This window comes from Musa acuminata, unplaced genomic scaffold, assembly GCF_036884655.1.
Source record: "Musa acuminata AAA Group cultivar baxijiao unplaced genomic scaffold, Cavendish_Baxijiao_AAA HiC_scaffold_500, whole genome shotgun sequence".
Classification (NCBI taxonomy): Eukaryota; Viridiplantae; Streptophyta; class Magnoliopsida; order Zingiberales; family Musaceae; genus Musa; species Musa acuminata.
This window is the reverse complement of record NW_027020745.1, coordinates 1-72,089: the sequence shown is the minus strand read 5'-3', so window position 1 is coordinate 72,089 and position 72,089 is coordinate 1. Positions and strand designations below refer to the sequence as shown.

Below are 72,089 nucleotides of genomic sequence, written 5' to 3'. Positions count from 1 at the left end.
TGACCCTTCCAACGATCAAGTTAGTGATGTGGAGTGGAGTGGTTTTGAGGGTGTTTTTGTGTTGTCCTCTCCCTCCTTTTCTCCCTTGGCATGCAAGGGTTTTTATAGTGAAGGTGGTGCGTAGGACTGCTAGCAGGGAGCAGGATCGAACTCCCGGTAGCGTCTGACACTAGTGTTGGCGTCACGTGAGGGGCTGGGCTCCTGTAGGATAGTGACGTGCCTCGGTTGGCGTTCTGGTCTTGTTTGACCAGGTGTTGTCAGGTCAACCGAGGGGCGATGCGTCATCCGAGACAGCTGACGTCAGCCCGAGTCTTATCGCCATTATTACCCTCATCATATTCCCCCCCCAATGGAAGTTATGCGTCGGTTGCCGTAAGGCGAGTCCGAGGCATGGCTTCGGTTCTAAGGAACCGTCTCTGTCGGGCGAAGGCCGGTTCATTGCCAGGGGTGTGGGAATCATGGAGCTTGACAATTGACGAGGGTTGGATGTGCAGTGGTGGCTCTGGGTGGCCGAGGAACCTCAAGTAGTGGTTCGTCGGTCAAGTTGGGCTTGGTTGTAGGGGTGGTAGGCCCCTCAGGCGGGCAGGCCGCGCAGGAGTGGTCTCGGGCAGCATGGGGTCGAGGAGCTCTCGGGCAGGCAGTGGCCGAGGAGCTACTTAGGCGGGCAGGCCGCGCAGAGGAAGTCTCGGGCAAGCTGTGGCCGAGGAGGTCTCGGGTAGGCTGTGGCCGAGGAGGTCTCGGGCAGTATGCCCTCCTTCTAGCGCCAAAATGTTACGGGGAACAACTGTATGCCGTGGCCTCGGGGCCGACGCGGCTTGGTTCGGGTCCGAATGCGCGGGGATCCGACGCGGCGCTCCTCGGGACAACTGGGGTGGCCGGTCACGGCGGTCCGAATGGGACGTAGCGTGGGGGGTGAAGCCTCGTCGTGGTGACTGGGAGATGCGACCTTGCCTTCGTTCCTGCACACAGGTCGGGTCGGAAGCTCGGCCCGACCCCTCCGACGATCAAGTCAGATGATGTGGAAGGGAGTTTTCTGCCGTGGAGAAGTCCCCCCTTTCGTTTAGAACTCGGGGGTATTTATAGGGTAGTTTAGCGTTACCTGATGTGCCCGCCTGTGGGAGGCAGGATCGTACCTCTGACGACGTCTGACGCTGTTACTAACGTTGCGTGGAGAACCGGACTGTCGCAGGGTATGGGCGAGGGTCGGTCGTCGTCCTCTCCTGTCGTGGTCAAGTGCACGGGGTCGGAAGTCGTTGCCTGATAGTGGATGACGTCAGCGCGTGTCGAGTCAGCGTTATTGCCTTCCTCATTGGGCAGAGTGGCGCCCAGGTGGGGCAGTCGTCGTGACACGTCATGTCGCCATTATTACCCCTATCATCATGGATAATGTCTTACTGAGGTTTTCATATGATATCTCAAATGGTAATTTTAAATGTAATTACTATTTATCATTTTCATAAAAATATATGAAGAATGATATTTTTTTCACTTTATTTTAATACAATAAATATGAAATATATATAGTTTCATGGTCAGAGTTTATGAATATGGTAATCGGTCCTTAAAGAAGAAAGTTGTGTCGATAGAAGACGCAGAGGATGACAAGAACATGTGTATATATATACATACAAGCACGGTGGTGGGACGCGGAAACTTAAATAAGAAAGCCGTAAGGGAGGTGCCGCGGGCGAGCGAACCACCACCGCTTACTTAGCATATAAATCAATATATACACATATTGATTTTAAAAAAAGAAACTTCTCATTTTTCAGATTTTTAATAGCGCTTAATTTTTTGCTTAATCCTTGAAATATCCAATTATCTACCCTTTTTTTTTTTTTCTTTTTTTCCTTTTTCTGTGGACTAGTTGGATGAATCGATCCAATTATAGTATTTTCAGTAATACTAAGAAACAATCGTCAATGCAATAAAAAATATAGTTATAATATTTTATATTATGAAAAATACTATAACATAAAATAAAAATACTGTAAAAAATAATATTTTCAAAATAATTATATTTATAAATATATTATATTATATTATTTTTTGGGTATTACTAAAATACTATAACATCGTATTAAAAATATTGTAATCGGTATTAGGTTAAAAAAAAAATTGATGTCGGAAAATTTCTGAAAACGTGAGACTCTTTTATGGAGAAAAAAAAAAAAGAGAGAATTCCCTCACATTCATATGCATTAAATTGCTGTTCGAGGGGCAAATGACAATCGACTTACAGAGATTGACCGAGTCAATAAATATGAAAATTGTTGTGTTTATATATAATACCACCAAATTAATGCAACAGGGAATTTGCATCGCATTCATCCTCACTAAAAATTGGTGGATTGAGGCGTTGACTTGCCAACTGCCTGAGTCATTTCGATCCTCGCCACAGCTTCCGATCGAAGTCAACGACGTGCTCGTCTTCCCCACATGGATTTCATCGGTAATCCCCCAGAAAAAAAGCTCTATCATGTTAATATACTATGCTCGAGAAAATGTCGGTGTTCATCACGTTAATTCCATCGGGAATTAAGCTGCATTATATTATGCTTCCTCCCGATATATATATATATATCTCATAAGAAATGGAATAATCATGCATCGAAAAGAACACCCAAACAAGCGACAAGTATAACGATGGCATGCGGTTACGTGATGGCAACCACTTAAGCAATGCAAGCACGCAAAGGAAAGATAGAAGTGACCTCTCACACACAAATGTATGATTTATTACAACCATTTTTTGTCCTTTTAAGTTTTGATTGTTATTATAGCATTGTTATGTATGCTCATATATTGCTAATTAGATCTTCGATTTAGTCAATTAAACTTAATTAATTATACTTTAACGCTCAATTAAAGTTATTTTTCTTGAGACATGTGTATTTATTTATCTATTTATTTTCGGTACCAAATGGAGACCTAAGCATATCCATTCATACATTTTAACTTCTACTCAAAACCCACCGCCTACCCCCCACCATTAATCCGTTGTTTCCTCCCTCGACGTTTCTTCCCCGTTGCCAGCGATCGAAACCAGTGCTCGGCGTCTCCTCTCTCTCTCTCTCTCTGTCTCTCGGTGAAGGATCTCTTCATCTGCCCTCTTTTCTTTTTGGAGTTCGAGATTGCTTCCGTTGATCGACGTGGTAAACGTTTGTGGGGGGGAGGGGGTATCGGATGTCGATTGCAGGGGGTGAATTTGGTCGCGGTGGGGATCGACGGCTGATTCGAGTGTGAGGAAATCGGGCATGGGTTTCTTTCCAGGCTGATTGGATCGGCCTTCTTGTTTCGGTGGTTTCGGTGGGATCTTCCCTCACTTTGATCTTTGTTTGGGGGGCGAATATTTCGGAGGGAAGATGGGGTATTTGAACTCCATCAGTGGGCTTCAAGCAGACGGTGCTCCGGTCAGCGGGGGAGGACTCAGGTCTCGTTCGTTTATTCCTTGTGAAGTCGTATTAAGGCTTACGATATTCTTTTCTAGATTTGTTTATGTTTCGTATCTCGTGCGATTTTCGAGCTGATCTTATGCTAGCATTCGCTTCATATATTTTGAGTTCTAATTCGAAGACAAACTAGCTAGTTATTGGAAGAGATTTATTTATTTATTTATTTTTTATGTATAAACAGTCGTTTATTCCTTAATAATTCAATATAAGTTAGATCCTTAATAATTGACAAACAAGTTATGAGATGGTTCGTCAGATATGGATGTGTGAACTTACATGGGAAACATGGTTCTTTTACGCTGAATAAACTCATAGAACTGCTTCCTATCTGTTAATTGTGGTTCTTGAATCTGCAGTTGAATATGTTGCCTAAAGTAGGCTGTAAAGAAACATCCTACTCTTGCGTGTCAATCTAACATTAAAACTCATGCTTATTTCTTTCAAGACAGTCAAGATGGGAAGTTTGGTTATGGGTATGCAAGCTGTCCGGGGAAAAGATCTTCGATGGAAGACTTCTATGAGACGCGAATTGACAGCGTTGATGGAGAAATTGTTGGCTTGTTTGGGGTCTTTGATGGTAAAATTTCTGCAGTATTTTGTTGTCTTTGTTATGTTTAGAATGTCTTATCTTTTTTTTTTTTTGTATTTGCAAATTTTTGGTAAAACTGACATAGAAAACCCATTCATTAACTTGCTTCTTTCAATCCTTTTCTAGGGTAAATTTCTCTCGTGGAGAGTTGCTTATACATTCAATATCCTAACGTTAGACTTTGATGCTTTGATGAGTGGTTATGTAGGTCATGGCGGTGCCCAAGTAGCAGAGTATGTTAAACAAAACCTCTTCAGCAACTTACTCAGGCATCCAAAGTTCATTACCGATACAAAATCAGCTATAGGTGGTGCTGATTTGCATTTTGTACTATGAAAGAGCTTTTAGAGAACAATAATATTTGGCTTATGAAATTCATCTGTGCTGTTACCTTCAGCTGATGCATACAACCACACGGACGCAGAATTTTTGAAATCTGAGAACAGCCAGAACCGAGAGGCGGGTTCAACTGCATCAACAGCTGTCCTTGTTGGTGATCGTTTGCTCGTTGCAAATGTTGGGGACTCTAGAGCTGTCATATGTAGAGGAGGAGATGGTAGGCCCCTCATCCTTAAATCAGTTCTCTTATCATCAATTATGTGTAACGGATTTCTGTACTTAATCTAGAACTAAACCGGCTCAATTTAGATGGAGTTTACTGCATTTTTTTTTACTAACTGTATTCTGACAACCCAACCTATTTAAGAGCAATATTTAGAATGTGACACCAGTGACATCTAGGTTCTTAGGATATATGTAGGTTCTAGACCAACAAAGTTTTTTGGCCTTCTCTTGATCCTGCCAAATGCTATAGTAGCTCTGTGTGTCTCTGGTGTACTGAACACATTGAAACAAATAATCATATAGTTTCAGATTCTTCAAAAATATAGTAATATAAAAAAGTATAGACAGGAAGGAGAAAGAGAACATATTCCTGTTTGGATTCACAGAATTTAAGCCTGAAATTGGAGAATTGAACCTGCGAAAAAATCTTCAGAAATGGCTGAAACTGCACACTTATGGTGATAAATGAGGATTTAAATTGTTGATGATGGATGAGGTGCTAAAGTTCATTACGCTCTCGTATTGCATGTACTCTTTTTGAAATGAGATTTGAAGATTAATAGTTTACTAGCAAGTTAAACAGGATTGGAAACTTAATATTAAGTTATCCAATTTTTACACAGCATTATTTAAAGAATAATAATCACTTTTTTATGCTACTTCTATAAGCCATTGCACTTAATGTCTTTATGACTTATCGATGCTACAGTGGTTTCATAGCTACATACTTTTGGTGAAATTGTATACTAATAGTTTAGTCATGTTATCTTGTCTTTAATGTATGATCTAAGAACTATTTTTTGTTCATCGCTTGAGTGTTGTTCCTTGATGAAACTTTCCATTTAGCGCTGTACATAGTAGGTTTTGGTACCACTTTAGATGTATGACATGTCTTGGAATCTACAAATGGGATTTTTATTGGTGTGATTTATTATTCTACGGTCTTTTATCCTCCAGTCCACATTTTGTTGGTTATATTTCTTGCATTCTGGAATTGACCCTTGTCAAAACCATCTAATCGTAGACTTCGACGATCGGGAGTTTAACTATTCACGCCAATGACAAAACAGGATGACAATGGAAGTTGATGTTTCCTTAATCCTGAAGCTTGTCATAAGCATATTTCTCCATTATTTGTTTTGTTCAGTGTTAAAGAATATATTTTTTATATGGAACTTTAGGTAGATATTATTGTGTCTCCATTATTTTTTCTTGCCAAATTTACATATTTTTTATCAAAAATCATCCCTCATGTATGTAGAGCTTGGTATTTAACATTTTACATATTTCCATAATCATTATCCGTGATCTACCATTTGCTTTTGTTTGGATGTTTGCTTGCCCATTTGTTCATCTCATGGTTCAATTACTATATGTGGTCATCTTTAGTTTGAGATTATTGCCTTCTAACTAGATTCAAATTTCTGATTGATTTATGAATGGCAATAAACAGTACTGTGTGGTGCTGTTGACATACTTGTTGTCATTGAATCCTGTTGTTTATGTTTGTTCTTATGCCCGTTGAGGTTGTTCTGTATTCTTTATAAGATATCCATGCAATCTCTTCTCATTTCAATTGATTGGGTCGAAAAATCAATCTAGAATTTGTTGCATCACTCGATCCAGTTATCTTGAAAATTGTAACTAATAAAGACTTTTTATTTAGCATATTAAAAGCTGCTTGTGGTTCTAATTTTCGTTGTTTTTTTTTTCCCACTTTTTCTTTGTTAAATCGAGTTTGGCATCTCAACTTGTGCTCAATTAATACAAAAGTTTATGTATTCTATGAACCTCTTGATACAAACATCTGATTCTTGGTTTTTCAGTGGCATCAGTTGCAACAAGTCCTTTTCTGAGGCAAACAGTTGTGCCAATTTCTTGTAGAGCACCCATTTTACTTGCAAGTTCTGTTTCTTGGTTCTTACAATATATTGCAAAAGCAATTTTCTGATCATGATAGAGTAGTTGACCAAACGAACTTCTGGGTGCTTCATAATTTAGAGAAAAAAGTCTTTTGTTCCCCATATGGTAAGTTTTGCTTCTAGTTTGTGCAGTAGATTGCAACGGCAATTCTTCTGATTGCTTGGTAATTTAGAGAAAGAAACCTTTTGTCCCTCGTGCATCATGGTCAAAAGCCAGTTCTTGGTACTTTGAACAACAGAGACCTGGCAAATCAACCTGTTGTGGTACTTGGTTGATGTGAGCTCTCATAATTAAACCAATCACTCTATTTTGATGGTGATAATATGGAGATGATTTTCTCTGGATGTGCTTGAAGGTTCTGTTTTTAACAAATTCAGTATCTGAAATAGAATACAATCACCAGAATCTTGTATTGAATTATTGATTGAGCCTCTTAAAAGTTTAGTTCTTTACTAGGAACTCGGCTCACGCTATTTTTTGTAACTTTTGCAGCTATAGCTGTCTCAAGGGATCACAAGCCTGACCAAACAGATGAGAGAGCAAAGGATTGAGGATGCTGGGGGCTTTGTAATGTGGGCTGGTACTTGATCTCCTCCATCATTTTTTATCAGTTTAGATCATTTCGTTATATAAATACTGATCAACTGTAACTGCAGGGACATGGCGTGTCGGTGGTGTTCTTGCCGTTTCTCGTGCATTTGGTGATAGGCACCTGAAACAGTTTGTTGTCGCAGATCCAGAAATTCATGTTTGATCTCTGACCTATCACTTTATTCCTACAATGTTATTGTCTTCAAGACTCGAGACATATCATCATCTGACAGTAATGCCTTTGACTGCTTCGACTACTGTTGAATGCAGGTGGAAGCGGTTGATGGATCTCTCGAATTCCTCATCCTTGCAAGTGACTGATTGTGGGATGTTGTCACGAACGAATGAGGTATACTTTAAAAGAAGAAAATAACAAAAAACAAAAAAAAAAGTAGGTACCTGAAATATCATCTCCGAAGATTGAACCCTTTCTTTTTCATTTGGTTCCAAATTCAGGAGGCGGTGGTAGCTATTGTCAAACCCCTACAAGATCCAGAACAAGCAGCAAAGAAACTGTTACAGGAGGCCTATCAAAGGGGTAGTTCTGACAACATCACTTGGTGTCGTGGTACAGTTTCTTGGCTAGCCTTGATAACACAACCGAGCAGCAATAGGTACAAATTGTCTGCTTGATCTTTGTTATCGCTTTGTTATCTGTAATGGTTTAGTGGAGTCTGTATCATGCTGTTTTCACTTTTGTTAGAATAATCAATAAGATTGTTTGGTTAGAGTGCCTAAATTTCTTCCTGAATAGTCGTTTATATATACATACCATTTTTACCATTTGGAATTTACTCCTGCAATTAAAGTAGCTCAAGTTTGGTAATTTAAGCCTCAAGGAACAATTTTGATATGCCCCCTATGAAAGCAAAATGAGACCCATGAAAGAAGGTCTCTTATTGAGTTTGTATTATAAATGTTGGCAGGAAGATTAGTTTCACATGGATACAGAATTGAAGTGTCTAATGATACATAGTGGAGTTTGATTGTGATAGTTTCCATGGTAACTTTGACCATTTTGACGTAGATTCAAAGGTAAAGCCGTATAACCATTCTTCGTGATTGATCCATCAAAGGGTCATGCCCATGTCTTATCTAGCGTGGCAGATGCGCGGATGTGTTTGAATAGAATAGAATAGAATAGAATCTAACCTATTAATTTGTTGTTTGCGCCCATTAACAAAAATTATAGGTCCCATGGCATCCAAGAAGGATAGGAACATCGAAGTTACTTTTTATTAACCCTACACAGTTTGCCTCGTGCAAAAGAGTCTACCTTAGCCTTCATATTCTCCTCGTCTGTTGTCGACACAACCTTTCTTGACTCGGACACAAAAAAAAGGAAGAGAAAAATAAACCAAAAGAAGGCTAATGGAGTTGGGGACAACGACCGATGGAATGAACAAGTTGATCGAGTATGGTGCCTCTCTCTCTCTCTCTCTCTCTCTCTCCACACTAACCGGTTATTTAATGCTTTGTTGTCGTCCGCAGCCCACTGCCGACGACGCTTTCAGCAGAGCAGCGAGAACAGAAAAAAGGAGACGAAAAGTTGGTTCACCGGGGAAATGGAGGAGGGTGCCGAAAGCGGCGTTAAGACGTGGATCCTGGCATTTCTCTTTTGTCGAGGACAGCCGTAGAGATGCCACAACGTCGAAGCTGCTGCCTCGCTCCTCCAATTTACTCCTTCGCCCTTCCCTCTCCCTCCAAATTTGCTGCTCAGCTTCTTCTCCTCTTCTCCTCCACCACAAGGATTCCTCTCCGAGCCGACCACCTTGTGAGGTGTGCTTCTCTTTGCTCCTCTCAAGGGAATCCTGTGGCCTCCACTGCCTTCGTCTTCAGTTCTTGATCTCCGCAGCCATGGGCTCCGAGGCGGTCGTCGTCGTCGTAGGTGAATTGCCTCTGCTTCCGCCCATAAAGACTGCGCCGACGCGGGACAAGCCCGTGGAAGGCCGTCCCGATGCTGCCGAAACCGAAGAGGAAGAGTGCGTCACACCAAAAGGCGGAAGAGACCGTTCTCAAGCCCGTCCTTGTTTGTACGCCGGCGAAGAGAAAGCCGAAGCCGGCGAAGAGGGTACCGCCGGCTCCTTCCATGGAATTCCACGCCGTTACTCCCGATCTTACCTCGGTCTTCCTTCCTCTCCCTCCCAAGAAGAGAATTCGTGTAGTTTGATCTGAAGTTTCTTCACCAATCTCCTGTAACTCCTTCTGTTCCCCTTCTGTTTTCCCGTGTGCCTGGTAAAAGATTTTATTTCCTTTTATTGTTTTCTTTTCTTCCTTAGACGAAACAAAGACCATCAAGCACTTTGTGTAACATGAGGAGAACTGTCCTCCACATCATGCTGCAATGTGTACATATATCGGACAGTTCTCTTGGGTTCTTGCTTTTAGTCGTTCTGCAATCTAACACCGTCGAGGAACCCAAATTACTTACTGTGTCTTGGGATGCAAACTTGTGGAATTCCCTCATAATAGTTGTTACGGTCCATCAGTGTCTGTGCAGAGACAGATGGGAAGTTAAGGTATATCACATGATTCTAGATCAGACAGTACCTCACAACCCTTCTAAATTTCTGCATCTTGTTAAGAATCCAGCAGGTAGAAGGAAGAGATTCCTGTAGAAAGGGCACCATAATTTTAACTTTTATGGCCTAGGAAGACACACCTTACGAAGATTGCAGGCTAACGAATCACCAATATTTGTTTCTTTAGGGTGCCAAATGAGAACGAATAGTGTCCAATAGCTGGTCCTGTTTCTGCAATGTTTCTTTCGTTTCCTCTGCAGAAATCAACCTAATGTGGGTGAGAGCTGGGTACAGTTTGAGATCCAAGTTATTAATTCATGTGTACAGTAAGTAAATGTAGGAGATGGCAGAACATATGGAGCTGGTATCATAATGTGATGGAGGGAGTGACCACATGGATGGCAATTAAAAGCTGCAATCTTAGCAAGTGACATAGTGTCACGGCCTTAGCTGGAATTGCCTAAGGCGTGAGGCATCCTTGCGGCCAAAGACGCGAACTTAGCTTGCGTTGTCTAAGTCGCGGGTCACCTTTGCGGCAAAGACGCGAACTTAGCTTGCATTGCCTAAGTTGCGCTTCGCCCTTGCGATATTGCTCCGCGAGGATCAGCCCACTTGTAACCTCTCGCAAGTCCCGAAGGACCTGTAAAAGAATAAAGTTGATTAGTTCGAAAGAACGAGCGGCGGACAAGTCCCGACATCTCGCGAAAAGGGGAAGCTTTACAAGCAATTCAGCGAGCACCTTGCGTGCACAAGAGAAAAGAGGGAGAGGGGGAAAACAAGGGCTTTAGAAGGTTGAACGAACAGCTGCAAGCCCACAAACAACCACTCACCTGGTCCCGGGCGCGACAACAAGTTCCCATCAAGGCAACTTGCGAACTTGCGAACTTGCGAAAGAGTGTTCAACGCCCGGTATATATCCGAAGCCCCATCCAGCCCTGTGCCACCCGGGGGGTTCAAAGGGGCTGAGATGGCTGACGTTTTGGTGAGCATAGGCAGATTCCAGAAATCAGCCCGCGGCACGCGAAAACGGAGCTGTTTTAGGCTGTTTTGCTCGTTTCGGTGAGCGATCGCTTTGTAACGCTGCAGCTTGTTCGAACTTACATTTTTACAAGCAAAATAACCCAAAACTAAGAGAAAACATGCTGTCAAACAGCTGTACATGTAGGTGTGAGCGACGAACGGTTCGTTGAACGGAGTTGTTGCGAGTGCGCGACGATCGTTCGTGACATTCTCCCCCACTTAAACTGTCGACGCCCTCGTCGACGCTTGTTGGTAGTTGTTGATGATTTCTTCTTCATGTCGCAAGGCGTCTTCAGGCTCCCAACTGGCTTTTGTTCGGGGAAGCTTTCACCACTTCACCAAGTACTTTATCTGCTTAGCTCCGTTGGGTAGCTTTATCTTGCGGTCCGCCAGAATGGTTTCAACTCACTTCTCGTAGGAGGTTGTGATGGGAGGTAGCCGAGTTGGAACACTTCGGGAAGCATCTTGCGGGTCCAAGTGGTAGGCTTTTAGGTTGCTGGCGTGAAGAACGTTGTGAATTTTGAACCACGCCGGCAGCTGCAACTTGTAAGAGACGTTGCCTAACCTGCTGATAATTGGGAAGGGCTCTTCATACTTGCGCACCAATCCTTTGTGGACTTTGTTCCTAAAGAATTGGAGTGATGCCGGTTGGAGCTTTACCAACACCAAATCGCCAACTTTGAACTCTTGTGGTCGCCTTCCCAAGTCTACCCACTTCTTCATCATTTTTGCCGCCTTCTCCAAGTAAGCCCGCGCAATATCTGCATTTCGATGCCACTCTTTTGTGAAATGATAGGCTGATGGACTACTCCCAGTATACCCAATTGCCATGGTGTGCAGAGTTGACGGTTGTTGTCCTGTGATGATCTCGAAGGGGCTCTTGTTGGATGCAGAGCTCCGCTGCAAGTTGTAGGAGAATTGGGCAATGTCCAACAGCTTCACCCAATCTCGTTGGTTGGCACTCACGTAGTGCCGGAGATATTGCTTCAGGAGTGAGTTTATCCTTTCAGTCTGGCCATCCGTGTGGGGGTGGAGGCTTGTAGAGAAGTATAACTTCGACTCCAACAATTTGAATAGCTCGGTCCAGAATCTTCCCAAGAACCGAGCATCTCGATCACTAATGATATTGTGTGGGACTCCCCAATACTTCACCACAATCTTCATCATAAGCTTGGCCGCCTCCTCTGCTGAACAGTGTAGGGGAGCAGCAATGAAAGTTGCATACTTTGAAAACCGATCGACCACCACGAGTATCAATCCAAGTCTCCCTACAAGTGGCAAGCTTGATATGAAATCCAAGGAAATGCTCTCCCACGACCTTTCTGGTACGGGCAACGGCTCCAAAAGTTCCACCGGCTTCCGCTGCTCCACCTTGTCTTGTTGGCAAGTAAGGCATGTTCGAACATATTCCTCCACATCAGTCCCCATCTTCGGCCAGTAGAAGGCCCTCTCCACGAGAGCCAACGTTCTGTGAATGCCTGGGTGTCCAGCCCAAAGGGAATCGTGACACTCTTTTAAGGGTTCACGCCTCAAATTGTCCACTCGGGGAATATAAACTCTATTCCCTTTTGTGTAAACGAGTCCCTCCTGGACCCAAAATCGTCGTGCCTTGCCTTCTTTGATGAGCTGCATTAGGATAACTACTTGGGGGTCACTATACAGTCCATCCCTGATTCTGGAAAGGAAGTTGGAGTGCAACTGACTTGCTTGGTTTCCGCCCTCCGATTGGGCGGCATTCACACGCTCCACCTTCCGACTCAATGCATCGGCCACGACATTTGCCTTCCCAGGCTTATACTCCATTGTCATATCAAATTCAGCCAGGAAGTCCTGCCAACGCGCCTGCTTTAGGGAGAGCTTCTTCTGAGTTTGGAAATAGCTCAGAGCGATGTTGTCCGTCCTCAGCATAGATCGCGATCCGAGGAGATAGTGTCGCCAAACTCGTAGACAGTGGATCACTGCTGTCATCTCCTTCTCATGCAATGGATACCGCCGCTCGGTCTCGTTGAGTTTGCGGCTCTCGTAGGCCACCGGATGACCCTCCTGCATGAGTGCTCCCCCAATAGTGAAGTCTGAAGCATCTGTATGGACTTCAAAAGGCTCCCCATAGTTTGGCAATTTGAGCACTGGTTCTTCTATAACAGCAGCCTTCATATCTTGGAATGCTATTTCACATTTGTCAGACCACTTCCAAGGCTGCTCCTTCTTCAGCAACTTCGTTAGTGGGGTTGCACGCTTCGAATATCCCGCTATGAAGCATCGATAATAATTGACGAAACCAAGGAAGGATCTCAACTCTAGCACCTTCTTTGGAGTTCGCCATTCTGCAACTGTTTGCACCTTCGACTTATCTATCCGAATGGTGCCATCACCGATTCGATGTCTCAAGAATAATATCTCAGTTTGAGCAAAGTAGCATTTCTCCCTTTTCACGAACAAAGTGTTCTCCCTGAGAACCTTGAAAATCGTCTGAAGGTAATTGACATGCTCCTCAAGCGTTTGACTGTAGACGACGATATCGTCCAAGTAGATGACCACGAACTTATCCAAATACTCCTTGAATAGCTGGTTCATGAGAGTGCAGAATGTGGTCGGAGCGTTGGTTAAGCCGAAAGGCATCACCAAGAACTCAAACGCTTCATACCTGGTCACACAGGTAGTCTTCGCTTCGTCGCCTTCAGCAATGCGCACCTGCCAATACTCCGACCGAAGGTCGAGTTTTGAGAAATACTTAGCTTTGCCCAATTGGTCGAACAAGTCCGCAGTTCACTTAACTGCTTCCTGAGTTCTGCCAACTCTGGCGGGGGCATGCGGTAGGGTGGTCTCGCTGGAGGCTTCACTCTTGGCTCCAGCTCGATGCTGTGATCCATGCCTCTGCGTGGTGGAAGAGTCTTCGGTAACTCGGGTGGCATAACGTCCTTGAACTCTTTCAGGACGTTCGCCACCGCAGCAGGTTCTTGAATGGCCTTCTCGTTGAGTGGCTTTAGCTTCATAGCAGCCATGAATGTCAATTCGCCTTTTCGCACCCTTTTCTTCAGTTGTAATGCCGATATGTGTCAGGGCTCCTTGGTTCCTCTCCGAGAGATGGGAACCACACAGGGGTCCTCGCCTCCCATCATACATAGGGAGTTCAAGAACGACATTGGCACCAACTTTGCCGGGTGCATAAACTCCATTCCAAGGATCACTTGGAAGTCATCCAATGGCACGACCATCATGTTGGTGTTCCTGCTCCATGTCCCGATTTTGATGGGAACACCCTTCGCCAACCCGGAGATTCGCTTGGCCTCCGAGTTCACCGCCTTCATTCGGCTTGGGCTCTTCTCCAATATCAACCCAAGTCGTTGTGCTTCTCGATCGGCTATGAAGTTGTGGGTAGCGCTCGTGTCCACCATTGCACGGGTCGTTTGGCCATTTAGCTTGATGTCCACATACATCAGCTCACTACTTCCTTCTTTTTGTAGCTTTGTTTTGATGTTCTCCCCCACTTGACCCCGCATGACGTTCAACAAACGCATTGCTCCCATTCGGGGTCCTTGCGACTCCTCGTCATCGCTGTTGGATTCAGAACTGCTCGAAGTAAGAGCAACAGCTTTGCCCTTGTCCGATCGGGGGGGTTGGATGGAAGCCGTCAAAGCATTGAGTGCTTGTTTTTGTGGGCACTCTCTCACCATGTGCGGTCCTCCGTACAAGAAACATCCTTTAGGTTTTGAGGTCTTGCCTTTCGGGTTTGGCCCTTTGTGGGAACTCTTCTTCTTTTGTTCGCCCCCGAGCTCCTTCCCTTGAGAATGTTTTGGAGGGCGATTGCCTGAAGATTGTTTCCTTCTCCCTGGGTCTTCGGAGGAAACAAAGTCGGTGAGTCTTTCTGCAGTAGCAATTGCCCCGACCACATCGGTAACATTCCTTCGATTTGGCTCCTGTTGAACCCATGGCTTCAAACCATCGAGGAAGCTGAACAACTTGTCCTTCTCGGACATGTCCTGTATGTCCAGCATTAGTGCAGAAAATTGTTTCACATAGTCTCGGATGGTGGTACTCTGGCGGAGTTGTCTCAACTTCCTTCTTGCGACGAACTCAAGTCCTCCCATGTGTCGACTCGACACCGGCCTTGTTGGATCTCCTCCCAACGGGTTCGCCACCAAAGTTTCGTATCTCCGTTCAGATACATTGTTGCTATAGAAACTTTGGTATCTTTAGAATCGGGCCTCGTAGCTCGGAAGTATTGTTCCATGTCGAACAGAAAGTTCTCGAGCTCTTTGGCATCTCTGGCCCCTCCATATCCATGAGGCTCGGGTGCCCTCAAATTTTGTGGCAGTGCAACGCGGGTGTTGCTTCCTCCCGCATTTAGTGTTCTTGCAAGCATGGCCACCTTTGAAGTGAGTTCCGCCACAACATCCTGTAAGTGTTGCACGGAGTCTTTGGTGTCATCAGACAGTCGGTCGACTAGGGCCTCGACCTTGTCGATCCTGGACTCCGCTTCCTCTTGCGAGCTCTCTACCCCAACTAGTTTTTGTTGGCCATGGTAGAGTTCCTCCATGCTCGCTTCAAGAACATCTAGGCGGGTTTCCGCCGTTGTGAATCTCTCTTTGTGACCCAAATTATATTGTAGAACTTTAGGAGCGCCGCGTGGCACATGAACGCACCCAGGAATGCCGATGAGGACGGCTGCGGCGGCGTATGACAGGCTGCGGCATTTTTACATAATTTTCCTTGCAAAGTTCTACAATATAATTTGGGTCCTTACAAATTAATATAATCACTACAAATTAGTTTTTGAGTCTAATAATAAATCTTTAATGTCTTAATAGTCAAGTAACAAAGTTTAAATAAGAGTTTCAATATATACATATATTATTGATTTTAAAATAGAAACGTCTAATCAAAACTTACCATCTCAAGTAACAAAGTTTAATGATTTTTTCACTATCTATTGATCTTATTGATAACTAAGGCTCTTAATTCAAATCAATTTTTTCATTTACTTGGCAAGTTAGATATCATGGATAATGTCTAACAGAGGGGAGTGCTCTGAAGGATCACACTAAATCTAATAATTAACTACTATTTTCATATGATGTCTGAAATGGTAATATTAAATGTAATTACTTATTGCCATTTTCATAAAAATATATGAAAATGATATGTTTTTCCCTTTATTGTAATACAATAAATATATATATATATTTTCATGGAAAGAGTACATGAATATGGCAATCGGTCCTCGAAACATTTCTCTGTTTCAAACGAGGAGAGTTGGATATCTTCTCACACTAAGAGTCGTCATCCTTCCCTCTTACTTCTCTATATAATGGACAATAAGTTGGACTCTTTCAAATCTCTGATCGTTGGAATGGATGATGGTACGCTCAATAGCACCCATAGCACCAACCTCGGAAGTAGCGGTCGTCCCCTTCCCGATAACTTGCTGGCAGAGATCCTCTCCTACCTCCCAGCAAAGACCTTCTTTAGGCTCCTCTCTGTTTGCAAGACCTTTCGCCAGCTCTCATCAGATTCTCATTTTCTCCTTTCACAGTCGTACCACAACAATGTCATCTCCGGCTTCTTTCCCCACGACAGCGCCTTTTCTGGAGCCTTCTGCCTCGTTGACCCCTACGCCGGTGTGCCCAGAAGCAGCCTCGAATTCTTGTTCCGCAAATGCAAAATCGTTGGGTCAGCTGGTGGCCTCGTCTTTGTGTTGCATAAGACAGATGGTGCCTTATTCGTCTACAACCCGGTCCGTGGTACTCGGTGCCAGCTACCCTCCCCGCCGGGCAAGTATTGTAAATGGGGTGGCATCGCGGTGAGATTCTTGAACGATGGAGATGGGGTGACGAAAGGCTACAGGTTGGTCTACCTTTCACGGCACTCAGTAAGGAGCAAGTTGCACCGCTGTCAGGTCTATGACTCGTCTGCGAGGGTGTGGACGATGGACAAGGAACTCGACTTCGGTTGGTTGGAACTACATTTGGAGCACCCGGTGATCTGCGACGACGTCGTGTTCTGGGCATCGTCAAATTCGTTCTCGAACGAGATCGACCAGTGTGTCGTCGCCTTTGATGTGAGAAAGGAGCGCACGCAGATCATCCCTCTGCCGAAAGAAGCAGCCGTCGCCCGCTCGGACACGATCGGAATAGGCATGTGGGAGGGGAAGTCGCTGTGCCTAATGCATTACGAAACGTGTACTTGGGTGATCGGACTGTGGCTGCTGAGGAAGACAAACGACGGTCCGCCAGGATGGGTGAGGGCGCATGAGGTGAGCTTGGGCCAGTTAGGGTTCAGGAAACCCCGCAACGTGAGCTGCGTCGTGCTGAGAGAGGTGGCGATGACCACGTCACTTGTTTTCACCGTAGATAGCGAGGCATATAGCTATGATATAAATGATGGAGAACTCAAGAAGCTGGGATGGCTGGGATGCAGTTCCCCATTGATCCCTTACTCTAATACGCTTCGGCCATGCGGTGAAGAAGAGGAACTGTTCGTAGATAAGAGAAGAGAAGTTGAATGAAAATTTTTGTCTTTCATGTGTCCAATGCTGCGATTAAATATCATGAAATAGAGGGTTTTTTGTTAGTAGAATTTTCTGTCATTGTGAATGAAACAGCAAGAAATGATTTCTTGGGAGACAATATTAAAATTGTTATGAGAAGGTATAACATGTCATAGACAAATTCACTTTGACTTAGTAATGCAAAGTAAACAGGTTGTGCAAGAAAAAGTTCACATGTCCTGAAAGAGAAGAGGATTGTTTAGTTGATTCATATGCATGAATGCATGCATGCGTTCCCTGTCGAGCAACAACATCTTGTCATTCTGCAACTATAACCGATCTGAACTCTATACAATCTTAGATAGACAACATCTTGTCTATATAACTTTTTGGGATTTGTTCGATTTCAAGAGAGGAGAAAACGAATAACATACTATTAGTGTACAAAAACGAATTTATATGCTTTGAAATGTAAGAAAAAAAAAAGAAATATGACATACTAAATAATACTTACTGCATGCTTTGAGTCATAAAAGAAGTCTCTGCATTATTCTCATCTTCATCTTTTTTTTTTTTCTTCTCTTATTTTTTTGCCCTTAATTGCCAATAAAAGAGGTTAATTCTGAGCAATTCAGTGGTCAGATCTCAGGATGTCTCGTCCGGCAAGAAAAGGTACCGAAATCTTGAATCAAATGGGATGATGCTAAAACCCCGAACACCAAGTAACCTCTGCTTCCTTTTCCCTTTCTTTTCTCGGCAAGTTAGATGTCATGGATAATGTCTTACGGAGGAGAGTGATTTGATGGATCACACTAAATCTAATAATTAACTATTGTTTTCATATGATGTCTGAAATGATAATTTTAAATGTAATTACTATGTGTCATTTTCATAAAAATATATAAAGAACGATATATATATTTTTAATTTATTGTAATACAATAAATATGAAATATATATAGTTTCATGGAAAGAGTTGATGAATATGGCAATCGGTCCTTAAAAGAAGAAAGCTGTGTCGATATATGATGCAGAGAATGACAAGAACGTGTGTATATACATCCATGCAGGCACGGTGGTGGGACGCGGAAACTTCAACAAGAAAGCTGAAAGGGAGGTGCGGCGGGCGGGCGAGCGAACCACCACCGCTTACTTGGCATATAAATCACCGTCCACTCTCCCTCCTTTGCATCCAACCAGCACTGGCAACAAGAAGGAAGCCAACGACCATCGCCATGGCTGCCTCCACCACAAAGTTGGCCGGCCATGCTCACCCTTGCGGCAGTTGCCTGCACGTACGCTGCCAAGCATCTGTTCACTGATCAATCTCCCTCCCTTCTCTCTCTTCCTCTCCTCCTCTTCTTCGTATTCTCCCGCTCCGGCTCCAATGGCGCCCCTCCCGGCCCCGTCTCCTTCCCTATCTTCGGAAACTGGCTACAGGTCGGCAACGACCTCAACCACCGGAACCTCGTGGGCATGGCGAAGAAGTAGGGTAACGTGTTCCTGCTGCGGCTCGGGGTACGGTAATTACCCCCTTCCCTCTTGGACAGTCGTATTCTTTCAAATCTCTGATCGTCGGAATGGGCGGTACGCTCAACAACACCCATAGCATGGACTTCGTTGGTCCGATGAAGCTGGGAAGTCGCTGTGCCTAATCCATTACGAAATGTGTACTTGGGTGGTGTTTTCACTACTTGCTGAGCTCCATCATGCTGAGTGACGTTACTTGTTTTCACTATACAAAGTGACATTACCCACCGTTGATTCCTTACTCTAATACGCTTCGGCTTCGGCCATGCGGTCAGGAAGAGGAGCTGACTTTTTCCTTTTTCCCTGTCATATATATATGCATTACCGTAGAGAGACAAAAAATAGCATGAAAATTTTTCTTCGGTTTCTCTTTCTTAGTGTCCAATTCCTGCTTGCTTGCTTGTAGTATAATGAAATTATACTATTTTTTTAAAAGGTATTATAGATCAACATAGAGATTATTAGAGTAATGTGATCAAATGTTTTACTTTCGTAAATATTCCAAAGTATAGATATCTTAATGTAATTTTTTTAAAATATAAAAATTAAAATATTAAAAATAAATAATTACAAAGATTAATATGTAATTAGACCTTTCGACAAAGCCATCAAGAGAGCATTGGATATGGCATTAGAAGAGCCTATTTGAAAGATCTAATTGGCCATTGGCCATTTATGTCCTCGTGAAGCAAACCATCAAGCATCTACAATTGACAACCTTAGAGAACCTAATGATGAAATGTTCTATTTCATCATTAGAAGAGCCTGTTGATGTAATGTTCTATTTCCTAGCAAAACTGCATCCAAATTATGCAAGTTCTTGCACAGTAGAAACTGTGACTGGGTAGACAAGAACACAGTCAAGCTGCATAAAAGAAAAGGTTACTGCAAGTCCACGAAGAACACGAAGAAGACTATTCAAAACATACAATGTTTTACTGCTACGCAGAATTCCATGAAGATAGCCACCGGCCATTATCAAGGACACAAGAGAAACGACACCTGCAGGGAATACCTTTCCAGACTACTTGTTGCGAGACCCCATTACAGCTAGAAGAGTCACGGACGTACCTGATAAGTAAAACAGGCAGGTTAAGTAAGCATAAGGAGAAGGGGGAAAAAAGATAGATATAGCCGGTGTTGAGCAGAATAGCCATGGTAGAACCCCTAACCCCAGGGATGATGCGTATAGAGGTCGTTCTGGAAGCTGGGTGTACACGTGACACAATAACGCAGCCGATACCCCTCCGGCAACTAATGACTTCTGGCTGCCGCTCTTCACACATCCCATTACACCGCCGGCTGCGAGGATGCCAATGGGAGAAAATAAATGTTTAGCCTTCCAACGGAGGAATGCTTGTTTCGAACACACGTAAGAATGAAGCAGAAAAGGAAATCTGCTGTGGTTTGCATGTCTTATGGGGATAGGAATGCCCATAACCCTCGTGGCTCCATACAAGATATGAAGTCCAACCTAAAATTTTGGATCCATTAACATTACAAGATCAAGTATGGATCCTATATCTCACCCACCCGATGATACATAAATTAGAATGTCCGATCTGAATCTTCTTAGGTACGGGTCCTCCTCATTTTGGATCCAAAAGCTTATCAGATTCAGACCCCAATTGGATTTTCAGTCGAGTATGGCCCCAACAAAAAACATCCCTATTTATAAATGGTAAAAAGTATGTATGTATGTATGTATCACAAAAAAACAAATCGCTTACGAAACTCAGAAACAATAATGAGCACATATAGCTTGCAGAGATAGACAATATGACCAAAATATGATTTCTTGGTGATGTTGAAGTACCAAAATAAAGAGAAGAACGTCTACACGAGCTGCTAACGAGGCATGCATCTTTCAACGTGTGTGTCTTCGCGTTGCACTCAACTCATGTCAAAAAAAAGACCAATGTTAAGATAGATAGATAGATAGATAGATATACATAGATATATATATATATATATATATATATATATATATATATATATAGAGAGAGAGAGAGAGAGAGAGAGAGAGAGAGAGAGAGAGGGATAGAGAAATAGATAGATAGATATATACATATATATACACACATATATATATATATATATATATATATATATATATATATATATATATATATATATATATATATCTATCTATGTATATATATGTATATATCTATCTATATCTCTCTCTCTCTCTCTCTCTCTCTCTCTCTCTATATATATATATATATATATATATATATATATGTAGACAGAGAGGGATAGAGAGACAGATAGATAGATAGATATATACATATAAATATAAATATATATATATATATATATATTGATATGTGTATATCTTGATACATATATATATATCTACGTTTAAAGTGTGTATATATATACACAGTGAGATTTCTTATACAGTTTTCGAATCTAGATTTCTTGCTGCAGCGATGAACCCTCCGCTCGAGATCGGCATCGTGGGTGAGGAGAAGCCCGTAACCGGAAGCTGTCGGCTTCCCGACGACTTGCACGAAGAGATCCTGTCCTACCTCCCCGCGAAGACATTCTTCAGACTCCAACCTGTCTGTAAGTCCTTCCACGAGCTCTCGGAAAAGTCTGATTTCCTCCATTCACAATCAGATCTCTGCAAAGCCGTCTCCGGATTCTTCGTCAAGATCCGCAATGCCTTCAATTCCTTTCTCCTCGTTGACCCCTACGCCGGCGTGCCAAGAACCTTTGGCAAATTCTTGAGCAAGAACAACGGCTTCATCCTTGGGTCAGCTGACGGCCTTGTCTTCGTCATGCACGACAACCGCCGGGCGGCCACCCGTAGCTTATATGTCTACAACCCGGCTCGTAGGACTCGGTGTCATCTACGCGCACCTTCGGACTTGTGTCCGGGGGGTGGCATCGCGGTGAACTTCATGAACGATGGGGACATGACGAAAGACTACAAGCTGGTGTACCTCTCATCAACCTGGGTGTGGTACTCGTTGCGCCGCTGCCAGGTCTACGACTCGGTGGCCAAGAAGTGGACGATGGACAAGCGTCTCGACTTTGGAGGGGGCGCAATAGATTTGGATCACCCGGTGGTCCACGACGAGACCATATTCTGGGTGTCGGCGCGGGAAACGTGCAGGATGATTAATGCGTACGTCGTCGCCTTCGACCTGAGGACTGAGTGCACGCAGATCATCCGACCGCCGGAAAGAATGAACATCGATCCCTCCGACACCATTGGGATCGGCAAGTGGGAGGGAAAGTCGGTTTGCCTGATTCATTACCGTCTGTCTTCTCGGGTGTTCGCTCTAGAGCTGCTGGAGAAGAGTAACAACGGTGGGATACGCTGGGTGACGGCGCATGAGATAAGCTCGGACCGGATGGGGTTCAAGAAACCACTCAACGTGCTGTCCACCATGCTGTGTGAGGTGGCGACGACTACGCTACTTGTTTTCGCCACACATGAAGATGCATACACCTACAGTATAAGGGATGGAGAACTCAAGAAGCTGGCATTGCAGGAATGCCATTTACCATCGTTGATCCCTTACTCTAATACGCTTCGGCCATGCGGTGAAGAAGAGGAACTGTTCGAAACAACCTGAAGAGACTTTTTTTGTTTGTTTGTATTTCCTATTATGTATACATTCTCGTAGATAAGATAAGAGAAGTTGAATGAAAAATGTTGTCTTCCTTGTGTCCAATGCTGCGATTAAATATCATGAAATAGAGGGTTTTTTGTTAGTAGAATTTTGTGCCATTGTGAATGAAACAGCAAGAAATGATTTCTTGGGAGACAATATTAAAATTGTTATGAGAAGGTATAACATATCATAGGCAAATTCACTTAATAACGCATAGTAAACAGGTTGTGCAAGAAAAAGTTCATATGCCCCGACTAAATTAGAATGAATGATGCAAGCATATGGAGGGATAATAAATAAGTTTGGGACATTGAGGGATAATTAATATGTTTTTTTAATTATCACTAAAGAACCTTTACCACCTCGAAACAATAATCTCCTATGTCGATAGAATATTATCTTAAATATTGGCTAATTGTAAAAAAATTTTGCCCATGAGAGATAATTTGGGGAATAAAAGTTCAATTAAGATTTTAAGAAGAATTTTATAATTTAAATTATATAATAATATTGGTTAAAAAAAAACTTTAGTCGATCATCAATAAACATACACCTATGATGAAAATGATGAAATTAAAATCAGTTGGACCATTATGATATTCCAATATCCACTAAATAATTCAATTGTATAGTCATCTAGATTGAGTCTTTTTACCAAAATTTATAGATCTTAGAAAATCTTAAATTTACTTATATTCAAAAGGTATGAAAAGTTAAGATTAGAAATTATATGTAGAGTAGGCCAAGTTTGAGCAATCGATTCATTCCAAAAATTGGAGTAAAAGACACCACTTCTACCCTAATTTGAACATCTTTGTGACAAATCTCACTATCTTCCCAAATACGTTGGATTTTGCTTTCGTCCTACACTCATGTAATTCACAGTAGGATAAGATTTGGTGTTATGATCACCCTGCATTTGTCCATTTTATCCTAATCATAATCTACCATCTCAAATTAATTTATCTAAAAATGGTTTGAAGTGGATTGATCGTTAAGACTCTTAACTAAGGCTCATATTAGCATTCTTAACTTGGAAGTCTTTAATTTGCTCGAGTGTCAAAGGTTCTTTTTTTCAAGATTCCTTAAAAATTAGCAATTCCATAAATTAAAAATACCCTAAAACAATCAAAATGAGTAGTCAAATAATCCCTCGCACAACTATTCTATCTTTAGCATCCTTATGTTTATCTGAAAATTTTGAAACTAAAAATGGCTTCTTCTTTTTTCAGATGATTATTTTCTTTATTTGAATTAGGAAAAAGTAATGATCCGAGGCAACGTGAGCAATTTAATGATATTTTCACTATCTATTGATCTTAGTGATAACTAAGACTCTTAATTCAAATCAATTTTATCATTTACTTGACAAGTTAGATATCATGGATAATGTCTAACAGAGGGGAGTGCTTAGAAGGATCACACTAAATCTAATAATTAACTTCCATTTTCATATGATGTCTGAAATGATAATATTAAATGTAATTACTTATTGCCATTTTCATAAAAATATATATGAAAATGATATGTTTTTCCCTTTATTATAATTCAATAAATATGATATATATATATATATATATATATATATATATATATATATATATATATATATTACTTATTGTCTCTATATAATGGACAATAAGTTGGACTCTTTCAAATCTCTGATCGTTGGAATGGATGGTACGCTCAATAGCACCCATAGCATCAACCTCGGAAGTAGCGGTCGTCCCCTTCCCGATAACTTGCTGGCAGAGATCCTCTCCTAACTCCCAGCAAAGACCTTCTTTAGGCTCCTCTCTATTTGCAAGACCTTTCGCCAGCTCTTATCAGATTCTCATTTTCTCCTTTCACAGTCGTACCACAACAATGTCATCTCCGGCTTCTTTCCTCACGACCGCGACTTTTCTGGACCCTTCTTCCTCGTTGACCCCTACGCCGGTGTGCCCAGAAGCCGCCTCGAATTCTTGTTCCGCAAAGGCAAAATCGTTGGGTCAGCTGGTGGCCTCGTCTTTGTGTTGCATAGGAAAGATGGTGCGTTATGCGTCTACAACCCGGCCCGTGGTACTCGGTGCCAGCTACCCTCCCCGCCGAGCAAGTATTGTACATGGGGTGGCATCGCGGTGAGATTCATGAACGATGGAGATGGGGTGACGAAAAGCTACAGGTTGGTCTACCTTTCACGGCACCCAGTAAGGAGTAAGTTGCACCGCTGTCAGGTCTATGACTCGTCTGCGAGGGTGTGGACGATGGACAAGGAACTCGACTTCGGTCGGTTGGAACTACATTTGGAGCACCCGGTGATCTGCGACGACGTCGTGTTCTGGGCATCGTCACATTCGTTCTCGAACGAGAGGATCGACCAGTATGTCGTCGCCTTTGATGTGAGGAAGGAGCGTACGCAGATCATCCCTCTGCCGAAAGAAGCAGCCGTCGCCTACTCGGACACGATCGGAATAGGCATGCGGGAGGGGAAGTCGCTGTGCCTAATGCATTACGAAACGTGTACTTGGGTGATCGGACTGTGGCTGCTGAGGAAGACAAACGACGGTCCGCCAGGATGGGTGAGGGCGCATGAGGTGAGCTTGGGCCAGTTAGGTTTCAGGGAAACCCCAAAGGTGAGCTGCATCGTGCTGAGTGAGGTGGCGATGACCACGTCACTTGTTTTCACCGTAGAAAGCGATGCATATATCTATGATATAAAGGATGGAGAACTCAAGAAGCTGGCATCGCTGGAATGCCCTTACCCACCGTTGACCCCTTACTCTAATACGCTTCGGCCATGCGGTGAAGAAGAGGAACTGTTCGAAACAACGTGAAGAGACCTTCTTTTTGTTTGTATTTCCTATTATGTATACATTCTCGTAGATAAGAGAAAGAAGTTGAATGAAAAATTATCTTTCTTGTGTCAATGCTGCGATTAAATGTGACCTGATGCGTCGTCGCCGATGGGGTCTTGATCCACAGGTTAATGTCGGGAGTTCACGATCGATGGGACGAGGTGTTGAGGTTGATTACGTCAGGAAGTTGGGACGCTACCATCGTCTTCCGGGAAGGTGCCACTTCGATCGGGGCGGTCGCGCTTCTGGAGGCGATCGAGCTCCAGCACATAAGGCCCTCGTCGGCGGGTTTCCAACTTTGGCCCCTCGTAGAATAAGTTGGTGGTTACCTTTTCCCCTTTTTTTGTCATCCCATGGCCAGATGTCGGTCAAGGGCTTTTATACTATTATGCGAGGATCGGTCGTACGTGGATTTGATACGGTGAACGATCCTCAAGTTGCGAGATGGTACCTTTGTGTGGTCGCACGTCCGGAATGCACGGAACGTGCCTGGAATGCCCCGAGTTTTTCGGGACGATACTTGACGAGGGAGTGCATCTCGGTATAGGTCCCAACCCGGTGCAGGGAGGTACTCTCGTGCCGACTTGGTGGGGGCGTGATGCGACAGAGGTTGTGACGTGACGGGAATACAAAATATGCCTTATCATCATGAAATAAAGGGTTTTTTGTTAGTAGAATTTTCTGCTATTGTGAATGAAACAGCAAGAAATGATTTCTTGGGAGACAATATTAAAATTGTTATGCGAAGGTATAACATATCATAGACAAATTCACTTTGACTTAATAATGCAAAGTAAACAGGTTGTGCAAGAAAAAGTTCATGAAAGAGAAGAGGATTGTTTAGTTGATTCATATGCATGCATGCATGCGTTCCCTGTCGAGCAACAACATCTTGTCATTCTGCAACTATAACCAATCTGCACTATACAATCTTAGATAGACAACATCTTGTCTATATAACTTTTTGGGATTTGTTCGATTTCAAGAGAGGAGACAACGAATAACATACTATTAGTGTACAAAAACGAATAATGCTTTGAAATGTAAGAAAAAAAAGAAATATAACATACTAAATAATACTTACTGCATCCTTTAAGTCATAAAAGGAGCCTCTGAGTTATTCTCATCTTCATTCTTTTTTTCTTCTCTTATTTTTTTTACCCTTAATTGCCAATATTATAGGTTCTCCTTTTTCTTTTTTTTTTCTTTCTCAACCTCGTCCACAATCTTCATTGTCCTTTTGTTTCAACCTTACCTGCCACACGTCTATATTAAAAAAAGTTAGGATTTATGTTAAAAGAAAAAAAAAATACTAGTATGAGTTATGAGTTATTAAAGCTCATTATGGACTGAACTAATGAGCTATCTGCCCAATAGATAAGAATCTCTAATGGAATTATATCTGTAGTTAGATTTGGAAAAAAAAAACTCATGCAAATTCATAATTAGATCACTCATCGTCGGTTAATTCTGAGCAATTCAGTGGTCAAGAAAGTCTTGTCCGGCAAGAAAAGGTATCGAAATCTTGAATCAAATGGGATGATGCTAAAACCCAGAACACCAAGTAACCTCTTCTCAAAATCGATTAAATGAGGATTAGAGATCGATTAAATTAGGTTCTAGTTAAATCGAGTTCAATTGAAACATTGAGTTATAATACAAGTTGATTGATAGCTAATTGATGTTATTTAACATTAATGATATTTGAAAGATAACTTTAAATGTTTCAATGTATTATTTCATTTCTATATAGACATAACATGTTATAAGACGATTTTATTTTCCTACTAAGGACAGGTAGGGTGATTCCCTTTGAGGATTAACAGGTTATAAGACATGACGATCGGATAGTTATTATATCTATTATTGGATAGAACGTGTGTTATGATTGAGTCGGTACTAAGAGGGGGGGTGAATTAGTGCTTTCGTTAAAATCACTGGTTTTAAAAATTTTGTTCGATGAAAAATCGTATCGAAAAAATATTAACTTGGAAAGCGTACGGAAGCTTAGTGAAAGTATGAATTTAGTTTGCAATAAAGGTAAATAGTAAGAAGTAAATTCAAACCAGATTTTTATAGTAGTTCGGTTATCGTGATCTACGTCCACTTCTGATTGCTCTTTCGTTGAGACCACCGGCTTCCATTACCGAAGATCAACTACCCGTACAACTCAATTCTCTTTTTGACAAGTTGAGGAGAGAACCTTTACACCCCCACTTACTCCTCTCTTAAATAAAAATCAACCTTAGACTATAGAAGGAGAACTCTCATAAGATTACAACAGAATTTATCTTTGTTTTTGTTCTCAATTCTTGTGTGATCTGAACAGGGATGATAAAGGTATTTATAGGCTCCAAACAGATTAAAAATTGAAGCCTAAAAGTGTCTCATTCTCAATTTTTAGGATATTGGCGGTACCACCACTTGACAGAGCCTCGGAGACTAGGCTCTAGTGGTAACATCGCTTGATAGCTTTTATGGCCGATGATACCACTGCCAACTTTGGGCGGTACCATCGACTGGACCTCCTCGGAGGTTGAGCTTCAAGTGGTTCTATCACCCACCATGGGTGGTGCCACTGCCTAGCATGGTTCTAAGTGGCTGAGTGGGTATTCCATTCGACCCAACTCAGCCCTAACTTATGCCTAATTATCCCCTAATTGAGTTGACCTAATTACATTCTAAATTGACTCAATTAGACTCTAAACTAACTCAATCTAGACATAGTCGATTACAAGCGAATCCTATGTTGTCCGACATGTCATTGGTTCATCTGACACTTCGTCCAATCCTTCGATGTATTGCCCAATCGACATGTTGATTCTTGCAACTTCCAATCTCCTTGGCGTAAAGTCTGATCCTTCAACCCGATGCCTAAATTCATGACACGAAGCCTTCTACCGACACGTCGATCGATCCTCCAGCCGACGTCCAATCTTCTAATATGTTCTCTTTGGCCTAACGTTTGATTTCTCCTACTTTAATCAATTTGCCTTTTATGATCGAAGCTAGTCCTGCGTTACTTAAATGCATATTAGATCACAAACACATCAATTGATTTCATCATCAAAATCCGAGATTCAACAACATGTCCTTACTTTGACGAGTAAGAGATACTATTATTTATGTTGTTAGGAGTGTAATATGGATTTATTTTCATTCACTATTGTGAGTTTATAAAGGTTCCTCCGAGTATGCCTTCGAGCATTTGATATATGTCAATATGATGATTAACTTTTGAATATATATTTATTTTATAGTTGCCTTATAAAGGTTCCTCCTCGTATTACGGAATTTTTTTACTTTATTTTAAAATTTTAAAGTAACCAACCAATAATACTATACCAAATTTCAATTGAGAACAAATATTCCTTTAACTAGGGCTAGTTGAATTTTATTTTTGAGTTATTTTTGAGTTAGTATCACTATATTTCTAAATAAAACCTATGACTACTTTTAATTTATATTTTGATAAATAAAAAATTATAATAAATATTTATTATTTATATATATTAATAATGTGATATTTATTTATTTGACTTTTGATATATGGAATGATGTTATAATCCAATGAAAAAAATCCTAAATGTGGTAATATTCTTTCTTGTATAATGTAACAATTTATAACTAAAAAATTAATATAAATAAAATATTCCTGACTAAATTCATCATTTCGGCTTCTCGTTATCCAAGAAACAAAGATAAATTATTGTATATTGGTCATCATGCATAATTTGATTTAGTTACCTCATTTGAATAGACAACATAACATTCTAATCATCAAGTTATCGTTGAATCTGTAAAATTTTACAATCAAAATCAGAAATAAGCATTTTATGGGGAGGAATCATGGTTTAGAATTTATGTAACAACTTGGGTAATAATGACATAAATATAAAAAGACAAAGGTTCGCTACTTTAATAGCTCTAAGGTCAATTTTCAGAATGAATGAATGAAAGCATATCGAGGGATAATAAATAATTTATCATAAGTTTTTTTTTTTTAATTTTTATTTTAATTATCACTAAAGGACTTTTACCCTAGATTTGTACCTCCAAAACAACAATCTCCTATGTCGATAGAATATTCTCTTAAACGTTGGCTAATTGTAAAAAATTGTTTGCCCATGAGAGATAATTTGGGGAATAAAAGTTCAATTAAGATTTTAGGAAGAATTTTATAATTTAAATTATATAATAACATTGATTAAAAACCACTTATAACTTTATGAGTCTTGCATCAGTAAAAGAAAAAGAAAAACTTTAGTCAATCATCAATAAGCATACACCTATGATGAAAATGATGAAATTAAAATCAGTTGGACCATTATGATATTCCAACATCCACTAAATAATTCAATTATGTAGTCATCTAGATCGAGTCTTTTTTACCAAAATCCATAGATCTTAGAAAATCTTAAATTTACTTATATTCAAAGGGTATGAAAAGTTAAGATTAGAAATTATATGTAGAGTAGGCCAAGTTTGAGCAATCGATTAATTCCAAAAATTGGAGTAAAAGACACAACTTCGACCCTAATTTGATCATCCTTGTAACAAATCTCACTATCTTCCCGAATACATTGGATTTTGCTTTTGTCCTACACTCATGTAAGTCACATTGCGATAAGATTTGGTGTTATGGTCACCCCTCATTTGTCCATTTTGTTCGTATCATAATCTACCATCTCAAATTAATTTATCTAAAAATGGTTTGAAGTGGATTGATTCTTAAGACTCTTAATTAAGGCTCATATTGGCATTCTTAACTTGGAAGTCTTCAATTTACTCGAGTGTCGAATGTTCTTTTTTCAAGATTCCTTAAAAATTAGCAATTCTATAAATTAAAAATACCCTTAAACATTCAAAATCAGTAGTAAAATAATCCCTCACACAACTATTGTATCTTTAGCATCCTTATGTTTATCTGAAAATTTTGAAACTAAAAATGGCTTTTTTTTTCAGATGATTATTTTCTTTATTTGAATTATGAAAAAGTAGTGATCAGAGGCAACGTGAGCAATTTAATGATCTTTTCACTATCTATTGATCTTAGTGATAACTAAGGCTCTTAATTCAAATCAATTTTATCATTTACTTGGCAAGTTAGATATCATGGATAATGTCTAACAGAGGAGAGTGCTTAGAAGGATCACACTAAATCTAATAATTAACTACTATTTTCATATGATGTCTGAAATGGTAATATTAAATGTAATTACTTATTGTCATTTTCACAAAAATATATGAAGATGATATGTTTTTAGCTTTAATGTAATACAATAAATATGAATATATATATATATATAATATACATATATATATATATATATATATATATATATATATATATATATATATATATAATTTCATGGAAAGAGTCCATGAATATGGTAATCGGTCCTCGAAACATTTCTCAGTTTCAGATGATGAAAGTTCGATATCTTCTCACACTAAGAGTCATCGGCCTTCTCTATTCTCTATATAATGGACAGTTGTACTTTTCCAAATCTCTGATGGTTGGAATGGATGGTATGCTCAATAGCAGTCATAGCATCAACCTCGGAAGTAGCGGTCGTCCCCTTCCCGATAACCTGCTGGCAGAGATCCTCTCCTACCTCCCAGCAAAGACCTTCTTTAGGCTCCTCTCTGTTTGCAAGACCTTTCGCCAGCTCTCATCAGATTCTCATTTTCTCCTTTCACAGACGTACCACAACAATGTCATCTCCGGCTTCTTTCCCCACATCCGCAACATTCCTGGGCCCTTCTTCCTCATTGACCCCTACGCCGGTGTGCCCAGAAGCAGCCTCGAATTCTTGTCCTACAGGAAAGTCGTAATCCTTGGGTCAGCGGGTGGCCTCGTCTTTGTCTTGCATAACAAAGATGATGCCTTATGCGTCTACAACCCGGCCCGTGGGACTCGGTGCCAGCTGGTGCCAGCTGCCCTCCCCGCCGAGCAAGTATTGGACATGGGGCGGCATCGGCATCGCGGTGAGATTCATGAACGATGGAGATGGGGTGACGAAAAGCTACAAGTTGGTCTACCTTTCACGGACCCCAGAAGGGAGCTCGTTGCACCGCTGTCAGGTCTATGACTCGTCTGCGAGGGTGTGGACGATGGACAAGGAACTCGACTTCGGTCGGATGGAACTACATTTGGAGCACCCGGTGGTCTGCGACGACGTCGTATTCTGGGCATCGTCACATTCGAAATCGTACGAGAGGATCGACCACTATGTCGTCGCCTTTGATGTGAGGAAGGAGCGCACGCAGATCATCCCTCTGCCGAAAGAAGCAGCCGTCGCCTACTTGGACACGATCGGAATAGGCAAGTGGGAGGGGAAGTCGCTGTGCCTAATCCATTACGAAATGTGTACTTGGGTGATCGGACTGTGGCTGCTGAGGAAGACAAACGACGGTCCGCCAGGATGGGTAAGGGTGCATGAGGTGAGCTTGGGCCAGATAGGGTTCAGGGAACCCCCCAACGTGAGCTGCGTCGTGCTGAGAGAGGTGGCGATGACCACGTCACTTGTTTTCACCGTAGATAGCGAGGCATATAGCTATGATATAAAGGATGGAGAACTCAAGAAGCTGGGATCGCTGGGATGCAGTTACCCACTATTGATCCCTTACTCTAATACGCTTCGGCCATGCGGTGAAGAAGAGGAACTGTTCGTAGATAAGAGAAGAGAAGTTGAATGAAAATTTTTGTCTTTCATGTGTCCAATGCTACGATTAAATATCATGAAATAGAGGGTTTTCTGTTAGTAGAATTTTCTGCCATTGTGAATGAAACAGCAAGAAATGATTTCTTGGGAGACAATATTAAAATTGTTACGAGAAGGTATAACATATCATAGACAGGTTCTGCAAAGTAAACAGGTTGTGCAAGAAAAAGTTCACATGTCCTGAAAGAGAAGAGGATTGTTTAGTTGATTCATATGCATGCATGCATGCATGCGTTCCCTGTCGAGCAACAACATCTTGTCATTCGGCAACTATAACCAATCTGCACTCTATACAACGTCGGCAACGAATTCATATGCTTTGAAATTTAAGAAAAAAAAGAAATATAACATACTAAATAATACTTACCGCATGCTTTAAGTCATAAAAGGAACCTCTGCATTATTCTCATCTTCATCTCTCTTTTTTTTTTTTTTTTTTTTGCCCTTAATTGCCAATATTACAGTTTCTCCTTTCTTTTTTTTTTTTTCTTCTCAACCTCGTCCACAATCGTCATTGTCCTCTTTTTTCAACCTTACCTGCACACGTTTAGATTAAAAAAGTTAGGATTTATGTTAAAAGAAAAGAAAATACTAATATGAGCTATGAGTTATTAAAGCATTATGGGCTGAACTAATGCGCTATGTGCCCAACAGATAAGAATCTTTAATGGAATTATATCTGTAGTTAGATTTGGAAAGGCAAAAAACTCATGCAACTTCATAATTAGATCACTCATCGTCGGTTAATTCAGTGGTCAGATCTCAGGAAGTCTTGTCCGGCAAAAAAAAGTACCGAAATCTTGATTCAAATGGGATGATGCTAAAACCCCGAACACCAAGTAACCTCTGCTTCCTTTTCCCTCTTTTTTTCTCGATACGTTAGATGTCATGTGTTAGTGCAAACAACTTTACGCCGTGGCCTCGGGGCCGACGCGGTTTGTTCTGGGTCCGAATGGCGGGGATCTCCCAGGGGGGTTCCTCGGGACTGTAGAGGTCGCCGGCTCGGGTCGGTTCGGTCGTGGAGGGGGGTCGCCGTTTCCTCTGGGAAGGGGCTCCTCGCCTGTGCGTCCGGTGAGAGGCGCCTCGTCTTCGTTCCTGCACACAGGTCGGGTCGGAAGCTCGGCCTGACCCTTCCAACGATCAAGTTAGTGATGTGGAGTGGAGTGGTTTTGAGGGTGTTTTTGTGTTGTCCTCTCCCTCCTTTTCTCCCTTGGCATGCAAGGGTTTTTATAGTGAAGGTGGTGCGTAGGACTGCTAGCAGGGAGCAGGATCGAACTCCCGGTAGCGTCTGACACTAGTGTTGGCGTCACGTGAGGGGCTGGGCTCCTGTAGGATAGTGACGTGCCTCGGTTGGCGTTCTGGTCTTGTTTGACCAGGTGTTGTCAGGTCAACCGAGGGGCGATGCGTCATCCGAGACAGCTGACGTCAGCCCGAGTCTTATCGCCATTATTACCCTCATCATATTCCCCCCCCAATGGAAGTTATGCGTCGGTTGCCGTAAGGCGAGTCCGAGGCATGGCTTCGGTTCTAAGGAACCGTCTCTGTCGGGCGAAGGCCGGTTCATTGCCAGGGGTGTGGGAATCATGGAGCTTGACAATTGACGAGGGTTGGATGTGCAGTGGTGGCTCTGGGTGGCCGAGGAACCTCAAGTAGTGGTTCGTCGGTCAAGTTGGGCTTGGTTGTAGGGGTGGTAGGCCCCTCAGGCGGGCAGGCCGCGCAGGAGTGGTCTCGGGCAGCATGGGGTCGAGGAGCTCTCGGGCAGGCAGTGGCCGAGGAGCTACTTAGGCGGGCAGGCCGCGCAGAGGAAGTCTCGGGCAAGCTGTGGCCGAGGAGGTCTCGGGTAGGCTGTGGCCGAGGAGGTCTCGGGCAGTATGCCCTCCTTCTAGCGCCAAAATGTTACGGGGAACAACTGTATGCCGTGGCCTCGGGGCCGACGCGGCTTGGTTCGGGTCCGAATGCGCGGGGATCCGACGCGGCGCTCCTCGGGACAACTGGGGTGGCCGGTCACGGCGGTCCGAATGGGACGTAGCGTGGGGGGTGAAGCCTCGTCGTGGTGACTGGGAGATGCGACCTTGCCTTCGTTCCTGCACACAGGTCGGGTCGGAAGCTCGGCCCGACCCCTCCGACGATCAAGTCAGATGATGTGGAAGGGAGTTTTCTGCCGTGGAGAAGTCCCCCCTTTCGTTTAGAACTCGGGGGTATTTATAGGGTAGTTTAGCGTTACCTGATGTGCCCGCCTGTGGGAGGCAGGATCGTACCTCTGACGACGTCTGACGCTGTTACTAACGTTGCGTGGAGAACCGGACTGTCGCAGGGTATGGGCGAGGGTCGGTCGTCGTCCTCTCCTGTCGTGGTCAAGTGCACGGGGTCGGAAGTCGTTGCCTGATAGTGGATGACGTCAGCGCGTGTCGAGTCAGCGTTATTGCCTTCCTCATTGGGCAGAGTGGCGCCCAGGTGGGGCAGTCGTCGTGACACGTCATGTCGCCATTATTACCCCTATCATCATGGATAATGTCTTACTGAGGTTTTCATATGATATCTCAAATGGTAATTTTAAATGTAATTACTATTTATCATTTTCATAAAAATATATGAAGAATGATATTTTTTTCACTTTATTTTAATACAATAAATATGAAATATATATAGTTTCATGGTCAGAGTTTATGAATATGGTAATCGGTCCTTAAAGAAGAAAGTTGTGTCGATAGAAGACGCAGAGGATGACAAGAACATGTGTATATATATACATACAAGCACGGTGGTGGGACGCGGAAACTTAAATAAGAAAGCCGTAAGGGAGGTGCCGCGGGCGAGCGAACCACCACCGCTTACTTAGCATATAAATCAATATATACACATATTGATTTTAAAAAAAGAAACTTCTCATTTTTCAGATTTTTAATAGCGCTTAATTTTTTGCTTAATCCTTGAAATATCCAATTATCTACCCTTTTTTTTTTTTTCTTTTTTTCCTTTTTCTGTGGACTAGTTGGATGAATCGATCCAATTATAGTATTTTCAGTAATACTAAGAAACAATCGTCAATGCAATAAAAAATATAGTTATAATATTTTATATTATGAAAAATACTATAACATAAAATAAAAATACTGTAAAAAATAATATTTTCAAAATAATTATATTTATAAATATATTATATTATATTATTTTTTGGGTATTACTAAAATACTATAACATCGTATTAAAAATATTGTAATCGGTATTAGGTTAAAAAAAAAATTGATGTCGGAAAATTTCTGAAAACGTGAGACTCTTTTATGGAGAAAAAAAAAAAAGAGAGAATTCCCTCACATTCATATGCATTAAATTGCTGTTCGAGGGGCAAATGACAATCGACTTACAGAGATTGACCGAGTCAATAAATATGAAAATTGTTGTGTTTATATATAATACCACCAAATTAATGCAACAGGGAATTTGCATCGCATTCATCCTCACTAAAAATTGGTGGATTGAGGCGTTGACTTGCCAACTGCCTGAGTCATTTCGATCCTCGCCACAGCTTCCGATCGAAGTCAACGACGTGCTCGTCTTCCCCACATGGATTTCATCGGTAATCCCCCAGAAAAAAAGCTCTATCATGTTAATATACTATGCTCGAGAAAATGTCGGTGTTCATCACGTTAATTCCATCGGGAATTAAGCTGCATTATATTATGCTTCCTCCCGATATATATATATATATCTCATAAGAAATGGAATAATCATGCATCGAAAAGAACACCCAAACAAGCGACAAGTATAACGATGGCATGCGGTTACGTGATGGCAACCACTTAAGCAATGCAAGCACGCAAAGGAAAGATAGAAGTGACCTCTCACACACAAATGTATGATTTATTACAACCATTTTTTGTCCTTTTAAGTTTTGATTGTTATTATAGCATTGTTATGTATGCTCATATATTGCTAATTAGATCTTCGATTTAGTCAATTAAACTTAATTAATTATACTTTAACGCTCAATTAAAGTTATTTTTCTTGAGACATGTGTATTTATTTATCTATTTATTTTCGGTACCAAATGGAGACCTAAGCATATCCATTCATACATTTTAACTTCTACTCAAAACCCACCGCCTACCCCCCACCATTAATCCGTTGTTTCCTCCCTCGACGTTTCTTCCCCGTTGCCAGCGATCGAAACCAGTGCTCGGCGTCTCCTCTCTCTCTCTCTCTCTGTCTCTCGGTGAAGGATCTCTTCATCTGCCCTCTTTTCTTTTTGGAGTTCGAGATTGCTTCCGTTGATCGACGTGGTAAACGTTTGTGGGGGGGAGGGGGTATCGGATGTCGATTGCAGGGGGTGAATTTGGTCGCGGTGGGGATCGACGGCTGATTCGAGTGTGAGGAAATCGGGCATGGGTTTCTTTCCAGGCTGATTGGATCGGCCTTCTTGTTTCGGTGGTTTCGGTGGGATCTTCCCTCACTTTGATCTTTGTTTGGGGGGCGAATATTTCGGAGGGAAGATGGGGTATTTGAACTCCATCAGTGGGCTTCAAGCAGACGGTGCTCCGGTCAGCGGGGGAGGACTCAGGTCTCGTTCGTTTATTCCTTGTGAAGTCGTATTAAGGCTTACGATATTCTTTTCTAGATTTGTTTATGTTTCGTATCTCGTGCGATTTTCGAGCTGATCTTATGCTAGCATTCGCTTCATATATTTTGAGTTCTAATTCGAAGACAAACTAGCTAGTTATTGGAAGAGATTTATTTATTTATTTATTTTTTATGTATAAACAGTCGTTTATTCCTTAATAATTCAATATAAGTTAGATCCTTAATAATTGACAAACAAGTTATGAGATGGTTCGTCAGATATGGATGTGTGAACTTACATGGGAAACATGGTTCTTTTACGCTGAATAAACTCATAGAACTGCTTCCTATCTGTTAATTGTGGTTCTTGAATCTGCAGTTGAATATGTTGCCTAAAGTAGGCTGTAAAGAAACATCCTACTCTTGCGTGTCAATCTAACATTAAAACTCATGCTTATTTCTTTCAAGACAGTCAAGATGGGAAGTTTGGTTATGGGTATGCAAGCTGTCCGGGGAAAAGATCTTCGATGGAAGACTTCTATGAGACGCGAATTGACAGCGTTGATGGAGAAATTGTTGGCTTGTTTGGGGTCTTTGATGGTAAAATTTCTGCAGTATTTTGTTGTCTTTGTTATGTTTAGAATGTCTTATCTTTTTTTTTTTTTGTATTTGCAAATTTTTGGTAAAACTGACATAGAAAACCCATTCATTAACTTGCTTCTTTCAATCCTTTTCTAGGGTAAATTTCTCTCGTGGAGAGTTGCTTATACATTCAATATCCTAACGTTAGACTTTGATGCTTTGATGAGTGGTTATGTAGGTCATGGCGGTGCCCAAGTAGCAGAGTATGTTAAACAAAACCTCTTCAGCAACTTACTCAGGCATCCAAAGTTCATTACCGATACAAAATCAGCTATAGGTGGTGCTGATTTGCATTTTGTACTATGAAAGAGCTTTTAGAGAACAATAATATTTGGCTTATGAAATTCATCTGTGCTGTTACCTTCAGCTGATGCATACAACCACACGGACGCAGAATTTTTGAAATCTGAGAACAGCCAGAACCGAGAGGCGGGTTCAACTGCATCAACAGCTGTCCTTGTTGGTGATCGTTTGCTCGTTGCAAATGTTGGGGACTCTAGAGCTGTCATATGTAGAGGAGGAGATGGTAGGCCCCTCATCCTTAAATCAGTTCTCTTATCATCAATTATGTGTAACGGATTTCTGTACTTAATCTAGAACTAAACCGGCTCAATTTAGATGGAGTTTACTGCATTTTTTTTTACTAACTGTATTCTGACAACCCAACCTATTTAAGAGCAATATTTAGAATGTGACACCAGTGACATCTAGGTTCTTAGGATATATGTAGGTTCTAGACCAACAAAGTTTTTTGGCCTTCTCTTGATCCTGCCAAATGCTATAGTAGCTCTGTGTGTCTCTGGTGTACTGAACACATTGAAACAAATAATCATATAGTTTCAGATTCTTCAAAAATATAGTAATATAAAAAAGTATAGACAGGAAGGAGAAAGAGAACATATTCCTGTTTGGATTCACAGAATTTAAGCCTGAAATTGGAGAATTGAACCTGCGAAAAAATCTTCAGAAATGGCTGAAACTGCACACTTATGGTGATAAATGAGGATTTAAATTGTTGATGATGGATGAGGTGCTAAAGTTCATTACGCTCTCGTATTGCATGTACTCTTTTTGAAATGAGATTTGAAGATTAATAGTTTACTAGCAAGTTAAACAGGATTGGAAACTTAATATTAAGTTATCCAATTTTTACACAGCATTATTTAAAGAATAATAATCACTTTTTTATGCTACTTCTATAAGCCATTGCACTTAATGTCTTTATGACTTATCGATGCTACAGTGGTTTCATAGCTACATACTTTTGGTGAAATTGTATACTAATAGTTTAGTCATGTTATCTTGTCTTTAATGTATGATCTAAGAACTATTTTTTGTTCATCGCTTGAGTGTTGTTCCTTGATGAAACTTTCCATTTAGCGCTGTACATAGTAGGTTTTGGTACCACTTTAGATGTATGACATGTCTTGGAATCTACAAATGGGATTTTTATTGGTGTGATTTATTATTCTACGGTCTTTTATCCTCCAGTCCACATTTTGTTGGTTATATTTCTTGCATTCTGGAATTGACCCTTGTCAAAACCATCTAATCGTAGACTTCGACGATCGGGAGTTTAACTATTCACGCCAATGACAAAACAGGATGACAATGGAAGTTGATGTTTCCTTAATCCTGAAGCTTGTCATAAGCATATTTCTCCATTATTTGTTTTGTTCAGTGTTAAAGAATATATTTTTTATATGGAACTTTAGGTAGATATTATTGTGTCTCCATTATTTTTTCTTGCCAAATTTACATATTTTTTATCAAAAATCATCCCTCATGTATGTAGAGCTTGGTATTTAACATTTTACATATTTCCATAATCATTATCCGTGATCTACCATTTGCTTTTGTTTGGATGTTTGCTTGCCCATTTGTTCATCTCATGGTTCAATTACTATATGTGGTCATCTTTAGTTTGAGATTATTGCCTTCTAACTAGATTCAAATTTCTGATTGATTTATGAATGGCAATAAACAGTACTGTGTGGTGCTGTTGACATACTTGTTGTCATTGAATCCTGTTGTTTATGTTTGTTCTTATGCCCGTTGAGGTTGTTCTGTATTCTTTATAAGATATCCATGCAATCTCTTCTCATTTCAATTGATTGGGTCGAAAAATCAATCTAGAATTTGTTGCATCACTCGATCCAGTTATCTTGAAAATTGTAACTAATAAAGACTTTTTATTTAGCATATTAAAAGCTGCTTGTGGTTCTAATTTTCGTTGTTTTTTTTTTCCCACTTTTTCTTTGTTAAATCGAGTTTGGCATCTCAACTTGTGCTCAATTAATACAAAAGTTTATGTATTCTATGAACCTCTTGATACAAACATCTGATTCTTGGTTTTTCAGTGGCATCAGTTGCAACAAGTCCTTTTCTGAGGCAAACAGTTGTGCCAATTTCTTGTAGAGCACCCATTTTACTTGCAAGTTCTGTTTCTTGGTTCTTACAATATATTGCAAAAGCAATTTTCTGATCATGATAGAGTAGTTGACCAAACGAACTTCTGGGTGCTTCATAATTTAGAGAAAAAAGTCTTTTGTTCCCCATATGGTAAGTTTTGCTTCTAGTTTGTGCAGTAGATTGCAACGGCAATTCTTCTGATTGCTTGGTAATTTAGAGAAAGAAACCTTTTGTCCCTCGTGCATCATGGTCAAAAGCCAGTTCTTGGTACTTTGAACAACAGAGACCTGGCAAATCAACCTGTTGTGGTACTTGGTTGATGTGAGCTCTCATAATTAAACCAATCACTCTATTTTGATGGTGATAATATGGAGATGATTTTCTCTGGATGTGCTTGAAGGTTCTGTTTTTAACAAATTCAGTATCTGAAATAGAATACAATCACCAGAATCTTGTATTGAATTATTGATTGAGCCTCTTAAAAGTTTAGTTCTTTACTAGGAACTCGGCTCACGCTATTTTTTGTAACTTTTGCAGCTATAGCTGTCTCAAGGGATCACAAGCCTGACCAAACAGATGAGAGAGCAAAGGATTGAGGATGCTGGGGGCTTTGTAATGTGGGCTGGTACTTGATCTCCTCCATCATTTTTTATCAGTTTAGATCATTTCGTTATATAAATACTGATCAACTGTAACTGCAGGGACATGGCGTGTCGGTGGTGTTCTTGCCGTTTCTCGTGCATTTGGTGATAGGCACCTGAAACAGTTTGTTGTCGCAGATCCAGAAATTCATGTTTGATCTCTGACCTATCACTTTATTCCTACAATGTTATTGTCTTCAAGACTCGAGACATATCATCATCTGACAGTAATGCCTTTGACTGCTTCGACTACTGTTGAATGCAGGTGGAAGCGGTTGATGGATCTCTCGAATTCCTCATCCTTGCAAGTGACTGATTGTGGGATGTTGTCACGAACGAATGAGGTATACTTTAAAAGAAGAAAATAACAAAAAACAAAAAAAAAAGTAGGTACCTGAAATATCATCTCCGAAGATTGAACCCTTTCTTTTTCATTTGGTTCCAAATTCAGGAGGCGGTGGTAGCTATTGTCAAACCCCTACAAGATCCAGAACAAGCAGCAAAGAAACTGTTACAGGAGGCCTATCAAAGGGGTAGTTCTGACAACATCACTTGGTGTCGTGGTACAGTTTCTTGGCTAGCCTTGATAACACAACCGAGCAGCAATAGGTACAAATTGTCTGCTTGATCTTTGTTATCGCTTTGTTATCTGTAATGGTTTAGTGGAGTCTGTATCATGCTGTTTTCACTTTTGTTAGAATAATCAATAAGATTGTTTGGTTAGAGTGCCTAAATTTCTTCCTGAATAGTCGTTTATATATACATACCATTTTTACCATTTGGAATTTACTCCTGCAATTAAAGTAGCTCAAGTTTGGTAATTTAAGCCTCAAGGAACAATTTTGATATGCCCCCTATGAAAGCAAAATGAGACCCATGAAAGAAGGTCTCTTATTGAGTTTGTATTATAAATGTTGGCAGGAAGATTAGTTTCACATGGATACAGAATTGAAGTGTCTAATGATACATAGTGGAGTTTGATTGTGATAGTTTCCATGGTAACTTTGACCATTTTGACGTAGATTCAAAGGTAAAGCCGTATAACCATTCTTCGTGATTGATCCATCAAAGGGTCATGCCCATGTCTTATCTAGCGTGGCAGATGCGCGGATGTGTTTGAATAGAATAGAATAGAATAGAATCTAACCTATTAATTTGTTGTTTGCGCCCATTAACAAAAATTATAGGTCCCATGGCATCCAAGAAGGATAGGAACATCGAAGTTACTTTTTATTAACCCTACACAGTTTGCCTCGTGCAAAAGAGTCTACCTTAGCCTTCATATTCTCCTCGTCTGTTGTCGACACAACCTTTCTTGACTCGGACACAAAAAAAAGGAAGAGAAAAATAAACCAAAAGAAGGCTAATGGAGTTGGGGACAACGACCGATGGAATGAACAAGTTGATCGAGTATGGTGCCTCTCTCTCTCTCTCTCTCTCTCTCTCCACACTAACCGGTTATTTAATGCTTTGTTGTCGTCCGCAGCCCACTGCCGACGACGCTTTCAGCAGAGCAGCGAGAACAGAAAAAAGGAGACGAAAAGTTGGTTCACCGGGGAAATGGAGGAGGGTGCCGAAAGCGGCGTTAAGACGTGGATCCTGGCATTTCTCTTTTGTCGAGGACAGCCGTAGAGATGCCACAACGTCGAAGCTGCTGCCTCGCTCCTCCAATTTACTCCTTCGCCCTTCCCTCTCCCTCCAAATTTGCTGCTCAGCTTCTTCTCCTCTTCTCCTCCACCACAAGGATTCCTCTCCGAGCCGACCACCTTGTGAGGTGTGCTTCTCTTTGCTCCTCTCAAGGGAATCCTGTGGCCTCCACTGCCTTCGTCTTCAGTTCTTGATCTCCGCAGCCATGGGCTCCGAGGCGGTCGTCGTCGTCGTAGGTGAATTGCCTCTGCTTCCGCCCATAAAGACTGCGCCGACGCGGGACAAGCCCGTGGAAGGCCGTCCCGATGCTGCCGAAACCGAAGAGGAAGAGTGCGTCACACCAAAAGGCGGAAGAGACCGTTCTCAAGCCCGTCCTTGTTTGTACGCCGGCGAAGAGAAAGCCGAAGCCGGCGAAGAGGGTACCGCCGGCTCCTTCCATGGAATTCCACGCCGTTACTCCCGATCTTACCTCGGTCTTCCTTCCTCTCCCTCCCAAGAAGAGAATTCGTGTAGTTTGATCTGAAGTTTCTTCACCAATCTCCTGTAACTCCTTCTGTTCCCCTTCTGTTTTCCCGTGTGCCTGGTAAAAGATTTTATTTCCTTTTATTGTTTTCTTTTCTTCCTTAGACGAAACAAAGACCATCAAGCACTTTGTGTAACATGAGGAGAACTGTCCTCCACATCATGCTGCAATGTGTACATATATCGGACAGTTCTCTTGGGTTCTTGCTTTTAGTCGTTCTGCAATCTAACACCGTCGAGGAACCCAAATTACTTACTGTGTCTTGGGATGCAAACTTGTGGAATTCCCTCATAATAGTTGTTACGGTCCATCAGTGTCTGTGCAGAGACAGATGGGAAGTTAAGGTATATCACATGATTCTAGATCAGACAGTACCTCACAACCCTTCTAAATTTCTGCATCTTGTTAAGAATCCAGCAGGTAGAAGGAAGAGATTCCTGTAGAAAGGGCACCATAATTTTAACTTTTATGGCCTAGGAAGACACACCTTACGAAGATTGCAGGCTAACGAATCACCAATATTTGTTTCTTTAGGGTGCCAAATGAGAACGAATAGTGTCCAATAGCTGGTCCTGTTTCTGCAATGTTTCTTTCGTTTCCTCTGCAGAAATCAACCTAATGTGGGTGAGAGCTGGGTACAGTTTGAGATCCAAGTTATTAATTCATGTGTACAGTAAGTAAATGTAGGAGATGGCAGAACATATGGAGCTGGTATCATAATGTGATGGAGGGAGTGACCACATGGATGGCAATTAAAAGCTGCAATCTTAGCAAGTGACATAGTGTCACGGCCTTAGCTGGAATTGCCTAAGGCGTGAGGCATCCTTGCGGCCAAAGACGCGAACTTAGCTTGCGTTGTCTAAGTCGCGGGTCACCTTTGCGGCAAAGACGCGAACTTAGCTTGCATTGCCTAAGTCGCGCTTCGCCCTTGCGATATTGCTCCGCGAGGATCAGCCCACTTGTAACCTCTCGCAAGTCCCGAAGGACCTGTAAAAGAATAAAGTTGATTAGTTCGAAAGAACGAGCGGCGGACAAGTCCCGACATCTCGCGAAAAGGGGAAGCTTTACAAGCAATTCAGCGAGCACCTTGCGTGCACAAGAGAAAAGAGGGAGAGGGGGAAAACAAGGGCTTTAGAAGGTTGAACGAACAGCTGCAAGCCCACAAACAACCACTCACCTGGTCCCGGGCGCGACAACAAGTTCCCATCAAGGCAACTTGCGAACTTGCGAACTTGCGAAAGAGTGTTCAACGCCCGGTATATATCCGAAGCCCCATCCAGCCCTGTGCCACCCGGGGGGTTCAAAGGGGCTGAGATGGCTGACGTTTTGGTGAGCATAGGCAGATTCCAGAAATCAGCCCGCGGCACGCGAAAACGGAGCTGTTTTAGGCTGTTTTGCTCGTTTCGGTGAGCGATCGCTTTGTAACGCTGCAGCTTGTTCGAACTTACATTTTTACAAGCAAAATAACCCAAAACTAAGAGAAAACATGCTGTCAAACAGCTGTACATGTAGGTGTGAGCGACGAACGGTTCGTTGAACGGAGTTGTTGCGAGTGCGCGACGATCGTTCGTGACATTCTCCCCCACTTAAACTGTCGACGCCCTCGTCGACGCTTGTTGGTAGTTGTTGATGATTTCTTCTTCATGTCGCAAGGCGTCTTCAGGCTCCCAACTGGCTTTTGTTCGGGGAAGCTTTCACCACTTCACCAAGTACTTTATCTGCTTAGCTCCGTTGGGTAGCTTTATCTTGCGGTCCGCCAGAATGGTTTCAACTCACTTCTCGTAGGAGGTTGTGATGGGAGGTAGCCGAGTTGGAACACTTCGGGAAGCATCTTGCGGGTCCAAGTGGTAGGCTTTTAGGTTGCTGGCGTGAAGAACGTTGTGAATTTTGAACCACGCCGGCAGCTGCAACTTGTAAGAGACGTTGCCTAACCTGCTGATAATTGGGAAGGGCTCTTCATACTTGCGCACCAATCCTTTGTGGACTTTGTTCCTAAAGAATTGGAGTGATGCCGGTTGGAGCTTTACCAACACCAAATCGCCAACTTTGAACTCTTGTGGTCGCCTTCCCAAGTCTACCCACTTCTTCATCATTTTTGCCGCCTTCTCCAAGTAAGCCCGCGCAATATCTGCATTTCGATGCCACTCTTTTGTGAAATGATAGGCTGATGGACTACTCCCAGTATACCCAATTGCCATGGTGTGCAGAGTTGACGGTTGTTGTCCTGTGATGATCTCGAAGGGGCTCTTGTTGGATGCAGAGCTCCGCTGCAAGTTGTAGGAGAATTGGGCAATGTCCAACAGCTTCACCCAATCTCGTTGGTTGGCACTCACGTAGTGCCGGAGATATTGCTTCAGGAGTGAGTTTATCCTTTCAGTCTGGCCATCCGTGTGGGGGTGGAGGCTTGTAGAGAAGTATAACTTCGACTCCAACAATTTGAATAGCTCGGTCCAGAATCTTCCCAAGAACCGAGCATCTCGATCACTAATGATATTGTGTGGGACTCCCCAATACTTCACCACAATCTTCATCATAAGCTTGGCCACCTCCTCTGCTGAACAGTGTAGGGGAGCAGCAATGAAAGTTGCATACTTTGAAAACCGATCGACCACCACGAGTATCAATCCAAGTCTCCCTACAAGTGGCAAGCTTGATATGAAATCCAAGGAAATGCTCTCCCACGACCTTTCTGGTACGGGCAACGGCTCCAAAAGTTCCACCGGCTTCCGCTGCTCCACCTTGTCTTGTTGGCAAGTAAGGCATGTTCGAACATATTCCTCCACATCAGTCCCCATCTTCGGCCAGTAGAAGGCCCTCTCCACGAGAGCCAACGTTCTGTGAATGCCTGGGTGTCCAGCCCAAAGGGAATCGTGACACTCTTTTAAGGGTTCACGCCTTAAATTGTCCACTCGGGGAATATAAACTCTATTCCCTTTTGTGTAAACGAGTCCCTCCTGGACCCAAAATCATCGTGCCTTGCCTTCTTTGATGAGCTGCATTAGGATAACTACTTGGGGGTCACTATACAGTCCATCCCTGATTCTGGAAAGGAAGTTGGAGTGCAACTGACTTGCTTGGTTTCCGCCCTCCAATTGGGCGGCATTCACACGCTCCACCTTCCGACTCAATGCATCGGCCACGACATTTGCCTTCCCAGGCTTATACTCCATTGTCATATCAAATTCAGCCAGGAAGTCCTGCCAACGCGCCTGCTTTAGGGAGAGCTTCTTCTGAGTTTGGAAATAGCTCAGAGCGATGTTGTCCGTCCTCAGCATAGATCGCGATCCGAGGAGATAGTGTCGCCAAACTCGTAGACAGTGGATCACTGCTGTCATCTCCTTCTCATGCAATGGATACCGCCGCTCGGTCTCGTTGAGTTTGCGGCTCTCGTAGGCCACCGGATGACCCTCCTGCATGAGTGCTCCCCCAATAGTGAAGTCTGAAGCATCTGTATGGACTTCAAAAGGCTCCCCATAGTTTGGCAATTTGAGCACTGGTTCTTCTATAACAGCAGCCTTCATATCTTGGAATGCTATTTCACATTTGTCAGACCACTTCCAAGGCTGCTCCTTCTTCAGCAACTTCGTTAGTGGGGTTGCACGCTTCGAATATCCCGCTATGAAGCATCGATAATAATTGACGAAACCAAGGAAGGATCTCAACTCTAGCACCTTCTTTGGAGTTCGCCATTCTGCAACTGTTTGCACCTTCGACTTATCTATCCGAATGGTGCCATCACCGATTCGATGTCTCAAGAATAATATCTCAGTTTGAGCAAAGTAGCATTTCTCCCTTTTCACGAACAAAGTGTTCTCCCTGAGAACCTTGAAAATCGTCTGAAGGTAATTGACATGCTCCTCAAGCGTTTGACTGTAGACGACGATATCGTCCAAGTAGATGACCACGAACTTATCCAAATACTCCTTGAATAGCTGGTTCATGAGAGTGCAGAATGTGGTCGGAGCGTTGGTTAAGCCGAAAGGCATCACCAAGAACTCAAACGCTTCATACCTGGTCACACAGGTAGTCTTCGCTTCGTCGCCTTCAGCAATGCGCACCTGCCAATACTCCGACCGAAGGTCGAGTTTTGAGAAATACTTAGCTTTGCCCAATTGGTCGAACAAGTCCGCAGTTCACTTAACTGCTTCCTGAGTTCTGCCAACTCTGGCGGGGGCATGCGGTAGGGTGGTCTCGCTGGAGGCTTCACTCTTGGCTCCAGCTCGATGCTGTGATCCATGCCTCTGCGTGGTGGAAGAGTCTTCGGTAACTCGGGTGGCATAACGTCCTTGAACTCTTTCAGGACGTTCGCCACCGCAGCAGGTTCTTGAATGGCCTTCTCGTTGAGTGGCTTTAGCTTCATAGCAGCCATGAATGTCAATTCGCCTTTTCGCACCCTTTTCTTCAGTTGTAATGCCGATATGTGTCAGGGCTCCTTGGTTCCTCTCCGAGAGATGGGAACCACACAGGGGTCCTCGCCTCCCATCATACATAGGGAGTTCAAGAACGACATTGGCACCAACTTTGCCGGGTGCATAAACTCCATTCCAAGGATCACTTGGAAGTCATCCAATGGCACGACCATCATGTTGGTGTTCCTGCTCCATGTCCCGATTTTGATGGGAACACCCTTCGCCAACCCGGAGATTCGCTTGGCCTCCGAGTTCACCGCCTTCATTCGGCTTGGGCTCTTCTCCAATATCAACCCAAGTCGTTGTGCTTCTCGATCGGCTATGAAGTTGTGGGTAGCGCTCGTGTCCACCATTGCACGGGTCGTTTGGCCATTTAGCTTGATGTCCACATACATCAGCTCACTACTTCCTTCTTTTTGTAGCTTTGTTTTGATGTTCTCCCCCACTTGACCCCGCATGACGTTCAACAAACGCATTGCTCCCATTCGGGGTCCTTGCGACTCCTCGTCATCGCTGTTGGATTCAGAACTGCTCGAAGTAAGAGCAACAGCTTTGCCCTTGTCCGATCGGGGGGGTTGGATGGAAGCCGTCAAAGCATTGAGTGCTTGTTTTTGTGGGCACTCTCTCACCATGTGCGGTCCTCCGTACAAGAAACATCCTTTAGGTTTTGAGGTCTTGCCTTTCGGGTTTGGCCCTTTGTGGGAACTCTTCTTCTTTTGTTCGCCCCCGAGCTCCTTCCCTTGAGAATGTTTTGGAGGGCGATTGCCTGAAGATTGTTTCCTTCTCCCTGGGTCTTCGGAGGAAACAAAGTCGGTGAGTCTTTCTGCAGTAGCAATTGCCCCGACCACATCGGTAACATTCCTTCGATTTGGCTCCTGTTGAACCCATGGCTTCAAACCATCGAGGAAGCTGAACAACTTGTCCTTCTCGGACATGTCCTGTATGTCCAGCATTAGTGCAGAAAATTGTTTCACATAGTCTCGGATGGTGGTACTCTGGCGGAGTTGTCTCAACTTCCTTCTTGCGACGAACTCAAGTCCTCCCATGTGTCGACTCGACACCGGCCTTGTTGGATCTCCTCCCAACGGGTTCGCCACCAAAGTTTCGTATCTCCGTTCAGATACATTGTTGCTATAGAAACTTTGGTATCTTTAGAATCGGGCCTCGTAGCTCGGAAGTATTGTTCCATGTCGAACAGAAAGTTCTCGAGCTCTTTGGCATCTCTGGCCCCTCCATATCCATGAGGCTCGGGTGCCCTCAAATTTTGTGGCAGTGCAACGCGGGTGTTGCTTCCTCCCGCATTTAGTGTTCTTGCGAGCATGGCCACCTTTGAAGTGAGTTCCGCCACAACATCCTGTAAGTGTTGCACGGAGTCTTTGGTGTCATCAGACAGTCGGTCGACTAGGGCCTCGACCTTGTCGATCCTGGACTCCGCTTCCTCTTGCGAGCTCTCTACCCCAACTAGTTTTTGTTGGCCATGGTAGAGTTCCTCCATGCTCGCTTCAAGAACATCTAGGCGGGTTTCCGCCGTTGTGAATCTCTCTTTGTGACCCAAATTATATTGTAGAACTTTAGGAGCGCCGCGTGGCACATGAACGCACCCAGGAATGCCGATGAGGACGGCTGCGGCGGCGTATGACAGGCTGCGGCATTTTTACATAATTTTCCTTGCAAAGTTCTACAATATAATTTGGGTCCTTACAAATTAATATAATCACTACAAATTAGTTTTTGAGTCTAATAATAAATCTTTAATGTCTTAATAGTCAAGTAACAAAGTTTAAATAAGAGTTTCAATATATACATATATTATTGATTTTAAAATAGAAACGTCTAATCAAAACTTACCATCTCAAGTAACAAAGTTTAATGATTTTTTCACTATCTATTGATCTTATTGATAACTAAGGCTCTTAATTCAAATCAATTTTTTCATTTACTTGGCAAGTTAGATATCATGGATAATGTCTAACAGAGGGGAGTGCTCTGAAGGATCACACTAAATCTAATAATTAACTACTATTTTCATATGATGTCTGAAATGGTAATATTAAATGTAATTACTTATTGCCATTTTCATAAAAATATATGAAAATGATATGTTTTTCCCTTTATTGTAATACAATAAATATATATATATATTTTCATGGAAAGAGTACATGAATATGGCAATCGGTCCTCGAAACATTTCTCTGTTTCAAACGAGGAGAGTTGGATATCTTCTCACACTAAGAGTCGTCATCCTTCCCTCTTACTTCTCTATATAATGGACAATAAGTTGGACTCTTTCAAATCTCTGATCGTTGGAATGGATGATGGTACGCTCAATAGCACCCATAGCACCAACCTCGGAAGTAGCGGTCGTCCCCTTCCCGATAACTTGCTGGCAGAGATCCTCTCCTACCTCCCAGCAAAGACCTTCTTTAGGCTCCTCTCTGTTTGCAAGACCTTTCGCCAGCTCTCATCAGATTCTCATTTTCTCCTTTCACAGTCGTACCACAACAATGTCATCTCCGGCTTCTTTCCCCACGACAGCGCCTTTTCTGGAGCCTTCTGCCTCGTTGACCCCTACGCCGGTGTGCCCAGAAGCAGCCTCGAATTCTTGTTCCGCAAATGCAAAATCGTTGGGTCAGCTGGTGGCCTCGTCTTTGTGTTGCATAAGACAGATGGTGCCTTATTCGTCTACAACCCGGTCCGTGGTACTCGGTGCCAGCTACCCTCCCCGCCGGGCAAGTATTGTAAATGGGGTGGCATCGCGGTGAGATTCTTGAACGATGGAGATGGGGTGACGAAAGGCTACAGGTTGGTCTACCTTTCACGGCACTCAGTAAGGAGCAAGTTGCACCGCTGTCAGGTCTATGACTCGTCTGCGAGGGTGTGGACGATGGACAAGGAACTCGACTTCGGTTGGTTGGAACTACATTTGGAGCACCCGGTGATCTGCGACGACGTCGTGTTCTGGGCATCGTCAAATTCGTTCTCGAACGAGATCGACCAGTGTGTCGTCGCCTTTGATGTGAGAAAGGAGCGCACGCAGATCATCCCTCTGCCGAAAGAAGCAGCCGTCGCCCGCTCGGACACGATCGGAATAGGCATGTGGGAGGGGAAGTCGCTGTGCCTAATGCATTACGAAACGTGTACTTGGGTGATCGGACTGTGGCTGCTGAGGAAGACAAACGACGGTCCGCCAGGATGGGTGAGGGCGCATGAGGTGAGCTTGGGCCAGTTAGGGTTCAGGAAACCCCGCAACGTGAGCTGCGTCGTGCTGAGAGAGGTGGCGATGACCACGTCACTTGTTTTCACCGTAGATAGCGAGGCATATAGCTATGATATAAATGATGGAGAACTCAAGAAGCTGGGATGGCTGGGATGCAGTTCCCCATTGATCCCTTACTCTAATACGCTTCGGCCATGCGGTGAAGAAGAGGAACTGTTCGTAGATAAGAGAAGAGAAGTTGAATGAAAATTTTTGTCTTTCATGTGTCCAATGCTGCGATTAAATATCATGAAATAGAGGGTTTTTTGTTAGTAGAATTTTCTGTCATTGTGAATGAAACAGCAAGAAATGATTTCTTGGGAGACAATATTAAAATTGTTATGAGAAGGTATAACATGTCATAGACAAATTCACTTTGACTTAGTAATGCAAAGTAAACAGGTTGTGCAAGAAAAAGTTCACATGTCCTGAAAGAGAAGAGGATTGTTTAGTTGATTCATATGCATGAATGCATGCATGCGTTCCCTGTCGAGCAACAACATCTTGTCATTCTGCAACTATAACCGATCTGAACTCTATACAATCTTAGATAGACAACATCTTGTCTATATAACTTTTTGGGATTTGTTCGATTTCAAGAGAGGAGAAAACGAATAACATACTATTAGTGTACAAAAACGAATTTATATGCTTTGAAATGTAAGAAAAAAAAAAGAAATATGACATACTAAATAATACTTACTGCATGCTTTGAGTCATAAAAGAAGTCTCTGCATTATTCTCATCTTCATCTTTTTTTTTTTTCTTCTCTTATTTTTTTGCCCTTAATTGCCAATAAAAGAGGTTAATTCTGAGCAATTCAGTGGTCAGATCTCAGGATGTCTCGTCCGGCAAGAAAAGGTACCGAAATCTTGAATCAAATGGGATGATGCTAAAACCCCGAACACCAAGTAACCTCTGCTTCCTTTTCCCTTTCTTTTCTCGGCAAGTTAGATGTCATGGATAATGTCTTACGGAGGAGAGTGATTTGATGGATCACACTAAATCTAATAATTAACTATTGTTTTCATATGATGTCTGAAATGATAATTTTAAATGTAATTACTATGTGTCATTTTCATAAAAATATATAAAGAACGATATATATATTTTTAATTTATTGTAATACAATAAATATGAAATATATATAGTTTCATGGAAAGAGTTGATGAATATGGCAATCGGTCCTTAAAAGAAGAAAGCTGTGTCGATATATGATGCAGAGAATGACAAGAACGTGTGTATATACATCCATGCAGGCACGGTGGTGGGACGCGGAAACTTCAACAAGAAAGCTGAAAGGGAGGTGCGGCGGGCGGGCGAGCGAACCACCACCGCTTACTTGGCATATAAATCACCGTCCACTCTCCCTCCTTTGCATCCAACCAGCACTGGCAACAAGAAGGAAGCCAACGACCATCGCCATGGCTGCCTCCACCACAAAGTTGGCCGGCCATGCTCACCCTTGCGGCAGTTGCCTGCACGTACGCTGCCAAGCATCTGTTCACTGATCAATCTCCCTCCCTTCTCTCTCTTCCTCTCCTCCTCTTCTTCGTATTCTCCCGCTCCGGCTCCAATGGCGCCCCTCCCGGCCCCGTCTCCTTCCCTATCTTCGGAAACTGGCTACAGGTCGGCAACGACCTCAACCACCGGAACCTCGTGGGCATGGCGAAGAAGTAGGGTAACGTGTTCCTGCTGCGGCTCGGGGTACGGTAATTACCCCCTTCCCTCTTGGACAGTCGTATTCTTTCAAATCTCTGATCGTCGGAATGGGCGGTACGCTCAACAACACCCATAGCATGGACTTCGTTGGTCCGATGAAGCTGGGAAGTCGCTGTGCCTAATCCATTACGAAATGTGTACTTGGGTGGTGTTTTCACTACTTGCTGAGCTCCATCATGCTGAGTGACGTTACTTGTTTTCACTATACAAAGTGACATTACCCACCGTTGATTCCTTACTCTAATACGCTTCGGCTTCGGCCATGCGGTCAGGAAGAGGAGCTGACTTTTTCCTTTTTCCCTGTCATATATATATGCATTACCGTAGAGAGACAAAAAATAGCATGAAAATTTTTCTTCGGTTTCTCTTTCTTAGTGTCCAATTCCTGCTTGCTTGCTTGTAGTATAATGAAATTATACTATTTTTTTAAAAGGTATTATAGATCAACATAGAGATTATTAGAGTAATGTGATCAAATGTTTTACTTTCGTAAATATTCCAAAGTATAGATATCTTAATGTAATTTTTTTAAAATATAAAAATTAAAATATTAAAAATAAATAATTACAAAGATTAATATGTAATTAGACCTTTCGACAAAGCCATCAAGAGAGCATTGGATATGGCATTAGAAGAGCCTATTTGAAAGATCTAATTGGCCATTGGCCATTTATGTCCTCGTGAAGCAAACCATCAAGCATCTACAATTGACAACCTTAGAGAACCTAATGATGAAATGTTCTATTTCATCATTAGAAGAGCCTGTTGATGTAATGTTCTATTTCCTAGCAAAACTGCATCCAAATTATGCAAGTTCTTGCACAGTAGAAACTGTGACTGGGTAGACAAGAACACAGTCAAGCTGCATAAAAGAAAAGGTTACTGCAAGTCCACGAAGAACACGAAGAAGACTATTCAAAACATACAATGTTTTACTGCTACGCAGAATTCCATGAAGATAGCCACCGGCCATTATCAAGGACACAAGAGAAACGACACCTGCAGGGAATACCTTTCCAGACTACTTGTTGCGAGACCCCATTACAGCTAGAAGAGTCACGGACGTACCTGATAAGTAAAACAGGCAGGTTAAGTAAGCATAAGGAGAAGGGGGAAAAAAGATAGATATAGCCGGTGTTGAGCAGAATAGCCATGGTAGAACCCCTAACCCCAGGGATGATGCGTATAGAGGTCGTTCTGGAAGCTGGGTGTACACGTGACACAATAACGCAGCCGATACCCCTCCGGCAACTAATGACTTCTGGCTGCCGCTCTTCACACATCCCATTACACCGCCGGCTGCGAGGATGCCAATGGGAGAAAATAAATGTTTAGCCTTCCAACGGAGGAATGCTTGTTTCGAACACACGTAAGAATGAAGCAGAAAAGGAAATCTGCTGTGGTTTGCATGTCTTATGGGGATAGGAATGCCCATAACCCTCGTGGCTCCATACAAGATATGAAGTCCAACCTAAAATTTTGGATCCATTAACATTACAAGATCAAGTATGGATCCTATATCTCACCCACCCGATGATACATAAATTAGAATGTCCGATCTGAATCTTCTTAGGTACGGGTCCTCCTCATTTTGGATCCAAAAGCTTATCAGATTCAGACCCCAATTGGATTTTCAGTCGAGTATGGCCCCAACAAAAAACATCCCTATTTATAAATGGTAAAAAGTATGTATGTATGTATGTATCACAAAAAAACAAATCGCTTACGAAACTCAGAAACAATAATGAGCACATATAGCTTGCAGAGATAGACAATATGACCAAAATATGATTTCTTGGTGATGTTGAAGTACCAAAATAAAGAGAAGAACGTCTACACGAGCTGCTAACGAGGCATGCATCTTTCAACGTGTGTGTCTTCGCGTTGCACTCAACTCATGTCAAAAAAAAGACCAATGTTAAGATAGATAGATAGATAGATAGATATACATAGATATATATATATATATATATATATATATATATATATATATAGAGAGAGAGAGAGAGAGAGAGAGAGAGAGAGAGAGAGAGAGAGAGAGAGAGGGATAGAGAAATAGATAGATAGATATATACATATATATACACACATATATATATATATATATATATATATATATATATATATATATATATATATATATATATATATCTATCTATGTATATATATGTATATATCTATCTATATCTCTCTCTCTCTCTCTCTCTCTCTCTCTCTATATATATATATATATATATATATATATATGTAGACAGAGAGGGATAGAGAGACAGATAGATAGATAGATATATACATATAAATATAAATATATATATATATATATATATTGATATGTGTATATCTTGATACATATATATATATCTACGTTTAAAGTGTGTATATATATACACAGTGAGATTTCTTATACAGTTTTCGAATCTAGATTTCTTGCTGCAGCGATGAACCCTCCGCTCGAGATCGGCATCGTGGGTGAGGAGAAGCCCGTAACCGGAAGCTGTCGGCTTCCCGACGACTTGCACGAAGAGATCCTGTCCTACCTCCCCGCGAAGACATTCTTCAGACTCCAACCTGTCTGTAAGTCCTTCCACGAGCTCTCGGAAAAGTCTGATTTCCTCCATTCACAATCAGATCTCTGCAAAGCCGTCTCCGGATTCTTCGTCAAGATCCGCAATGCCTTCAATTCCTTTCTCCTCGTTGACCCCTACGCCGGCGTGCCAAGAACCTTTGGCAAATTCTTGAGCAAGAACAACGGCTTCATCCTTGGGTCAGCTGACGGCCTTGTCTTCGTCATGCACGACAACCGCCGGGCGGCCACCCGTAGCTTATATGTCTACAACCCGGCTCGTAGGACTCGGTGTCATCTACGCGCACCTTCGGACTTGTGTCCGGGGGGTGGCATCGCGGTGAACTTCATGAACGATGGGGACATGACGAAAGACTACAAGCTGGTGTACCTCTCATCAACCTGGGTGTGGTACTCGTTGCGCCGCTGCCAGGTCTACGACTCGGTGGCCAAGAAGTGGACGATGGACAAGCGTCTCGACTTTGGAGGGGGCGCAATAGATTTGGATCACCCGGTGGTCCACGACGAGACCATATTCTGGGTGTCGGCGCGGGAAACGTGCAGGATGATTAATGCGTACGTCGTCGCCTTCGACCTGAGGACTGAGTGCACGCAGATCATCCGACCGCCGGAAAGAATGAACATCGATCCCTCCGACACCATTGGGATCGGCAAGTGGGAGGGAAAGTCGGTTTGCCTGATTCATTACCGTCTGTCTTCTCGGGTGTTCGCTCTAGAGCTGCTGGAGAAGAGTAACAACGGTGGGATACGCTGGGTGACGGCGCATGAGATAAGCTCGGACCGGATGGGGTTCAAGAAACCACTCAACGTGCTGTCCACCATGCTGTGTGAGGTGGCGACGACTACGCTACTTGTTTTCGCCACACATGAAGATGCATACACCTACAGTATAAGGGATGGAGAACTCAAGAAGCTGGCATTGCAGGAATGCCATTTACCATCGTTGATCCCTTACTCTAATACGCTTCGGCCATGCGGTGAAGAAGAGGAACTGTTCGAAACAACCTGAAGAGACTTTTTTTGTTTGTTTGTATTTCCTATTATGTATACATTCTCGTAGATAAGATAAGAGAAGTTGAATGAAAAATGTTGTCTTCCTTGTGTCCAATGCTGCGATTAAATATCATGAAATAGAGGGTTTTTTGTTAGTAGAATTTTGTGCCATTGTGAATGAAACAGCAAGAAATGATTTCTTGGGAGACAATATTAAAATTGTTATGAGAAGGTATAACATATCATAGGCAAATTCACTTAATAACGCATAGTAAACAGGTTGTGCAAGAAAAAGTTCATATGCCCCGACTAAATTAGAATGAATGATGCAAGCATATGGAGGGATAATAAATAAGTTTGGGACATTGAGGGATAATTAATATGTTTTTTTAATTATCACTAAAGAACCTTTACCACCTCGAAACAATAATCTCCTATGTCGATAGAATATTATCTTAAATATTGGCTAATTGTAAAAAAATTTTGCCCATGAGAGATAATTTGGGGAATAAAAGTTCAATTAAGATTTTAAGAAGAATTTTATAATTTAAATTATATAATAATATTGGTTAAAAAAAAACTTTAGTCGATCATCAATAAACATACACCTATGATGAAAATGATGAAATTAAAATCAGTTGGACCATTATGATATTCCAATATCCACTAAATAATTCAATTGTATAGTCATCTAGATTGAGTCTTTTTACCAAAATTTATAGATCTTAGAAAATCTTAAATTTACTTATATTCAAAAGGTATGAAAAGTTAAGATTAGAAATTATATGTAGAGTAGGCCAAGTTTGAGCAATCGATTCATTCCAAAAATTGGAGTAAAAGACACCACTTCTACCCTAATTTGAACATCTTTGTGACAAATCTCACTATCTTCCCAAATACGTTGGATTTTGCTTTCGTCCTACACTCATGTAATTCACAGTAGGATAAGATTTGGTGTTATGATCACCCTGCATTTGTCCATTTTATCCTAATCATAATCTACCATCTCAAATTAATTTATCTAAAAATGGTTTGAAGTGGATTGATCGTTAAGACTCTTAACTAAGGCTCATATTAGCATTCTTAACTTGGAAGTCTTTAATTTGCTCGAGTGTCAAAGGTTCTTTTTTTCAAGATTCCTTAAAAATTAGCAATTCCATAAATTAAAAATACCCTAAAACAATCAAAATGAGTAGTCAAATAATCCCTCGCACAACTATTCTATCTTTAGCATCCTTATGTTTATCTGAAAATTTTGAAACTAAAAATGGCTTCTTCTTTTTTCAGATGATTATTTTCTTTATTTGAATTAGGAAAAAGTAATGATCCGAGGCAACGTGAGCAATTTAATGATATTTTCACTATCTATTGATCTTAGTGATAACTAAGACTCTTAATTCAAATCAATTTTATCATTTACTTGACAAGTTAGATATCATGGATAATGTCTAACAGAGGGGAGTGCTTAGAAGGATCACACTAAATCTAATAATTAACTTCCATTTTCATATGATGTCTGAAATGATAATATTAAATGTAATTACTTATTGCCATTTTCATAAAAATATATATGAAAATGATATGTTTTTCCCTTTATTATAATTCAATAAATATGATATATATATATATATATATATATATATATATATATATATATATATATATATATTACTTATTGTCTCTATATAATGGACAATAAGTTGGACTCTTTCAAATCTCTGATCGTTGGAATGGATGGTACGCTCAATAGCACCCATAGCATCAACCTCGGAAGTAGCGGTCGTCCCCTTCCCGATAACTTGCTGGCAGAGATCCTCTCCTAACTCCCAGCAAAGACCTTCTTTAGGCTCCTCTCTATTTGCAAGACCTTTCGCCAGCTCTTATCAGATTCTCATTTTCTCCTTTCACAGTCGTACCACAACAATGTCATCTCCGGCTTCTTTCCTCACGACCGCGACTTTTCTGGACCCTTCTTCCTCGTTGACCCCTACGCCGGTGTGCCCAGAAGCCGCCTCGAATTCTTGTTCCGCAAAGGCAAAATCGTTGGGTCAGCTGGTGGCCTCGTCTTTGTGTTGCATAGGAAAGATGGTGCGTTATGCGTCTACAACCCGGCCCGTGGTACTCGGTGCCAGCTACCCTCCCCGCCGAGCAAGTATTGTACATGGGGTGGCATCGCGGTGAGATTCATGAACGATGGAGATGGGGTGACGAAAAGCTACAGGTTGGTCTACCTTTCACGGCACCCAGTAAGGAGTAAGTTGCACCGCTGTCAGGTCTATGACTCGTCTGCGAGGGTGTGGACGATGGACAAGGAACTCGACTTCGGTCGGTTGGAACTACATTTGGAGCACCCGGTGATCTGCGACGACGTCGTGTTCTGGGCATCGTCACATTCGTTCTCGAACGAGAGGATCGACCAGTATGTCGTCGCCTTTGATGTGAGGAAGGAGCGTACGCAGATCATCCCTCTGCCGAAAGAAGCAGCCGTCGCCTACTCGGACACGATCGGAATAGGCATGCGGGAGGGGAAGTCGCTGTGCCTAATGCATTACGAAACGTGTACTTGGGTGATCGGACTGTGGCTGCTGAGGAAGACAAACGACGGTCCGCCAGGATGGGTGAGGGCGCATGAGGTGAGCTTGGGCCAGTTAGGTTTCAGGGAAACCCCAAAGGTGAGCTGCATCGTGCTGAGTGAGGTGGCGATGACCACGTCACTTGTTTTCACCGTAGAAAGCGATGCATATATCTATGATATAAAGGATGGAGAACTCAAGAAGCTGGCATCGCTGGAATGCCCTTACCCACCGTTGACCCCTTACTCTAATACGCTTCGGCCATGCGGTGAAGAAGAGGAACTGTTCGAAACAACGTGAAGAGACCTTCTTTTTGTTTGTATTTCCTATTATGTATACATTCTCGTAGATAAGAGAAAGAAGTTGAATGAAAAATTATCTTTCTTGTGTCAATGCTGCGATTAAATGTGACCTGATGCGTCGTCGCCGATGGGGTCTTGATCCACAGGTTAATGTCGGGAGTTCACGATCGATGGGACGAGGTGTTGAGGTCGATTACGTCAGGAAGTTGGGACGCTACCATCGTCTTCCGGGAAGGTGCCACTTCGATCGGGGCGGTCGCGCTTCTGGAGGCGATCGAGCTCCAGCACATAAGGCCCTCGTCGGCGGGTTTCCAACTTTGGCCCCTCGTAGAATAAGTTGGTGGTTACCTTTTCCCCTTTTTTTGTCATCCCATGGCCAGATGTCGGTCAAGGGCTTTTATACTATTATGCGAGGATCGGTCGTACGTGGATTTGATACGGTGAACGATCCTCAAGTTGCGAGATGGTACCTTTGTGTGGTCGCACGTCCGGAATGCACGGAACGTGCCTGGAATGCCCCGAGTTTTTCGGGACGATACTTGACGAGGGAGTGCATCTCGGTATAGGTCCCAACCCGGTGCAGGGAGGTACTCTCGTGCCGACTTGGTGGGGGCGTGATGCGACAGAGGTTGTGACGTGACGGGAATACAAAATATGCCTTATCATCATGAAATAAAGGGTTTTTTGTTAGTAGAATTTTCTGCTATTGTGAATGAAACAGCAAGAAATGATTTCTTGGGAGACAATATTAAAATTGTTATGCGAAGGTATAACATATCATAGACAAATTCACTTTGACTTAATAATGCAAAGTAAACAGGTTGTGCAAGAAAAAGTTCATGAAAGAGAAGAGGATTGTTTAGTTGATTCATATGCATGCATGCATGCGTTCCCTGTCGAGCAACAACATCTTGTCATTCTGCAACTATAACCAATCTGCACTATACAATCTTAGATAGACAACATCTTGTCTATATAACTTTTTGGGATTTGTTCGATTTCAAGAGAGGAGACAACGAATAACATACTATTAGTGTACAAAAACGAATAATGCTTTGAAATGTAAGAAAAAAAAGAAATATAACATACTAAATAATACTTACTGCATCCTTTAAGTCATAAAAGGAGCCTCTGAGTTATTCTCATCTTCATTCTTTTTTTCTTCTCTTATTTTTTTTACCCTTAATTGCCAATATTATAGGTTCTCCTTTTTCTTTTTTTTTTCTTTCTCAACCTCGTCCACAATCTTCATTGTCCTTTTGTTTCAACCTTACCTGCCACACGTCTATATTAAAAAAAGTTAGGATTTATGTTAAAAGAAAAAAAAAATACTAGTATGAGTTATGAGTTATTAAAGCTCATTATGGACTGAACTAATGAGCTATCTGCCCAATAGATAAGAATCTCTAATGGAATTATATCTGTAGTTAGATTTGGAAAAAAAAAACTCATGCAAATTCATAATTAGATCACTCATCGTCGGTTAATTCTGAGCAATTCAGTGGTCAAGAAAGTCTTGTCCGGCAAGAAAAGGTATCGAAATCTTGAATCAAATGGGATGATGCTAAAACCCAGAACACCAAGTAACCTCTTCTCAAAATCGATTAAATGAGGATTAGAGATCGATTAAATTAGGTTCTAGTTAAATCGAGTTCAATTGAAACATTGAGTTATAATACAAGTTGATTGATAGCTAATTGATGTTATTTAACATTAATGATATTTGAAAGATAACTTTAAATGTTTCAATGTATTATTTCATTTCTATATAGACATAACATGTTATAAGACGATTTTATTTTCCTACTAAGGACAGGTAGGGTGATTCCCTTTGAGGATTAACAGGTTATAAGACATGACGATCGGATAGTTATTATATCTATTATTGGATAGAACGTGTGTTATGATTGAGTCGGTACTAAGAGGGGGGGTGAATTAGTGCTTTCGTTAAAATCACTGGTTTTAAAAATTTTGTTCGATGAAAAATCGTATCGAAAAAATATTAACTTGGAAAGCGTACGGAAGCTTAGTGAAAGTATGAATTTAGTTTGCAATAAAGGTAAATAGTAAGAAGTAAATTCAAACCAGATTTTTATAGTAGTTCGGTTATCGTGATCTACGTCCACTTCTGATTGCTCTTTCGTTGAGACCACCGGCTTCCATTACCGAAGATCAACTACCCGTACAACTCAATTCTCTTTTTGACAAGTTGAGGAGAGAACCTTTACACCCCCACTTACTCCTCTCTTAAATAAAAATCAACCTTAGACTATAGAAGGAGAACTCTCATAAGATTACAACAGAATTTATCTTTGTTTTTGTTCTCAATTCTTGTGTGATCTGAACAGGGATGATAAAGGTATTTATAGGCTCCAAACAGATTAAAAATTGAAGCCTAAAAGTGTCTCATTCTCAATTTTTAGGATATTGGCGGTACCACCACTTGACAGAGCCTCGGAGACTAGGCTCTAGTGGTAACATCGCTTGATAGCTTTTATGGCCGATGATACCACTGCCAACTTTGGGCGGTACCATCGACTGGACCTCCTCGGAGGTTGAGCTTCAAGTGGTTCTATCACCCACCATGGGTGGTGCCACTGCCTAGCATGGTTCTAAGTGGCTGAGTGGGTATTCCATTCGACCCAACTCAGCCCTAACTTATGCCTAATTATCCCCTAATTGAGTTGACCTAATTACATTCTAAATTGACTCAATTAGACTCTAAACTAACTCAATCTAGACATAGTCGATTACAAGCGAATCCTATGTTGTCCGACATGTCATTGGTTCATCTGACACTTCGTCCAATCCTTCGATGTATTGCCCAATCGACATGTTGATTCTTGCAACTTCCAATCTCCTTGGCGTAAAGTCTGATCCTTCAACCCGATGCCTAAATTCATGACACGAAGCCTTCTACCGACACGTCGATCGATCCTCCAGCCGACGTCCAATCTTCTAATATGTTCTCTTTGGCCTAACGTTTGATTTCTCCTACTTTAATCAATTTGCCTTTTATGATCGAAGCTAGTCCTGCGTTACTTAAATGCATATTAGATCACAAACACATCAATTGATTTCATCATCAAAATCCGAGATTCAACAACATGTCCTTACTTTGACGAGTAAGAGATACTATTATTTATGTTGTTAGGAGTGTAATATGGATTTATTTTCATTCACTATTGTGAGTTTATAAAGGTTCCTCCGAGTATGCCTTCGAGCATTTGATATATGTCAATATGATGATTAACTTTTGAATATATATTTATTTTATAGTTGCCTTATAAAGGTTCCTCCTCGTATTACGGAATTTTTTTACTTTATTTTAAAATTTTAAAGTAACCAACCAATAATACTATACCAAATTTCAATTGAGAACAAATATTCCTTTAACTAGGGCTAGTTGAATTTTATTTTTGAGTTATTTTTGAGTTAGTATCACTATATTTCTAAATAAAACCTATGACTACTTTTAATTTATATTTTGATAAATAAAAAATTATAATAAATATTTATTATTTATATATATTAATAATGTGATATTTATTTATTTGACTTTTGATATATGGAATGATGTTATAATCCAATGAAAAAAATCCTAAATGTGGTAATATTCTTTCTTGTATAATGTAACAATTTATAACTAAAAAATTAATATAAATAAAATATTCCTGACTAAATTCATCATTTCGGCTTCTCGTTATCCAAGAAACAAAGATAAATTATTGTATATTGGTCATCATGCATAATTTGATTTAGTTACCTCATTTGAATAGACAACATAACATTCTAATCATCAAGTTATCGTTGAATCTGTAAAATTTTACAATCAAAATCAGAAATAAGCATTTTATGGGGAGGAATCATGGTTTAGAATTTATGTAACAACTTGGGTAATAATGACATAAATATAAAAAGACAAAGGTTCGCTACTTTAATAGCTCTAAGGTCAATTTTCAGAATGAATGAATGAAAGCATATCGAGGGATAATAAATAATTTATCATAAGTTTTTTTTTTTTAATTTTTATTTTAATTATCACTAAAGGACTTTTACCCTAGATTTGTACCTCCAAAACAACAATCTCCTATGTCGATAGAATATTCTCTTAAACGTTGGCTAATTGTAAAAAATTGTTTGCCCATGAGAGATAATTTGGGGAATAAAAGTTCAATTAAGATTTTAGGAAGAATTTTATAATTTAAATTATATAATAACATTGATTAAAAACCACTTATAACTTTATGAGTCTTGCATCAGTAAAAGAAAAAGAAAAACTTTAGTCAATCATCAATAAGCATACACCTATGATGAAAATGATGAAATTAAAATCAGTTGGACCATTATGATATTCCAACATCCACTAAATAATTCAATTATGTAGTCATCTAGATCGAGTCTTTTTTACCAAAATCCATAGATCTTAGAAAATCTTAAATTTACTTATATTCAAAGGGTATGAAAAGTTAAGATTAGAAATTATATGTAGAGTAGGCCAAGTTTGAGCAATCGATTAATTCCAAAAATTGGAGTAAAAGACACAACTTCGACCCTAATTTGATCATCCTTGTAACAAATCTCACTATCTTCCCGAATACATTGGATTTTGCTTTTGTCCTACACTCATGTAAGTCACATTGCGATAAGATTTGGTGTTATGGTCACCCCTCATTTGTCCATTTTGTTCGTATCATAATCTACCATCTCAAATTAATTTATCTAAAAATGGTTTGAAGTGGATTGATTCTTAAGACTCTTAATTAAGGCTCATATTGGCATTCTTAACTTGGAAGTCTTCAATTTACTCGAGTGTCGAATGTTCTTTTTTCAAGATTCCTTAAAAATTAGCAATTCTATAAATTAAAAATACCCTTAAACATTCAAAATCAGTAGTAAAATAATCCCTCACACAACTATTGTATCTTTAGCATCCTTATGTTTATCTGAAAATTTTGAAACTAAAAATGGCTTTTTTTTTCAGATGATTATTTTCTTTATTTGAATTATGAAAAAGTAGTGATCAGAGGCAACGTGAGCAATTTAATGATCTTTTCACTATCTATTGATCTTAGTGATAACTAAGGCTCTTAATTCAAATCAATTTTATCATTTACTTGGCAAGTTAGATATCATGGATAATGTCTAACAGAGGAGAGTGCTTAGAAGGATCACACTAAATCTAATAATTAACTACTATTTTCATATGATGTCTGAAATGGTAATATTAAATGTAATTACTTATTGTCATTTTCACAAAAATATATGAAGATGATATGTTTTTAGCTTTAATGTAATACAATAAATATGAATATATATATATATATAATATACATATATATATATATATATATATATATATATATATATATATATATATATATATATATATATATATATATAATTTCATGGAAAGAGTCCATGAATATGGTAATCGGTCCTCGAAACATTTCTCAGTTTCAGATGATGAAAGTTCGATATCTTCTCACACTAAGAGTCATCGGCCTTCTCTATTCTCTATATAATGGACAGTTGTACTTTTCCAAATCTCTGATGGTTGGAATGGATGGTATGCTCAATAGCAGTCATAGCATCAACCTCGGAAGTAGCGGTCGTCCCCTTCCCGATAACCTGCTGGCAGAGATCCTCTCCTACCTCCCAGCAAAGACCTTCTTTAGGCTCCTCTCTGTTTGCAAGACCTTTCGCCAGCTCTCATCAGATTCTCATTTTCTCCTTTCACAGACGTACCACAACAATGTCATCTCCGGCTTCTTTCCCCACATCCGCAACATTCCTGGGCCCTTCTTCCTCATTGACCCCTACGCCGGTGTGCCCAGAAGCAGCCTCGAATTCTTGTCCTACAGGAAAGTCGTAATCCTTGGGTCAGCGGGTGGCCTCGTCTTTGTCTTGCATAACAAAGATGATGCCTTATGCGTCTACAACCCGGCCCGTGGGACTCGGTGCCAGCTGCCCTCCCCGCCGAGCAAGTATTGGACATGGGGCGGCATCGGCATCGCGGTGAGATTCATGAACGATGGAGATGGGGTGACGAAAAGCTACAAGTTGGTCTACCTTTCACGGACCCCAGAAGGGAGCTCGTTGCACCGCTGTCAGGTCTATGACTCGTCTGCGAGGGTGTGGACGATGGACAAGGAACTCGACTTCGGTCGGATGGAACTACATTTGGAGCACCCGGTGGTCTGCGACGACGTCGTATTCTGGGCATCGTCACATTCGAAATCGTACGAGAGGATCGACCACTATGTCGTCGCCTTTGATGTGAGGAAGGAGCGCACGCAGATCATCCCTCTGCCGAAAGAAGCAGCCGTCGCCTACTTGGACACGATCGGAATAGGCAAGTGGGAGGGGAAGTCGCTGTGCCTAATCCATTACGAAATGTGTACTTGGGTGATCGGACTGTGGCTGCTGAGGAAGACAAACGACGGTCCGCCAGGATGGGTAAGGGTGCATGAGGTGAGCTTGGGCCAGATAGGGTTCAGGGAACCCCCCAACGTGAGCTGCGTCGTGCTGAGAGAGGTGGCGATGACCACGTCACTTGTTTTCACCGTAGATAGCGAGGCATATAGCTATGATATAAAGGATGGAGAACTCAAGAAGCTGGGATCGCTGGGATGCAGTTACCCACTATTGATCCCTTACTCTAATACGCTTCGGCCATGCGGTGAAGAAGAGGAACTGTTCGTAGATAAGAGAAGAGAAGTTGAATGAAAATTTTTGTCTTTCATGTGTCCAATGCTACGATTAAATATCATGAAATAGAGGGTTTTCTGTTAGTAGAATTTTCTGCCATTGTGAATGAAACAGCAAGAAATGATTTCTTGGGAGACAATATTAAAATTGTTACGAGAAGGTATAACATATCATAGACAGGTTCTGCAAAGTAAACAGGTTGTGCAAGAAAAAGTTCACATGTCCTGAAAGAGAAGAGGATTGTTTAGTTGATTCATATGCATGCATGCATGCATGCGTTCCCTGTCGAGCAACAACATCTTGTCATTCGGCAACTATAACCAATCTGCACTCTATACAACGTCGGCAACGAATTCATATGCTTTGAAATTTAAGAAAAAAAAGAAATATAACATACTAAATAATACTTACCGCATGCTTTAAGTCATAAAAGGAACCTCTGCATTATTCTCATCTTCATCTCTCTTTTTTTTTTTTTTTTTTTTGCCCTTAATTGCCAATATTACAGTTTCTCCTTTCTTTTTTTTTTTTTCTTCTCAACCTCGTCCACAATCGTCATTGTCCTCTTTTTTCAACCTTACCTGCACACGTTTAGATTAAAAAAGTTAGGATTTATGTTAAAAGAAAAGAAAATACTAATATGAGCTATGAGTTATTAAAGCATTATGGGCTGAACTAATGCGCTATGTGCCCAACAGATAAGAATCTTTAATGGAATTATATCTGTAGTTAGATTTGGAAAGGCAAAAAACTCATGCAACTTCATAATTAGATCACTCATCGTCGGTTAATTCAGTGGTCAGATCTCAGGAAGTCTTGTCCGGCAAAAAAAAGTACCGAAATCTTGATTCAAATGGGATGATGCTAAAACCCCGAACACCAAGTAACCTCTGCTTCCTTTTCCCTCTTTTTTTCTCGATACGTTAGATGTCATGTGTTAGTGCAAACAACTTTACGCCGTGGCCTCGGGGCCGACGCGGTTTGTTCTGGGTCCGAATGGCGGGGATCTCCCAGGGGGGTTCCTCGGGACTGTAGAGGTCGCCGGCTCGGGTCGGTTCGGTCGTGGAGGGGGGTCGCCGTTTCCTCTGGGAAGGGGCTCCTCGCCTGTGCGTCCGGTGAGAGGCGCCTCGTCTTCGTTCCTGCACACAGGTCGGGTCGGAAGCTCGGCCTGACCCTTCCAACGATCAAGTTAGTGATGTGGAGTGGAGTGGTTTTGAGGGTGTTTTTGTGTTGTCCTCTCCCTCCTTTTCTCCCTTGGCATGCAAGGGTTTTTATAGTGAAGGTGGTGCGTAGGACTGCTAGCAGGGAGCAGGATCGAACTCCCGGTAGCGTCTGACACTAGTGTTGGCGTCACGTGAGGGGCTGGGCTCCTGTAGGATAGTGACGTGCCTCGGTTGGCGTTCTGGTCTTGTTTGACCAGGTGTTGTCAGGTCAACCGAGGGGCGATGCGTCATCCGAGACAGCTGACGTCAGCCCGAGTCTTATCGCCATTATTACCCTCATCATATTCCCCCCCCAATGGAAGTTATGCGTCGGTTGCCGTAAGGCGAGTCCGAGGCATGGCTTCGGTTCTAAGGAACCGTCTCTGTCGGGCGAAGGCCGGTTCATTGCCAGGGGTGTGGGAATCATGGAGCTTGACAATTGACGAGGGTTGGATGTGCAGTGGTGGCTCTGGGTGGCCGAGGAACCTCAAGTAGTGGTTCGTCGGTCAAGTTGGGCTTGGTTGTAGGGGTGGTAGGCCCCTCAGGCGGGCAGGCCGCGCAGGAGTGGTCTCGGGCAGCATGGGGTCGAGGAGCTCTCGGGCAGGCAGTGGCCGAGGAGCTACTTAGGCGGGCAGGCCGCGCAGAGGAAGTCTCGGGCAAGCTGTGGCCGAGGAGGTCTCGGGTAGGCTGTGGCCGAGGAGGTCTCGGGCAGTATGCCCTCCTTCTAGCGCCAAAATGTTACGGGGAACAACTGTATGCCGTGGCCTCGGGGCCGACGCGGCTTGGTTCGGGTCCGAATGCGCGGGGATCCGACGCGGCGCTCCTCGGGACAACTGGGGTGGCCGGTCACGGCGGTCCGAATGGGACGTAGCGTGGGGGGTGAAGCCTCGTCGTGGTGACTGGGAGATGCGACCTTGCCTTCGTTCCTGCACACAGGTCGGGTCGGAAGCTCGGCCCGACCCCTCCGACGATCAAGTCAGATGATGTGGAAGGGAGTTTTCTGCCGTGGAGAAGTCCCCCCTTTCGTTTAGAACTCGGGGGTATTTATAGGGTAGTTTAGCGTTACCTGATGTGCCCGCCTGTGGGAGGCAGGATCGTACCTCTGACGACGTCTGACGCTGTTACTAACGTTGCGTGGAGAACCGGACTGTCGCAGGGTATGGGCGAGGGTCGGTCGTCGTCCTCTCCTGTCGTGGTCAAGTGCACGGGGTCGGAAGTCGTTGCCTGATAGTGGATGACGTCAGCGCGTGTCGAGTCAGCGTTATTGCCTTCCTCATTGGGCAGAGTGGCGCCCAGGTGGGGCAGTCGTCGTGACACGTCATGTCGCCATTATTACCCCTATCATCATGGATAATGTCTTACTGAGGTTTTCATATGATATCTCAAATGGTAATTTTAAATGTAATTACTATTTATCATTTTCATAAAAATATATGAAGAATGATATTTTTTTCACTTTATTTTAATACAATAAATATGAAATATATATAGTTTCATGGTCAGAGTTTATGAATATGGTAATCGGTCCTTAAAGAAGAAAGTTGTGTCGATAGAAGACGCAGAGGATGACAAGAACATGTGTATATATATACATACAAGCACGGTGGTGGGACGCGGAAACTTAAATAAGAAAGCCGTAAGGGAGGTGCCGCGGGCGAGCGAACCACCACCGCTTACTTAGCATATAAATCAATATATACACATATTGATTTTAAAAAAAGAAACTTCTCATTTTTCAGATTTTTAATAGCGCTTAATTTTTTGCTTAATCCTTGAAATATCCAATTATCTACCCTTTTTTTTTTTTTCTTTTTTTCCTTTTTCTGTGGACTAGTTGGATGAATCGATCCAATTATAGTATTTTCAGTAATACTAAGAAACAATCGTCAATGCAATAAAAAATATAGTTATAATATTTTATATTATGAAAAATACTATAACATAAAATAAAAATACTGTAAAAAATAATATTTTCAAAATAATTATATTTATAAATATATTATATTATATTATTTTTTGGGTATTACTAAAATACTATAACATCGTATTAAAAATATTGTAATCGGTATTAGGTTAAAAAAAAAATTGATGTCGGAAAATTTCTGAAAACGTGAGACTCTTTTATGGAGAAAAAAAAAAAAGAGAGAATTCCCTCACATTCATATGCATTAAATTGCTGTTCGAGGGGCAAATGACAATCGACTTACAGAGATTGACCGAGTCAATAAATATGAAAATTGTTGTGTTTATATATAATACCACCAAATTAATGCAACAGGGAATTTGCATCGCATTCATCCTCACTAAAAATTGGTGGATTGAGGCGTTGACTTGCCAACTGCCTGAGTCATTTCGATCCTCGCCACAGCTTCCGATCGAAGTCAACGACGTGCTCGTCTTCCCCACATGGATTTCATCGGTAATCCCCCAGAAAAAAAGCTCTATCATGTTAATATACTATGCTCGAGAAAATGTCGGTGTTCATCACGTTAATTCCATCGGGAATTAAGCTGCATTATATTATGCTTCCTCCCGATATATATATATATATCTCATAAGAAATGGAATAATCATGCATCGAAAAGAACACCCAAACAAGCGACAAGTATAACGATGGCATGCGGTTACGTGATGGCAACCACTTAAGCAATGCAAGCACGCAAAGGAAAGATAGAAGTGACCTCTCACACACAAATGTATGATTTATTACAACCATTTTTTGTCCTTTTAAGTTTTGATTGTTATTATAGCATTGTTATGTATGCTCATATATTGCTAATTAGATCTTCGATTTAGTCAATTAAACTTAATTAATTATACTTTAACGCTCAATTAAAGTTATTTTTCTTGAGACATGTGTATTTATTTATCTATTTATTTTCGGTACCAAATGGAGACCTAAGCATATCCATTCATACATTTTAACTTCTACTCAAAACCCACCGCCTACCCCCCACCATTAATCCGTTGTTTCCTCCCTCGACGTTTCTTCCCCGTTGCCAGCGATCGAAACCAGTGCTCGGCGTCTCCTCTCTCTCTCTCTCTCTGTCTCTCGGTGAAGGATCTCTTCATCTGCCCTCTTTTCTTTTTGGAGTTCGAGATTGCTTCCGTTGATCGACGTGGTAAACGTTTGTGGGGGGGAGGGGGTATCGGATGTCGATTGCAGGGGGTGAATTTGGTCGCGGTGGGGATCGACGGCTGATTCGAGTGTGAGGAAATCGGGCATGGGTTTCTTTCCAGGCTGATTGGATCGGCCTTCTTGTTTCGGTGGTTTCGGTGGGATCTTCCCTCACTTTGATCTTTGTTTGGGGGGCGAATATTTCGGAGGGAAGATGGGGTATTTGAACTCCATCAGTGGGCTTCAAGCAGACGGTGCTCCGGTCAGCGGGGGAGGACTCAGGTCTCGTTCGTTTATTCCTTGTGAAGTCGTATTAAGGCTTACGATATTCTTTTCTAGATTTGTTTATGTTTCGTATCTCGTGCGATTTTCGAGCTGATCTTATGCTAGCATTCGCTTCATATATTTTGAGTTCTAATTCGAAGACAAACTAGCTAGTTATTGGAAGAGATTTATTTATTTATTTATTTTTTATGTATAAACAGTCGTTTATTCCTTAATAATTCAATATAAGTTAGATCCTTAATAATTGACAAACAAGTTATGAGATGGTTCGTCAGATATGGATGTGTGAACTTACATGGGAAACATGGTTCTTTTACGCTGAATAAACTCATAGAACTGCTTCCTATCTGTTAATTGTGGTTCTTGAATCTGCAGTTGAATATGTTGCCTAAAGTAGGCTGTAAAGAAACATCCTACTCTTGCGTGTCAATCTAACATTAAAACTCATGCTTATTTCTTTCAAGACAGTCAAGATGGGAAGTTTGGTTATGGGTATGCAAGCTGTCCGGGGAAAAGATCTTCGATGGAAGACTTCTATGAGACGCGAATTGACAGCGTTGATGGAGAAATTGTTGGCTTGTTTGGGGTCTTTGATGGTAAAATTTCTGCAGTATTTTGTTGTCTTTGTTATGTTTAGAATGTCTTATCTTTTTTTTTTTTTGTATTTGCAAATTTTTGGTAAAACTGACATAGAAAACCCATTCATTAACTTGCTTCTTTCAATCCTTTTCTAGGGTAAATTTCTCTCGTGGAGAGTTGCTTATACATTCAATATCCTAACGTTAGACTTTGATGCTTTGATGAGTGGTTATGTAGGTCATGGCGGTGCCCAAGTAGCAGAGTATGTTAAACAAAACCTCTTCAGCAACTTACTCAGGCATCCAAAGTTCATTACCGATACAAAATCAGCTATAGGTGGTGCTGATTTGCATTTTGTACTATGAAAGAGCTTTTAGAGAACAATAATATTTGGCTTATGAAATTCATCTGTGCTGTTACCTTCAGCTGATGCATACAACCACACGGACGCAGAATTTTTGAAATCTGAGAACAGCCAGAACCGAGAGGCGGGTTCAACTGCATCAACAGCTGTCCTTGTTGGTGATCGTTTGCTCGTTGCAAATGTTGGGGACTCTAGAGCTGTCATATGTAGAGGAGGAGATGGTAGGCCCCTCATCCTTAAATCAGTTCTCTTATCATCAATTATGTGTAACGGATTTCTGTACTTAATCTAGAACTAAACCGGCTCAATTTAGATGGAGTTTACTGCATTTTTTTTTACTAACTGTATTCTGACAACCCAACCTATTTAAGAGCAATATTTAGAATGTGACACCAGTGACATCTAGGTTCTTAGGATATATGTAGGTTCTAGACCAACAAAGTTTTTTGGCCTTCTCTTGATCCTGCCAAATGCTATAGTAGCTCTGTGTGTCTCTGGTGTACTGAACACATTGAAACAAATAATCATATAGTTTCAGATTCTTCAAAAATATAGTAATATAAAAAAGTATAGACAGGAAGGAGAAAGAGAACATATTCCTGTTTGGATTCACAGAATTTAAGCCTGAAATTGGAGAATTGAACCTGCGAAAAAATCTTCAGAAATGGCTGAAACTGCACACTTATGGTGATAAATGAGGATTTAAATTGTTGATGATGGATGAGGTGCTAAAGTTCATTACGCTCTCGTATTGCATGTACTCTTTTTGAAATGAGATTTGAAGATTAATAGTTTACTAGCAAGTTAAACAGGATTGGAAACTTAATATTAAGTTATCCAATTTTTACACAGCATTATTTAAAGAATAATAATCACTTTTTTATGCTACTTCTATAAGCCATTGCACTTAATGTCTTTATGACTTATCGATGCTACAGTGGTTTCATAGCTACATACTTTTGGTGAAATTGTATACTAATAGTTTAGTCATGTTATCTTGTCTTTAATGTATGATCTAAGAACTATTTTTTGTTCATCGCTTGAGTGTTGTTCCTTGATGAAACTTTCCATTTAGCGCTGTACATAGTAGGTTTTGGTACCACTTTAGATGTATGACATGTCTTGGAATCTACAAATGGGATTTTTATTGGTGTGATTTATTATTCTACGGTCTTTTATCCTCCAGTCCACATTTTGTTGGTTATATTTCTTGCATTCTGGAATTGACCCTTGTCAAAACCATCTAATCGTAGACTTCGACGATCGGGAGTTTAACTATTCACGCCAATGACAAAACAGGATGACAATGGAAGTTGATGTTTCCTTAATCCTGAAGCTTGTCATAAGCATATTTCTCCATTATTTGTTTTGTTCAGTGTTAAAGAATATATTTTTTATATGGAACTTTAGGTAGATATTATTGTGTCTCCATTATTTTTTCTTGCCAAATTTACATATTTTTTATCAAAAATCATCCCTCATGTATGTAGAGCTTGGTATTTAACATTTTACATATTTCCATAATCATTATCCGTGATCTACCATTTGCTTTTGTTTGGATGTTTGCTTGCCCATTTGTTCATCTCATGGTTCAATTACTATATGTGGTCATCTTTAGTTTGAGATTATTGCCTTCTAACTAGATTCAAATTTCTGATTGATTTATGAATGGCAATAAACAGTACTGTGTGGTG

At 41.5% G+C, this 72,089-nt stretch overlaps 1 protein-coding gene and 2 pseudogenes across 1 annotated transcript; all 3 read left to right on the top strand.

The window, feature by feature from the left end:
* The first annotated feature begins 2,797 nt into the window (after positions 1-2,797).
* On the top strand, positions 2,798-7,470 carry LOC135660679 (probable protein phosphatase 2C 59; annotated as a pseudogene).
* A 28,327-nt stretch (positions 7,471-35,797) lies between these two features.
* Positions 35,798-40,470, top strand: LOC135660678 (probable protein phosphatase 2C 59; annotated as a pseudogene).
* Positions 40,471-68,952: 28,482 nt separating this feature from the next.
* On the top strand, positions 68,953-71,230 carry LOC103976877 (probable protein phosphatase 2C 59). The gene is made up of 4 exons (XM_009392216.3): positions 68,953-69,449; positions 69,921-70,048; positions 70,269-70,367; positions 70,458-71,230. Exons 1-4 carry the CDS (start codon positions 69,382-69,384, stop codon positions 70,685-70,687), a joined length of 525 nt encoding a protein of 174 aa, XP_009390491.2. The 5' UTR covers positions 68,953-69,381; the 3' UTR covers positions 70,688-71,230.
* The last annotated feature ends 859 nt before the right edge of the window (positions 71,231-72,089 follow it).

Coding starts and splice junctions, on each gene's coding strand:
- LOC103976877 (XM_009392216.3), top strand. CDS start 69,382: ATGGGGTATTTGAACTCCATCAGTGGGCTTCAAGCAGACGGTGCTCCG. Junction 70,049..70,268: donor CTTGTTTGGGGTCTTTGATG/GTAAAATTTCTG, acceptor GTGGTTATGTAG/GTCATGGCGGTGCCCAAGTA. Junction 70,368..70,457: donor CGATACAAAATCAGCTATAG/GTGGTGCTGATT, acceptor TGTTACCTTCAG/CTGATGCATACAACCACACG.